Here is a 61,240-nt window from a genome sequence, read left to right as displayed (position 1 = left end):
AGAAGCTAAGCTGACACCCATAGACCCAGCATGTCAACCAGCCAGAATGAACGACCTGTTCCTCTGGGGTTACTGGTATAGGACTGGTCTAATCTAGACTGGTGGGGCTGAAGCTCTGATCTGTGTGCGATGTGTTTGCAGAACAGGAATCATTATCCACTTACCCATCCTCTCAGGTAAATAAATATTAGACTGAGTACTGTATCACACCACGCAGTCTCCCTGTGACCACAGGATGCATAGTGCAGATTAGAGACAACTTTCATTCCAAAAAAGTGACAGCTGCCCTGCACCCCTACTTCTGGTGCAAAGACTTGCCTTAGGCTTTGTAACTGGAAGTAGGTCCCATGGTCTTTCACCCTGAACACCATCCCCTGCACTTCCAGTTGGAGACTCACCTTGTTTACACTGGAGGTAAACTGAGTGCTTCCCTCTGCTCATGGGAATTTAAAGCCATTTAAAAATGAGTAAATGTCTAAAAAATTTAATAGAATATGCCTCTGCTCAAAAAGCATGCATCACCTGAGGATATTTAGAACAAATAAGAGGTTTGTAAAAGGGTATTAGCAGACATCCATGGATAAAATTTTCATAGCAGATGAAGTCATCAGAAGGGGTTGGATGCCCTTGCCTTGTACTGTTTAACAGACTACCATCGCAGAACTACTCAGGAAACTTTCACCCTTGAAGTAAACCTAATTGGGGACAGGCTTTACAGACTGTTACCTTATGTGACTGAAGGCTCATCCCCACGAACACAAAGGAGCAGAGGCACCCTGACAGGCAGGGGAACCCAAGTAACCTCACCAGAGCTGGCTGAGCTCCTGACAGGGTTGCTCCAAGGGCTGGTACAGGGGAGCCACCAGCCACAGGGGGAGACACCCAGCTGAGTCAGTAGAAGACACTCCCCACCAATCCCTCATCAATCCCACTACAGATTCTGAGAGGATTACTGCCTACAGGAACATGGAACTCACTATGGGAAGCTGGAAAAAAACATTTTGGGGTTGTGCAAAACTTACTTGGGATGTTTAGGGGAAGGACCAAAGATGGGAAGGGAAAGATCGAATTGGACTGGGGAGGAACAAGTGTGGAAAAATATGGAAGAAAGGGGATAAAAGGAGCTGGACATTTGTAAACAGGTTACTGGTCAGTATGCTTGTGATGAATTGCAGGAAAGGCTGGGGCCTTTGCCAGCTAGGGGTCCATCCTAGGATGGTTTTGGTGTGCTCAAGGACACAGATAGCCAAGCTGTGCCAATGATCTCTTCATCACTAAGAAGTGCAAAAGCATCCAGAAGTAACTGAAGCAACAACTGGAAAACAACAGCAAATCAGAAAACAAATGGCATAATCATCAGTTCTTGAGCCAATCCTGTAACTAAGGACATGGAAAGCTACTGAGGTAGCTGGAGGTGGCTGAAAAAAGACCCTGGGGAAGGAGGACCTATGACTCTGCTCCAGGATGCAGGACCATCTCTGCAATCTTTGAGGAACTCCAGCAGTGGAAAAGAGCACAGGAAAACCCAAGACCCACCCACAACCCTGTGCTAGGATGACACAGCATGGCAGGACCCACCACACTGACCCATCCAGTCCCTCCCCAGGATTTCACTGTCTCTCCTGTAGAACAAGTTACTTGTGAAAGAAACCACAATTCCAGGCTGCCCGGTTTCCCCCCCTCACTGCACCATCTCTCCCATGGCACAGGGAAGTCATGTAATTTTTAAAATTTCATGTGTCTGTCTATTCAGCATAATTGGCAGGTTGGGAAGGGGGCTGTAGGGCTGAGGTTTGTGGGAAGGTCACAGCCAGTCCCAGACAGCTCCACCTGACCCACTGCAAGTCACAATTGAGCACATCAGCCAGGCTGATGGTACCTCTGAGCCAATCAATCAGATGGGTTTGTAGCACCTCCGAAAAAGATGCATTTAAGAAAGGGCAGAAGGCACCAGCACAAAAGAAAAAGTGCCCAGGCTGGAGGAGGACAGAGAAAACCATGCCTGAGCAGGGGCCAAAGCCATGGAGCTGCCTGAGCAGGGCACACAAGGCATGACTCCAAAGGGACCGCTACTGATGGAGGAACCACACACACTGACACCAATCTCCTGTGCTGCCCTTTGCCTCACTGCAGGGACTTAGTGCAATGTGCAGTAAGGGGATGGGAGAAAAGAAAGAGAGGGGAGAGGTGTGCAGGGGGAAGAAGGGGTGTTTTTAATGAGGGTCTGTTTACACTCCATTAAAGAACTAGCTCTCTGAAGTCCCTCCCAAGAGGGTTTCATTTCCACTACCCCTTCTGAGTCATTCTGTATTACTGCCAGGAATATTACTGTTCCTCCAGATTTTTGTGGTTTAGAAAGAAATACAGACAAGCCTTCCACCAGGGAAGTCCTGCTCCTAGTTAAAACATACTTTGAATTGAAACAGAACTCAGACCTTCTGAGCCCAGGAATGAAAATGAAAACTACTAGCAACAGGCCGAATCCTCACCGTAACACCTGTCTGAGATCTCTCAAAGCCCATTTGAGCATCTTTGCTCTCAGCTCTTCTGTTCTTACACCCCAGAATGTGTCTGGGTTCAAAAGGAAAGCTCAGGGTTTTGCAGGAATCAGTCAAAGACGTTTAGGGATTCTCAGTGTTCAAATCCTGGAGTGCTGGTACTCACATGCATGTTGTTTTCTTTTTATCTGCTGAAGGGTACAGCACTGAAGGAAAGGAAGCTCCTTAAAGCTGCCTCATGTGCCATGGTAGACAAAGCTGACAAGCAGCACTATCCACTGGTGAGCTGGAGAAATCTGAGGTGAGACTGAAAATGCTGCTGCCCAAGTACAGCCCCTAACTAGAAAGAGTCTGAGTTGCCAAAGACTGAAAGAAAATGGTACACCAGGCGGAACTAGCAGAGGCCTGGTAGCAGGGCGGTTACAGGGGTGACCTGTGTAGAAAAGGGTCATGGACTGCCTTCAGTCACAGCTGGTTCCAGCTGGCTTGGCAACCAATAACACCAATCCTCTATGTGCCAAAACCAACCAGAGAAGCAGATAGCACCTTTGTGAAAATATATTTAGTAATGAAGAGCGGCTGCTGGGACGAGATGTGTGAGGATACACATGATGACACACAGAGGATGACACAGGAGCAGATACATCCTGAGGGGACTGCAGCTCATGAAGGAATCTCTGCAGGAGCAGCTACTACACTGAACAAAACTGCAGTCTGCGGAGGAATCCACACTGGGCCAGTTGAAATGTGTAAGAAACATGGAGTGCCAAAAAGGAAACCACTGCATGGTGATGTCAGTCTCCTGTGCTCCCTGGTAACACTTGGCAAAAGCAAGGGGAGTGGAGACTAGAAATGGGGAAAGAGAGGTGTCTGGATTGAAGTTGAGGTGTTTTCCCAAGGCATTTAATTTTTGTCTTGTTTCTTAGTGCTCCCAAATCAATAATTTAAAACTATGCAGTTGGCAATAAATTAAAAATCAATGAAATTTCCCCAACATGAGACTGCTTTCCCACAGCAAACAGACAGAGTAGAAAAGACAAGTGCTCATCTTTCTTAAGATTATGCTCTATTTAGGAGCCAGACTGGCTGCAAAGCTGTAATTTGTGCAGAACGTGGATCATTGAGCTAAGATCTGCTCTGGAATGGCTTCTAGCAAATTCAGTCCTTACAGGAAACAATAGAGAACAAACGTCAAAGGCAGTAAGAGTGAGAAGCTCTTATGTTTTGTTTTTGCAGATAAGGTTTAAGAGCCCTGTTCTGGAGTGAGGTCCATCTAGGCCGTTATCTTTTCTGACACTGTAAGTGAAAGTATGTTAGCACTGGCAAATATGGTGTAGGACACTGGATTCACCTTCAGAGACATCACACTGTACACTGAGATCTTGATGCTGTAAACTAAAGGTAACTCCTGTTCTAGTGATCTTTGTAAAGTTCACCTGAGAGGTATGATTTGAGCACGTGCAGGTGAAGTAATTTTGGATTGAGGGAGGATGCTTCTTTTCTGGAGAAGACTGTGTACAATGTAGGGGTATATACCAGTGGGTGTACACCTGCAAATATCAAATTGGATTAGTTGGTGAGAAGGATAAGAGGCTTGGGAGCCATGTGTTGGAGCTGCTATAGATCTGGGCTGAATACTAGGGAGACAAGAGTAATCTGACAGTCGATTCCTGGAGACACCAAGAGATAGAAGCCAGTTACTGCACAGACTATGAGATCAGGTGTCAACTGAGACCCATCTGTGTGCATATGTCTCTGAGCATGAGTCAAGAGGAGACAATGGGATCCAGGGACAGTTACTGGGGAGATCCATAGTCCATATATGTAGCCATTGCTCTGTGTGGTGTCACGCAAAGTAAACTGGAAGGCCAAGGGTCCAGGGTCAGTTACTGGACAGTGTCTAAGGCCAACTAGTGGAGGGATCCATATTGTATATATGTACACATTCCACACTAATAAAACTTTAAGTTTTATTTATTTAAGTATTATAAGAGGAGGCAAGATTAGGCTGTTCATGCCATCTGTGTTTGTGTGGTCAGCTATGTATATGTATATATGTACATACGGTGTACAGCATCTGTGGGACTATTGGGAATACATGCAATAGTCCACCTCAGTACTGACTGCATCTGGCAACACGGAGCTGAGGCAGCCTCACCTCTGTTGGGCTACCAGATTCGACAGTCCTCAAACCAGTGAGTTTCTCTCAATACAGAAAGAAGCTCCAGCATTTTCAGATGAGTGACTCTGCACAAAGTAAACCATTCTCATGCTAGAAGTGGATGCACCCGAGCCTCTATTCAGATGAGTATTTGTCTATATTGCATGTGCAATAGCCATGTAATCCACCAACAAAAGGTTACTATGAATGCAATGCAGCAGAATAGCGCTGAAACTTCAACTCACAAAATTTAATTAATAGTGTAGAAGTGCAGGGACAGAATTTGTAACTTTTGCTAACTTAAGAAATTAAAGATAGATCTCTGGAGTATGTCCAACATCCTCACAGTTCCTAAAGTGTACCTACTCCATAAAACAAAGGTGTAACATCTGTTATCTGTAGTGTTTCCATGTGTGCCTTCTTGGGTGCATGCATTATTGAGTTGGCAGAATTCACATTTTAACATTTAGAGCATGATGATGAAGGTTAAAAATTTTCCTTGATAAGGAAACAATGAAACTACTTTTCCTTCCTCAAAACATATGCTATGGTCTGGCATGCTGAGTCAGTGTGATATATACTGAAGAAATTGCTCTTTACTCTTTAAAAATCAAACATTACCAAAGAAATAGTAATTATTTACCATTATTTACTCAGAATATCAGAGAGCGCTTTTTAACAGAACAGCATTTGCTTCCCCCCTGCCCCCCTCCCCCTGCCCCCAGTGATTGTTATAGAAACTTTTTAATAGAATGGAATAGACTATTTCAGTTGGAAGGGACCTACAACGATCTAGTCCAATTGCCTGACTACTTCAGGGCTGAGCAGAAGCTAAAACTGTGTTACTAAGGGCATTGTCCAAATGCCTCTTAAACACTGACAGGCCTGGAGCATTGACCACCTCCCTAGGAAGCCTGTTGCAGTGTTTGACCACTCTTGGTAAAGAAATGCTTCCTAATGTCCAGTCTGAACCTCTCCTGGTGCAGCTTTGAACCATTCCCATGTGTCTTGTCACTGGGTATGGGAGAAGAGCTCAGCGCCTCCCTCTCCCCTTCCCCTCCTCAGGAAGCTGTACAGAGCAATGAGGTCGCCCCCTCAGCCCCCTTTTCTCCAAACTAGACAAGCACAAAATCCTTAGCTGCTCTCAAAAGACATTCCTTTCAGCCCTTTCACCAGCTTTGTTGCGCTCCTCTGGACACACATTCAAGCACCCTCACATCCTTCTTAAATTGTAGGGCTCAGAACTGCACACAACAGCAAACTTGCTGATGGTGCATTCAACTCCTGATTATTGATATTTATTCAAATCTAGATTATTGATAAATATACTGAACAGAACTGGCCCTAGAACTGAGCCCTGAGGAACAGCGCTGCTGACCAGTCACCAGCCAGATGTAGTCCCACTCGCTACAGCCCTTTCAGCTCTGCCCTTCAGCCAGTTCTCCACTGTGAATCTGCTCATCCCACAGGTGCACAACTTGTTGAGAAGGATGTTGTGAGGGACAGTATCAAAAGCCTTACCAAAATCCAGAAAAACTACATCCAGCACCTTCCTTTCATCCACTAGGCAGGTGACCTTATCACAGGATATCAGATTAGTTAAACAGGACTTTCCTTTTGTGAACTCACATTGACTGTGCTTATGATTGCATTATTCTTTAAATATCTTTCAGTAGTATGCAGTACAATCTCCTCCATAATTTTTCCAGGAACTGAGGTTAGATGAACAGGTCGTTGGTTCCCTAGGTCTTCTCTCACACTCTTTTTGTAGACAGGAATACATTGGTTAGCTTCCAGTCAGCAGGGACCTCCCCAGGCTCCCAAGACCAACTGAGAGTGGTCTTGGCATAACATCCCCTAGCTCCTTCAGAACTCTGCGATGAATCTCATCAGGCCCCATGGACTTACGAACTTTCAGCTGGTACAGCTGGTCCCTTACAATTTCAGTGTCCACAAATGGAAAGTCACCGTTCCCACACTCGTCATCCTCCAATTTGGGGGACTGGGCAGCTCAAGGACTGTAAGTATTATTACAGACTGAGGCACAAAATGCATTGAATGCCTCTGCTTGTTCTTCATCCCTATTAGCCAGATGACCATCTTCAACAAGTATTGGTCCAGTATTTTCTTTAGACCTCCTCTTGCTATTAACATACTTAAAAAAGTTATCTTCTTGTTACCTGAAAGAACACTGGACAGTTTTAACTCTAGCTGAGCTTTGGCCTTTTGTGTCTCCTCCCTGCATAAACAAACCACAGATTTTATCTTTTTAATTACCACCATCTTTCTCACTTGAAAGGAAAGGTAGTTTCTTTGAAACTGTTAAGGACCTTTGTAACTTCACGGTTTGGTCCGTGCTTATTTCACTGCTGCCCCAAAGTTGTCCTATTGCCAGAGAAAAAGAAATCAAAACAGATGTAGTTAAAATACCCAGCTGTTTTTCCTTTCTCCCTTTGAATCTGAGTGGCCCTTCTCTACACAGACCATAGTCCAATAGGGCTGCTAGCAGAGCCAAAGCAGAGAAAAATGGCACTGCTAGAAATTCAATCTTGTAAAAGTACAAGATACCAAATTTGCGGGGAGGCGAGAAGATGAAGCACACTGGTTTCAGCATTTCTCATTAGAGAGTGCCTGAATCTAATCACTTCCACCTTTGTGACTAAGGCCATCCATTACTGTGATCATCAGTGCTTACAATACAGTATCAGCTCCACAGTATTGTATACTGATATCTAATTTTGGATATACTGCTAAAGACCATTTTGACTATTGGGTGATAACCAGTAAGAACTAATCAGTAGTGTGGAATGTATTAAGAAATGTTCATTGGATAAAGTTTAAAAGTGACCCATCAATTTTCTAAACACAAAATAGCAAAACCGTGGTGCACACAAATATGCATATAATATACATACGCACTTTCAGTATTAGCATTTCAGTCACCACAGGCAGTATTGCCCCAAAAGCAGCCCACCAACCCTTGCACGCATGCGCATGTGTAATGGCAAATTGGTGAAAAAAGCGTTCTGTATTGTATCTAGAGATGCACTGGCACAGCAAACCACTTTGTACCAAACAGGCTTAGGTGCACCTCCTGCACATGAGTCCGGCTTTGGTCCTAAAGCTGCTTTCATCTCCTCCCTTCGATACAAGATTTATTTACTTTTTAAAAAAAAATAATAAAAGATTAAAAAAATGTAAATATCCATAATGAAAAATAAGAAAGACTTTGAAAAGTATGTTAATTCTTACAAACTGGTTAACAGAACACGGCCCTGGGACAAGGATAGACACCGTAAATCCTCAAGCTAAGAGGTAACAAGGTAACAAGCTCAAGGAGAGGCAACTGGTTAATGCGACAACAGAAAATCACTTGAACTACGTGTGAACTACCCTAACTGGCACACTAAAAGATCCACTTTTGAGCAAAGAAACCCCCCTACTGGCAAAGCCCCTGCCCACAGATCATGAGGTGAAAAAAAAAAAAAAAAATGCTGTACCTTTAAATGACGACAAAAGTTGTAAGAATCAATGAAAATTAAGTGTGACCAAACGTAATTGCAAAGAATTGTTCCAAGCGTGTAAGATGTGTTACCGCGTGTCAGAAGTGTGCTAGCTTTGTGGATTTACCACCTAGCACCCACCTCTGCGCAGACAGGCAATAAACGAACACCTAGCCTCTGTGTGCGGCTCGGGTGAAGAACCCAGATTTGGGGTAACACCTGTGCAGCACAGACCCTCTGACTCTGCACGAAGACACCCCCCACAGCTCCATCGCTGGGCAAGGGCACAGGCACGGTGCCTGTACCCCACCGCACGAACTCGGGGGCTGAGAAGACCAAGGCCAGCCACACTGAGGGCTATCCCAACGACACGGGAGCCGCCCGGCCGCCTACTGAACCAAGCCCTCCTCAGACGCTGACGTGCAGAGCGAAAAGCCCCAGCGCCCCCGGCACAGGCAGCGCCGGCAGGCGCTGAGGTGCGCAGCCCGCCCCCAAAGCCCGCCCCCAAAGCCCGCCCCCAAAGCCCGCCCCCAAAGCCCGCCCCCAAAGCCCGCCCCCAAAGCCCGCCCCCAAAGCCCGCCCAGGGGCTGAGCCCGGGCAGCGCGGCCAGCCGGCCCCGTCACTCAAGCGGCGCAGGAAGTGCGCATGCGCCCCCCTCCCGCGGGCAGCCGAGCGCTCCCGCCCCGCCCCGTCCCCAGCCGTTGGGCGGCCGGTGGAGGCGCCATTTTAGCGCGAGGGGGCGCCCTCCGCCGCTGCGGGGAGGGGTGTGTGTTCACCTTCCGCGGCGGCGAACTGAGGGGTGGGTGGGGGGCCAAGGTGAGGGGTTACGAGCTGGAGTTCTGAAAACGTGTAATAAAGTTCAAGCGGAACGTTTTAAAAACAAACGCTTTAACACAAAATTATAGAAAAAGTCGATATTTTACCTGCTAAAATCTCTGCCCTAAAGCACGTGTTTGACTCGTTTGCTAGGTCTATGTGGGTGCATTAGCTGTAATTAAACTTGGTAATTAGTTTCGATGACGTGTTGTGCTAGTGGTGTACCAAAGATGTACCCACGTGTTTGTGACCAATGGTATTTTAAGATGGAAAAAAACCTTTGACATACTTTTTGCTGAAGCCAAAGGGAAAAAAAAAAACCCTTTGGTGCTGAGGAGATTGTCAGTGGTTTTCAGGAGCAGACCCACAGACACGTTTATAGATGGATTGTTTTTATAAAAACCACTTTTTCCAGAAATAAATCCCAATTGCTGTGGTTAAGATGCATTTCCCCCACTGTCTTCTCTGCGGTCTCCTGTAACGACGGCATCGTGTTCGCTGCCATAACAGAAACACCATAAGGAATGCTATTTAGTACAAGCAGTTGTCTGTATGAGAGTATCAAACAGTTTGGAAGACAATTACTCAGCTAGTTTTAACAGGGTTGTTTTCTGAGCGCAGGCCACCTTTCCGGGAAGCGCTAAGTGTGCACAGCTCGCCTCTTGGCATTGCAGGTCCATCACCAGCTCCCTTCGAGCCAGACCTGAAGATAAAAACTAGCTTACCTTGGTTGACACTTACCAAATATTCAGGTTTTCATATTTCATACAAGTAGATGCATTTATGTCAAATATTTGTAGAGACTTTTTTTTTTTGCCTACATCCAGTAGTTACAGATAGTCAAAGCCAGCTGGCAAGCTCAGCTACCTAGTCCTATGAATTAAGTCATTTTAATCTGTGAGCCTTCATGGTGATCCTGAAATGTCACTAGATCAAAGTTTGAGTTCACATGTATACGTACAGTCTTGGCAGTCACTCTGAATTTATTGCGGTCTAACTCAAATAAAAATCTGGCTCATGATTGCCAAATAGCAGAATACCTTGATCTTGGTAAAGTTCTGATTTGCAATGAAATGGGAAAAGGTCTGACAGTTCCAGGTGAGTCAAAATACAAGTAAATACATATTTGACTACAAATCTAGAAAGCTCTTTTTCTTACGTATGCATTGCCCAAGATACTGTACTATTTACAGCTTCAGGAAGCACAACGATCTTTTCATAATGCAGAAGTAATCAGAGCTATTTGAAAAAGTTTTAACTCACCATTAATGCAATGTAGATAACAAGAGAACATACCTTAGCATGCTGACAGAATAGAACAACCATTGATTTGCACATATTTGTTACTGAATTAGAAGGTGTCTTGGAAGTGATCAGTGTAATCTGAGGTGACATGATGTGACTGCTGAAGTTATGGCTGGTACCACTGTCTGATTTGGTAGGCTGGATAATGGTGGCAAGGGGTTTAGTGGTATGAGTGAGCTGAGTGGTAATGGTGGACTAAGGGATATTGGTGGATCAAGTGGTTGTTGGGGGGGTACCCGAAAAATTTGTATGCCAAAGAGACACACAGGAGAAAAACTGTTAACTGAAGAAACAGGATGCACAACAAAAATTATGGTTTTCATAAAACAGTGACTTTGTAATAAAATCATGTGAGTGCTTCCTGTAAATCAGTCTAGCTGTTGTTTTTCTTTCACAGATGTAATAGCAAGTCTTTCCTTGCATGGGATATTACATTTATCATACCCAAAGAGAATGACAAAGCAATACTCATAGTACTCTGTTACAGGGTTTACATAACATTGATTATACTAAGATTGCATATATATTAAGGCTGTCAGATAAAAAGAATTCTGTGATCAGTCTTAGTCCTAATGGAATCATAATAGGAATAGGAATGGCTAAAACTATCTAGTTACATTTCTTAGTGAAAATGTTTAGGAAGGCACTTCAACATGTGAAGATAAATGGCTACTTAACATTTCCCTAACCTGGCAACCAGGCTTTGCAAGTGTCTGGGAGACTAATATTTATTGGGGGTGGGGGTGGGGTGGGGGAAGTAAATGAACATTGCTTATTTTGTGTTACTTTATGAGAAGAGCTATACAATTTCCCTTTGAATGTATATTAAACTGTAGGTTCAAAATGTCTTCCGGTATCTTCCCACATGGTGAAAGTTCAGCTAAAGTAATGCTATGTTAAAGGTGCAGTTTACATCACTTACTCATTAGTGGAATGTCTTGCCAAGATTAAAACAGAGAGTGGAATGCTGTTCCACAGGTCTGGTTGACACCTAACCTCTTTAACTTTTCTTCTACTTTTACAAAAATTTTCCTCTCTCTCCTCACTTAAAGAAAGTGTTTAGGAACTGTTCAGAATGAAAATACGAAGACCTGAACTCCAACATGGGTAGAAGAACAGACATATTAAAAAAAATATATCTTTAAATACTTGATACTGAAATAGAATGTTCTTGAGAAAAAGTAATTATTTTTCTAAGAAGGAATTGATATGAAACATGAGCATTTTATTTAACTAAAATTTGTTCAAGCAGGAAATTTTAATGAAATGGCTTTTGTATGTATAGGAATTTTAGAAAAAATAATTTAAAATTGTTTACCTCTGCATTATTTGTGTCTGTTATTTATATATATATATATATATATAAATTATTTGTTTTCTACAGTATCTTTTTATATGTAGAATAGTTTTATTTAACACCGTTCAAATGTCTGGTATTACTCATATGTTGTTGATACTGACAAAAACCTAAAATGAAGAAAAAATAATTTGATCTTAGTTCCACATTGAAGTTGATACACTCAGTTTCTTCTTTTTTGTGTGTAACACCTAATACACTTCTACAAAATACTTTTCCTCAAAGTGTGGTTTAAAATGTCAGAAGATATGTTTTAGTTTTAATAGTAATGGCTTTCCTAAGAATAAGTAACACTTCTTTCAATATAGATATGAACAGCAAAAAGAATGAAGAAACAATAAATAAGACAATTTAAGACTTCAGAAAGGAACTGGCAGAAACTATGCTTCTGAGACTTTAAATGTTAAAACTACTGAAATCACCCTGCATGATCATCTTAATAATCATTACTGTGTTCAAGTGTGGGCTCTTTACTATAAGAAAGAAAATGGCATATAGGAGGGTATCCAGTGGAGGTCACGAAGATGGTCAGGGGTCTGCAGCGTATGACATCCAAGAAGAAGCTGAGGGAACCTGGAGAAGAGAAGACTAAGAGGGATCTTCTTACATTCTTCACCTTCCTGAGGGGAAGCTGTAGAGAAGACAGAGCCTGACTGTTCTTGGAGGCCTGCAGCAAAAGGACAAAGGTTGACAATCACAGTCTGCAGCAAGGGAATTTCTGACTTGATATAAGGATTATATTTTGGGGGTTTTTTTTTATACCATGAGGGTACTTAAACACTGGAACAGGGACCTAGAGAGTTGTGGAATCTTGTAGATTGGAGATATTCAAGCTCAACAGGACATGGCTGTCAACAACCTGCTCTAGCTGACCTTGTATTAAGCCGGGGGTTGGGCTACGTGGCCTCCAGAGATCCCTTCCAACCAAAATTATTCTGTGATTCTATGAATATTTTTTTATAAACCCTAAGAAACATTTTGAAAGGAACATTCAGAAATATTATGTTTAATACTTCAAAACAAGAATATGGCAAAACCAGACAAGAATGAAAGGACTAGCTTTTCTTTGCTTCTTCTCTCAGATATGACCATTTATCTGTGCATCACAGACTGCATGATATACTATCTCACAGTCAGTCTTTCACTGATGAGGTAAAATATGCTGGTGCAAGCTCTTTCAGAAAACCACTTTCTAATTTCCCTATCTTAATGATACTGCATTGACGCAGCCCAGGTCTGCAACACTGCAAATCTAATTGGATGAACTGCTTGTGTGTCAAGCTATGCTGTCTTCAAATTATACTAGTTGATCTAATGAAATAATTTATTTCGCATGGAAGCCCCATTTTGTTTGTGGTGGGCCATCACAATGCTGTCTTAGACCTTCTTACCTACAATTCTGTCATCAAGGTGTGAAGGAAAAGTGATAGTGCCAATAAGGTGTAAAAACAAACATGGAAGGACTGTCCCAACTCTTCTGCTAGTTTGGGAGTGGAGACACAGATCTCATCTGTCTGTAAAATACTATCCTACCCTTAAGCCTGTTTTTGGGAGGACCTGATTAGTCTCTTCTCAGCTCTAGTCTGTGTACAAGTGTTAAGATTTATAGATAAATTACACAATGCAAAGTCTGGCATTCACACACATGCAGGGTGGATCAATTGTGGATTCTGGCTTTCGCCATGGTGAGTTTAGTATTGATCATTACAACAACATCCCATCACTGACAAGCAAGTAATCTGAAATGAATACTGCAGAAACAATGCAGTCTCAGTTAAGAAAGATCTCAGAATGGCAAGTTTCCCAATTAAATATACACTGATTGTATTTTTCCTGTAATATCAGGGCTGAGTGCAGTGTCACAGGGTATTTTGATTAAAAAATGGGATCAACATAGTAAACAGACTACTTCATTAGTGATTTTCTCTTAAAGACTAAAATTCCTAATCTGGTTATATAAATATAGGGTGGGAGCACAACTAAAATATGCTTCCCCAAGAAGAACCCAATCCTGACAAAATGGATCTGCACCAGAGCTGCTGTTGTCACCCCAACCCCTTACCTTGTATTCCTCTGCCTTTGCATTGGAACTGGAGGTCCTCTCCTTGACAGCAATCTGATTCAGAGAGCTGATTCAATTGAACATTGATTTATTTAGGAAAAAACCCCAACCCCCAAAATCCTAAGGTGTTTTCTGGTGGCTCAAGCAGCCTCATGAGCTCCTTGCAGGATTGCAGGTATACAAGAGAAGGGGTAGGACCACGTGGCCAGAGGTGGAAGGCTTAGCATAGTGGCTTAGGAAAGTGGGTCCCCTGGAAGGTATGACTCCCAGCACCCCACACCAGAGCAGAGCTGGGATTCCATGCTGAAAGCACGAACTGAATGGCTGGCACACTGGATTATCAGATCCTGGGCTGATCGTGCAGGCCAGAGTAACCATTCTGTGTGCTTTACCCAGTCTGACAGAAATGCAGCCAGGAGTTTCTCCCTGGAAAACAAATTGCAAAGGCTTCCCAAACGTTAGGCCATAATTCCTAAATAATGTGGAAAACTTTCAGATAGGGTACCCTGGTCTGTATATAGGAAAGTCAAGGCAATTTTGCTAGGTCTTTTCGAATATTATTTTCATAGTCATCAGAGTGATCAACTAAAATAAAAACAAAAACATTCCATTTAGTCCCAAGAGCAGAAGATGCCTGTTGAAGAGGTCTTATTGTAGGCTGTGGCTGCACAGTAAGAGGTGTTAAATGCTAGCCTGTGAAACTACTAGGAGAATACGATTCTCTTGAGAGAAAGAAATCTGTCAGTGGGTTGAAGAACAGTTTCCTTCATTTCAGGGACAGACAGCCTGGGAGAAAAGGTCATGCTATCAACATGTGCTAAGTAGATGTAAATTTTAATGGTCCTTGGGCTTTATTATGTCTGCCTTTCTGACACATAGCTCTTGGTTTGAAACTGTAATCTCCAGTTTTCCCCTTAACCTTTTTGGTATCACTTATGTTGGTGTCAGTGCTCTAAGACTAAAGATTTGAGGGAGCTGTGTTTGGACTGTGTGCAAAGCCAGCGTCCTTTGAGATTTTACTAGTTATCAGTGAAATTAGCACCCACATTGGTGTACTTAGGCCTCAGGGGCACTACATTTGCCACAACCCCCATTTTTTTCTGCCTCGGTACAGTTCCAAGCAGGGGTTTGCATCTCAGATGAACTGGAAGTGAGGATGGTGTGTGAGATCAGAATTACTGATGCATAAAGACTTGTGTGACCTCATACTGATTGCCCCCAAAATGCCACCCTCTCTCTTACCATTTCCATTGGCTCTGGTGATTTTCAGTGACAATCAAGTACCTAAATTCCATTTTGGATCTTTTCTCATAAATAGAACTCTCCACATATTGAAATTCACACCCCTTCTCATTCAGTTGCTTTTGCTTAGTTAATACTTCTTTTTGACGTTGCGATGTGGAAATGTATTCTTCGTATTTCCTTCTTGGTAGAGACAGCAGAACCACCCCTGCACTGCAAGATACGTCACACAGCCATAAGGCGTGTTTTTGCTCTGAGTATCTTACTGTGATGTTTCTCAGATTAATTTTTTTCTGGCTAATTTTAGAGAACGTTAGAATATATAATTTTAAAATTGTGATTTCCTTCATCTGCAAATCCTTTTATTCTATAGATACAAGACAGGAGGGAATCTTTTGGCTATCAGGGCTAATGCCCAGCTGCCAGGTAGTTATTTTCTTATTTCTGCTACTCCTATGGAAAATCTCTTCCAGGCCCTGATGATCCTAATAGACACAGCTGTATTGCAAATATTAGCAAGGAGCTGTCTCCTCATTTTCAGCCTAAACCTAATATTTTGTATTGACATGTTTGTTCTTGTGCTAACATTGTCTTTTATTTAAAGAAGTTTTTTTCCTTTTTTAGGGTACATTTTTGACAGTGGTCCTATCCTGTCTCAGTGTCCTTTACTAGACTAACAAGACAAACTTTTGTGGTCTTGTGTAGATCCTTTTGCATCCTTCTGCACATTTTTCTTGAATGTGAGTAACCAGCTCATAATACCATATTTCAGAAAAAAGTTTGCCCAGGACTTTGTATAGTCTAACACATCCCTTTCTTGAGTCCAGCTGATGCATCCTTGGACTACATTTTGTCTTTGTGCAGCTATTAGGCCTTTTCATTTCATGGCCATCCTGGGAACAGCAAGTATTTCTTTGCCTTGGTTCCTAATCACTTCCAAATGTTCAGCTTATGCTACAAATCTTTGCTACTAGTTTCCCAATAAACGTCATTGTGTTCTGTAGTGATAAATTTAATCTCAGTTCCAAGGCTGCACAGCTCTTTCAAATAGGTTTCAAACATTTTTGACTGGCTTCTAATTGGGAAAAATAAGAAAATAATGAAGCAGCAGATTAAAACTATCTTACATATTGTTTTATTGTTCCAGTTATTCATCCTAATTTTGCTCATTGGTTTAACCTTTGCTTCCTTCCTTTGTTTTTCTAAGAGAAAAGTGGTTATGTTGGAGAGGTGGTGTAAGATGATGAAAAAGTGGAAATGTGAAAACATGCAATTGTTGAATTAAAAAATAAATAACATTTTATTTCATAATAAACCAAGAGCTTCACTGAAGAAATATTTGAAAAAAATCCTTGTATTAATATTTTCTCTGAAAAAGCTTAATCAAAGAAAAAACATTCTATTATTCTAAGAATGTATTACATTAAACAAAAGAAATTTCTTTAGAGACAGTAATTCTTGTATGTAGCATCGATAAAGAAATAGAAAAAACCCAAACCACTGTGGAGGAAATCATAATCTGACCATGAAGGACCTCTAGTGGCATAAATACTTCCAATTAAAAAAAACCTAAAATGATGCTTGCTCATAATTTTACAAGGAATCACTTCTCCAGTTTCAGATTGAAGTTCAATTTATGTGATATATTTTGCCTTTCCTTTTGTTGACAAGGTAAATGCAGAAAATATTATTTTGCTCTAAAACATACAGCAAGGTGTCTAGGTGTACAATGGCATTGCAATTCAAATTCCTTGAAACTTAAAACAGATGCTGTCAACTTAAATGTTATGTTCTGTGTTTTTACTTGTTATCATTGTTACCTACTTTTATCACCTACTCAGACTTATGATTTTCTTAGCAGGAGGAACAGCCTGATAGGACATACTGAAATAAAACTGTTTAACTAAAAGGAGTTGAAAGCAGATGAGGATATGAGAGCTATGTCTGTGCCCCATTTGTTATGACTGTGCTAATTTTTTTATTTGTTCTCAGCTCAAAAGTAATTTTTTTTTAAAAGTAGCAAAAATATCTGTGCTGTCACTTTTGGGTTATCCTTCAACCATTCTTGAACATAACCAACTATAAGAAATATTTAGATTCTTAGTTCCTTTCAATCACATTTCAAAATAATTTGATATTTTAGATACAAATTTTGAAGAGAAATAATTTCTTTTCAAAAATCCTACAAATGTATTGCTAATAGTTCTTTATCAACACTTTTTCGAAGTCAAAAAAGAGGTATGTGCCTACTGTCTAGAGGCCTATTAAGCATCCAGATACAACCTGCATGCAAATCAACTGCTGCCACTCTGGCATTTCTCTCATCCTGAAAAAGACACAGTAAACCATGTTACCGTGGAACGAGTTACTTTTGTAGACTACCAGGAACAGAGTTTCTGTATCTGAAAGACGCTGCACAGCCTTAGTTGCACACACTCCCAAGTTTCCACTGGTGCTGGCGATAAAGACCAGTTCTGGGCGGAATGGAGAGTGTCTCCGGAGCTGGGCTGCCTGGCCGGCACACACTCCAGGCAGCTGTATGGCTTCGGTGCGGCATGAGGCAAACTCAGGGGCTGACAAAAAACCAGAAACACAGAGCCACGGTCACACCTGAGGTGAACCCTGAATCGTAGTAAAAGCAGGAACCTGGAGCAGGAGTAGCTGAACACAAAGACATGTTTAGATGTCTCGGATAGCTCTGCTGCATTCATGGCCATGTTGTCCACAAGCCATAAAAATTTTCTGAGATAGCAAAGTTTATCATACTCTGAAATGAACTTAGTCCCCAAAGTGTGACAAAGGACACTTTTAAAAATGGTTGTTGCTGTTGGTTTGACTTTTTAAAAAACTTTTTATTTTATTTTTTTTTATTAAAGAAATCAAATTAAAAAGAAATCCCTGCCTGTTTAAACTCATTACTTTGTGTCGTATTTTTGCAGTACACAGATACCCCTCTGGGACTGCAATCCTTCTGCAGCTGAGCAGCTCCGGTGTAAAGCCCCAGCCTGGTGGCAGCTTGCCGGGGTGGGGCTGCTGCAGCCTACCTGTAGCAAGGAATTCCAAGATCTGAGCTTAAATGGAGGCAAAAAGCACCGAAGACGTGATTCTCCTATCTCTGGAGAATCAGCAGCAGATTGCAGATATAGGATCAATAAAATTAAAGGTGAAGATAATAGTACCACAGCTGTGGAGCTCAGATATGATGAAATATGCAGGGTCTGATAGTTCTGCTTCTATTATACTTACTGTTACTTTAGGTTATGGAGAATTGTGACCAGCATGACCTAACTTATAACTATCACAACACTGAAACTAATTTTGACAGACTGATTTCTTGTGGGAGTCACAGCAGGATTTTTGTTGGATTGGGAATTCAAAACTAAAAAAAACATAAACTATTCTGTTACACAAGCGAATAAAAAACCAATGAAATATCAATATAATATAGAAATTGGTATGTATATTATAAACATAAAAGTAAATTTATGAATGCCCTCTTAAGACATATAATTATACAGCTTTTATCTCATAGTGACCTACAGCTTTAGTACTACACAATCACAGTCAAAGAGGGGATTTGGGGACCAATCCTCCACCGCGTAGCCAGCACCTTAGTGGATAGGGCTTGGCCCTTGGGAGGTGGGATACTAAAATTCACCTTCCTGCTGAAAAGGGACTACCAGGCACATGGAGTTATGAAGGTGACCTGAAAATGGCAGAGTAATGCCTCTTATACACTCCAAAATCAAATCCTATGAGGATGAATTTGGGTAATTGCAAGGGAGATAAACACATCTTGAATGAGGGAACTGTGACAGAGAAAAGCATGTCTGAAAAAAGCATTGTGGTGTTGCGGGGAGAAAGATTAAACCGTGGCGCTCTGCAGGGAACAGGTGAGGGTAGAGAGCAGGAGTGTCTTGTGGCAGAAAGGATGACAGCATAGCCAGGACAGTGACATACTTGCACCAACAAAAGCAGATTACCCTTCCTGGAGGCACTTCTGGGATTTAATTCCACCACGTGTGACATATAGAGAGCATCATTAAAAGTGTGAGCTATTAAAAACCCCACCAGGGTATGCAAAATGCCACCAGGTTCTGCAGGTGAGTTTGTCTGCGATGTGGGTTAAGACAAATGGGACGAGGTGAACTCTCAGGCATGGGTGTCATCAGCAAAAAGGTGGGAGCTGAAGCATTAGAGGCAGAGGTGCCCAAGGCTGTGCACAAGGCTGGGAGAAGTTAAAATTTCAGGGTTTAGAGTAACTTTGCTTCATGTAACTAGAAGCTGAGACCCGAGCTGCCTGCACACGAGGCCAGCTGCAGTCAGGCTTCCGCAGGTCCTGGGGGTCGAAGCCTGCGGTGGGGCCGGGGCCAAGGCAGTGACCCGCAGCCAGGGCACCGGGCCGGGGCAGCTGCCCGGAGGCCCCGCAGCCCGCCTGAGCCGGACAGCAGGGACGTGAACTTCGCCTTGGCGCTCCCGGAGCCGCCCTGCGCCGCTGCTGCTCTGCGGTGCCCCCACCTGCGCCCAGCGTGCGCAGCGGGGCCGGGGCTCGCCACGGGAGAGGAGCATCCCGCGGCAGGCAGGAGAGCTCCGTCCCCCCGCCCCAGGACCAGCCCTGCCCCTCCTGGGGGCGGCCTCTCGGCGGGCACAAAACCGGGCTCGGCGGCTGCTGGGGAGCGTGGTGCTTCCGTCCCGCCGCCGCCGTTGCCGCGCCTCTCTGTCGCTCTCGGCCGGGGCAGCGCCGCGCATGGAGGCGGCCGCTGGTGGGGCGCCGCCGCCCGGTGCTGCGGCGGCCGCTGCGCCCGGGGCCGAGACGTCTGCCGGGGCCGCCGCCGCTCCTCCGCGCCGGGTGCTGGCGATGCTGGGGGCCAAGCTCTGCACCTGGTGAGTCCCCGGCCGCGGCCCCCCGCGCCCCGCCAGCCTCCAGGTGGAGCGGGGCAGCGCCGGCCTGGCGGCGGGGGTCCCACTCCCGGCCGGGGTCGCTCCCCGCTGGAGGGAGGGGGGGAGGGAAGGAAGGGGGATGCGATCTGTCCGCGCTGGGCGCGTTGGCCGGTATCGCGGCCAGGGATGCGGTCGCTTATCTGTGCCGGCGGGAGAAGCCGTGTGGCGCCCGGCCCGGGGCCAGCGCCGCCGCGGGGGGCCAGCAGGGAGCGGGCCGCGGGGCTGAGCGAGCCCCGGATGCTTCGGGGAGCTCCCGAGGCCGTGCCCCGGCCGGGATGCGGCGGCAGCCGGGAGGGCCGTGGCCGCTGGGGCGGGCTGCCGGAGCGGGGCTGGGCGGCCGGGCTGCTGCGGCACACAGCCGGGCGGCCCCTGCCAGCGCTGCGCTGCGAGCGCCGGGACAGGCCCTTCAGCTGAGCGTAGAGTTAGGGTGCCATGTGTCTGGTTTTGTTGAACTGTGAGTGTAATCTCGCATATTCGCAAATGCTCTTGAGCTTTGGGTGTGTTTTTTCTTTTTTTAGTAATTCCGGCTTACTGTTTTTCTGTTTTCCTGTTTTTTCTGTGCTTTCAGCTATTCGCTGTTTTTCTGAACTTTTTATCTATTCTGTACTCTTGTTCTTCGCAATGATGTTGATAAAAGTTGTGAGGGGCAGAAAAGATAACAGAACAATATAGTAGAGGTGAGGAGGTGTGGAGTCCAGAAAGACCAATATCCCCTTTCCTTCCATCCTTGAATCAGTTTAGGAGAGAGACCTGTTCAAGTGTATCACTTAAAATGTGAGCACATGGAAAACTCGAGGGAAAAAAAATCTGCCAAGATGTGCAGGCGTTGCATGGTGTCCCAAAGCTGGTACTTGGAAAGTGCTGCCTTTCATGAGAGCAGAACTACCTCCTCTGGCTTCCAGCCTGCAAGAGCTGCCATTCACTCAGAGCATCAGTTTCCATCTAGGAAAAAAACCCCAAAAAAATCCATGCTCAGAAGACTTTTTTTGGGCTCTAGATTTGGTCTTTAATAACTATGGCATCAGATATCCTTGGCTGACAAATATGAGATGCTGGCTGGCCTGCCGCTCAGAAGCTGGAGCCTGGCGACTGGGCTGCATGGAGCTGTGTGCTGGTCAAGCAGAGCCTGGTTCGGCAGATCAAAGGCTGCCTTTTGGTTATAAGATTTTTTCTCTTCTTCAGGCCTCCTGCCTGTCAGGAATGCCCAAAAAGACAAGTTAGGAACGTGTGGAACGGTTCAGTAACCTCACCTGTGCTGGCAGTTTTGCCAAAATGTTGCCAGAGGGCTACACTAAGGGAGTCTATTGATGGTACTTGTAAGGAAATGAAGAACCCTCACTGACTTCTGTGAGGTGGTGTCTGAGATGCTGAGCTGATATTTTTTTCTTTGTTTTTCCCAGGTGGCTGGAAGCTCAGCCACTTCAGTTTTGTTAGAGGCCTTTCTGAGTCGTAGGAAGGTTTAATACTTGTATGTAATAACAGATTATTTTTTTAGTGAAACCAGTAGAAAGTACGCTTTCTGATTCTTGAAACTAAACAAGTCTGTCTTATCTGTTTCTTACCTTTTACAAATTAAATTGACTTCCATTTCAAAGCAGAACAATGAAATATTAACTTCTGAAAATGTAGTTCTTAAAAATACTTTTTCCTGTCCTAAGTTATCTGCTAATCATGTTGGAATATGGCTTCAGTCTGTCCCTGCATTTTCCTTTTAACTACTCCCAAGAAAATGTGAAATAATTCAAATGAAATGGTCTCCCCCCACACCCCAAATCAGGAAGAGTTCAGTAGTTAAAGCTGTGCAAGTAAACTGTCTACATGAAGAGCCTTGCCAGGCTTTGTCTGTGTTTAACTGGTGGTGTAAATACATTTAATTTTTGAAAAGCTGTATTTTCATGAAACAAATCACATTAAAATTATAGGATTTGTTAAACAGCCTATAAAATTGTTAACTGTGGGCTTATAAGATTTTTTTCTATTACTTCCTCAGATACAGACTCTGATTTTATTTTCATATCTCGGGGTATTTTTTTGCATTTCACGCAGAGCCAGAGAAAGCCGGCCTGACTTTATCTTGTCAAGAGCCGTACGTTGTTCAGTGTTAGCTTTAGACCAGTGTGTGTCAAACTGTCGTGTTCTAAAAATCCCTAGAATGACTCCTAGCTTTCTCATAGCCATAGATGCAGGTAGCTAAGGCATGGTGGCTGAAGGGAGAGAAGTACTTAGTAGCCAAGTACCAAGCAGTAAAAAAAATAACAAAAAGCCCCCAAACTATAAAACTAAAAGGCCATTTCAGACCACTTACCTTGCGTCATCTGAGAGTCCAGAGTGGTTTAGTCCTTACCAATGCATTAAAAAAAAAAGCAGAGAGGATCAAGTTCTGGCATGGAAAATTTAATAATTAATATATTTTTAAAATTATAAATTATTAATAAGAAAATCATAGTAATCAATACCCACGCCAATACTGGAATGAATGGAAACTCATATCTTTGAAGCGTTTCTCCTATAACAAATTGTCATGCAAAATGAAACCAGTAGGATTTAAAGTTTGCTCTCAGCTTTTACAGCAGGTCAAATGCTTTTTTAAATTTGCTGTAGGAATTTAGTGGGCACTGAAATAATAAGGCTGCTGAGCCCACGTTTAATGAGGGTCATCTTACTCTGTTTAAGCCACTGTCTTGCTGCATCGAGCCCAGTGCATTGTGCTGGGAACATGCAATGTGAAGAAATTTATTTTGATACCTTGGCAAATGGTGTGAGGGGAAACCATTGCGGCTGCCTGCTGAGACTTGCACCTGGTGTTGGACGGGGGAGTTAGGGCAAGAGGCTGTAATTTTACGTGCAGATGAGAAGGCTGCCAGAAATGTTGTGTGTTGGGATTCATTTTTTTTAGGGCAGCCTTCCACTGTCGGTGAGTAATATCTTTATATGGTTCCTGTGATCTTAACGTTTTGAATCTGTTCAGGGAAGAAAAAAATCCCTCAATTAAAATAAGAGGGAAAATAAAGAAGGGATTGAGGCAGGATGAAGCCTGCTTGCCTTGTCAGATGCCCTTCAATACTGTAAAAATAAATTCTGTAGGACTGCTGAGACATACATTAACTAAATAGCAGTGATTACTGGTGCAGTAACCCCTAAGCAAACAGTCTGGTAGATTCTGGACCTGCATCTCTTCCCATATGCAAAACCACAAGGAGATAATTCCTGAGGTACTTTAAAACTGGAAAAGAGTAGTTATTAGAAAAGCTGAGGATCAGCTTGGTGGAGTTATTCCACTGCAAGAGGGCAACCAGGTCTTTCCTGGTTTTTAATGAATAATGGTTGAAGCTGATCAATCGTTAGCAAATTTGAATGGCAGCAGACTCTCCAAAACACTTTTGCCACCTTACTGGAACATGGTCACTATCAGTTTGCCAAACGCTGTGCATGTAGAGTACGGGCCTCTGCTATGGAGAGGGTGCTGTAGTTCAGGAGAAGCAAAGCTACCCCTTGCGTATCATATCCTGGAGGAAAAGGTTTAAAACCTTGTCCCACAGCAGTCTGTGTTAAACGAGCCAGATGCTTGCGGGGTAGTATTGCCTGTGCTTCTGCCTCTCTCTTGCACTGCCTAGGGGGAGGGTGAAGGGGAATTTGCATCCTGGAGAGCAGAGCTTCTGCTAGCCAAGGCAGCTTTAACCTCTCCTGGTAGTGTATTGCAGAGCACAATTTATTTTGTGGCCTACGCAGGCTTCACAGCTTTAGTCCAGTAAAGTTGCAGCAGTTTTGCCCAGCTTTGGCCCCATTGCTGCACCCGTTTCCCAGCTAGTCCAAGCACAGGGTGAGTTTAGTCCAGTAAATTGCTAAAGGCTTGCTCTGTGCTTCCTGGTCTTAGGGGTATGATGAAATATTTTCTGCTACTTTGGAGCAAGAAACTCTGTTTAAATAATAAAAAGTATGGATGTATTTATTTTAAATGCCTGAAACTACATTTTCCATGTGGTACTCGCCGTGTTATTTCTTCCTGGAAATTCCAGTGAGTCTTCTGTTGCCTGACCTCCTGGCAAAGCAGCCAGAGTTCACAGGGATGGCAATGGGCGAGCTGGAACCCCATGCCTGCTTGAGAGAAGAGGTAGTCTCATCCCTGAAATTTTAGTTAACCTATGTTATGTTCTTCTTGGTGGCACCTGATTAAATTAATTCTTTAGATGAACATAAAAAGACATTTCTGCATCAGCCAGAGTTATTAGCCAGAACGTGTCATCATGATTGCTGATTTGTTTGCCAAATAGCAAAATCAAATCTTTGACCAGAATAAAAAGAAATCCAATCGAAGTGATGTGGCTTTAAAGGTTTATTGTCTTTTTTTGTGTACAAATACATATATATATGTGTCTCAAAAAATACATGTATGTACTTTATAGCACTGTTTATGGTTAATGTTCTGCTATAAAGTAGCTGTGATAGATTTCTAGCTGAAACATGGTCTCTGTTGCTTACTTCAACATTCAAAATGCTAGAAATGAGAATGTTCATTTTTTCACACACCCGTTATTCACACAAGGCTGGATAGGACCTTACAAAATTGTCATGTGATACGTGAGTGCTTAATAACGTGAATGTGCATTGTTGCTGGGATTGGCAAGGCAAGCTGTAGCAAAACGTGAGGCTTGAATCTCTTGGAAGTGCAGCATGGCTGGACTTTGCAGAGATTTGCTGTCTCATCACAGTAGACTTGGGAGAGAAAAATGTGCCTAGCAGCATTTTGAATGTCAGAAGAGCTTTGGTGTCAGGCTGCACTGAAAAGAGATTCATGCAGCTGAATTAGGATCCATGCAAAGGTGTCTCGCTCATCCCATATGACTACGATTGTAGTTGGCTTTAGCACCCCTGAACGCACCCTCCTTGTATCTGGCAGCTGGATTGCACAGCGTAGCTGGGTGAGCTGGTATTTATTACATTAAAGTCACCCACCTTGGGGACAGCAGCCGGTGTTGCTGTCGGGTGGTGTGCCTGGCATGTGGGTGCCCTGCCAGAAATCATCGGGCAGCAATGTGGGCACAAGGTAGGTGCAGAAGCCTCATGGGTTGCTTTCTTCCCTTGCTTGATTACTTTGAGTAGGAACAAATAAATCAGTTGTGCAGACAGTTAGTCTCGCACTAAAGCCTGAAGAGTAAACAAATTCCATGTGAACTTTGCCGAGCTGTACAGACACCACAGCACTGAGCCCCTGTCACTATGTACTGTGAGTATGCAGTAGAGGCTGGGGTGGTACAAATCTGCACAGCTCCACTGTCAGGAAATAACAGCAAGCCAAAAGATACACAGCAATCTGTGCATACTCCTGTTTGCCCAGGAGCATCTGGAATAGTTCACTCTGTATTAGGTGAAGTACAGCTACTCCAAGAGCGTGAGTGGGTTTTTTTTTCCCTCCCTGGCTGTGGATTGGACTCCAAAGGAGTTGTAAATGCTGACATGATCTGTGGCCAAAATGTGTTCTTAACTCCTTCCTCAATTACAGCAGGAAATGATTGAATATAGCAGAAAGAAGCCACAATAAGTATTAATTATAACAATTCTTACTTTAAGAAATGATTTTTTTTACGGTGAGAACAATCAGTCACTGGAACAACCTCAAAGGTGTGGTCGAGTTGTCATCGCTGGAGGTTTTCAAGATGTGACTGGACAAGGTGCTAGATAATCTCACTGAGGCTTCCTTTCCCATGAAAGGTTGGACCCAGGTGATCTTTGAGGTCCTTCCGACCTGGGCTGCTCTGTGATTCCATGCTTAATGTTTTTGTTTTCGTTAGCACTGCTCAACTTAGGGTCTCAGTTCACTTTCAAAGGCTCAGGTCTCGGAAGAGCCTGAAGGCACTTGTGCCTTATCTCCGTATTGCAGATTTCTATTGAGCAGAGTCAGAATGGGATTCTGTGGAGGACGAAGGATTTAATTCAGGCATGTGGCCTCTCTTGATGAGAATAGTTCGTGCCATGGGTTTGAGCCTGCCCAAGTAAGCTGCTTGAGGATCCTGGCAAATTATCACAGTCTCCATCAGTGGTGGTTTGAACTGGCCTGACTTCTTATATGGCTGTTACGAGGTTAGACTGTATCTTCTGGGTAGACAAACTCCTGCTTACCGGTAAATCAAGCAACATTGATAGGGAGTAGAAGAAGAATAAAGTGTCAGTCTAAAAAATTGCATTTTCCCTGTAGAACTATCAATTTTTTTTAAAATCTTGAATGTTTAAGCTTACTGTGTTGTCTTTTATATTCACAGGCATATTTTGAAAACGATAATTCTCGGCCAGATGCTCTCCTTGTTTATCTGTGGGACTGCTGTTACAAGCCAGTACCTAGCAGAACAATACCAAGTGAATACTCCAATGTTTCAAAGTTTTATCAACTATTCTTTGCTTCTTCTAGTTTATACAACAATGCTGGCATTTAGGACTGGTATGTGAAATATGGGATGGGAGATTCTGGTTCATAATTTCTTTTCCTCTTCTACATTTTCCTTTCATATTTTGAAACTAAAGAAGTCAATAGTTGTCCTGTTTTTTTTTTTAAAGTTCCTGCTGAAATTTCTGCTTTGTGATAACACATGAAAATTAATTTCACAGGTTACATGAGCATTTAATTTTATTTGAATTCATATCTGTTTAAAATTACAGGCTCTTTGGTTTCAAGTCCTATGTTGTATAAGGGAAAATAGGCTTTGTTGTAGCAAGCTTCTTTACCAAAGGCTATTTAATATTCCTCCTATTTACTCTTTAAACAACTCTAGTTTGTGGTTTTTTTCCTCGTGGAAGAATTTCTGTGCTTTTCATTATTTGCATTGTCTACTCTCAGGCTGCATTTTGCTGTTATTGTATCTTTCTTAAGGAGGGGCAACTGAAATTGAACAGCTCAGTATTATCTTGCCTTTTAAAAGCATAAATCCCTGTGCAACATTTGATTGGAAAGAAATGCATATTGATTGCTGCTTTCTTCTAAACAGGCAGTGACAGTCTTTGGCAAATTTTGAAACAGAGGTGGTGGAAGTATATTTTTTTGGGACTGGCTGATGTTGAAGCCAATTACATGATTGTAAAAGCCTACCAATACACGACCCTCACAAGTGTGCAGGTAAGGACCCATCTCTCTTTTTGAACTGTTGTTTTTATTACAGTTTTGGACTAGTTTCTGAAATTAGATTCGTAGGACAGACATGAAAGCTATTTAAGCCTGAAAAAAATTTCCAGTATCTATTTTTTCTCTGCAGTACAAGGAAGAGCATCCTGCATCATGAATAACATTTCCAGGAAGCAGAGAAAATTGGCCGGTATTGCTTAGTGCCAGTTCCTGAGTTGAAGTGTAATTATTTTGATAGAAAGCACTTCTAAGAGTTTGTTGACAGCCACTCAGGTTTTTCTCCAGACACAAAATAAAAATTTATGACCAGATAACACTCTGCGCAGGATGTTGCTGACAAGAGCAAGGTAGATCTCTTGCCTAGTCCTAGAAGCTGTGGGAGATGTTTTGAGATCTAACCCCACATGTGAAGACATACTAGTGTTGCTGACCACGCAGGGAGATGTTTTGAGATCTAACCCCACATGTGAAGACATACTAGTGTTGCTGACCACGCAGTGAGGGACCAGCCCTATGGCTTTTGGATGTGGCAGTTCAGTTCAGGCCCCTTTCTGGAACAGATGGAAGGGAACTCAGTGTGTCAGGCTCCTGAATTGACAGTAGACATCCTCTGCAGTGCTGGTGCTTGTTGCTGTGTTGCTGCGCTAGGAAAAATCTTGTGTTCTGAAATAGTTCTACAGGCAGGAGGGCTAAAGCTGGGGTTTCGTTGTCACCCTATGCAGACAAGCTGCTGGAAGAGTTAGTGCCTTCCTCCTGCCTCCCAACTGCATGCCTCTGAGCTTACATAGCCAAATCCCTTGAGAAAACTGTCCCAGGACAGTTTGAGCAAAGTCAGAGTAAACCCTGCCGCTTGCTGGGCTATTGGCAAGCTGTGTCAGGCCCAAGTGAGCTCACTGTGTGGCTCCACAGCTGCTGCTAGAACAAGGGAGAGGCCGGTGCAGAAGCGAGAAGGAGGAGGCGGAGGAAGTGTGTCTGGGGCTGTTGCCAGCCTGTGCCAGCTCTTACCAGTGGTGTATCTGTGGCTGGGGTCATGGACTCACTGAAAAAAAAAAAACCAACAAAAAAAAAGTACCATACAGAATTGGCTGTTAGTTGGAAAGGAGTGTTTAGATGTCAGTGTTTTACAGAGTCAGACTAACAAGGGTTAATATTTAAAAGAATTACTGTAAAGCAATAAACTCCTGTGGTTGGGGCTCCCTTTAGCAGGCTGCAGTAACTTTTCGTTGTTACTAAAGACCAGTAATGTGTGCCTGTTGGAATACCACATTTCCACTTCATACTTGTATTATGAATCATTAAGCCTCTAATTTCCATACAAATAATGCCTAAGAAGTTAAAGCTTTAAGTGACATGTTTCAGTCTCAAGATCAAGTTAAGCTCATAATTGACACTGTTTGATAATGTACTTTACAGCTGAAAAAGCCAGGACTTTGATCCAAGTTCTCAGAAGTGGTAAAGCTATTCCCATGATTGCTTTCATAGAGACTTTTAAGAAGGAATAGATAGAGCAGGTTGTCCTGTCCAGTTGCCAAGCTCAGGCATTTGCTTGACCCTTTTTCCCATGTGGTAACTTTCAGACTGATGCTGCTTTGTGTCAGTTCAGTAACTGCGGATTTGTTGGAACTGCCTGTTGCACTGTTTCTTGCACATTCTCTGAAGGCACTAGTTTCTCACTGTTGTCAGTAATGAGATACAGGACAAAAAAGAGCCTGTGATTTGCTCTAGTACAAGGCATTTGCTGTCTGTCAGTAGCAAGCATTTCTGCAGCTACATCAGAAACCGTTGTTCAGAGCACCCAGCCTGATGGCCTGTCTGCAGTACTGGCTGTGAGTGGGTGCCCAGGGAGCATGGAAGCAGTGCAGGGGTGTGTGGCACCTTCCTGAATACAGGGTAATCACTGTTAAAATGCTGGCTTACTGGAGCTTCAGCTCCATCCTATGAAACTGATCTTCAAAGCTCTCTGAGCTCAGCAAGGAACTTCCATGTATTTTCTCACACATGTACACAAAAGCAGAGCTAATTTTCCTTTAGTTATAAAATACCAGCACTGAATGGATGGGGTTGGGAGATTTTTTAAGGAGATATTGGGGATGTTGGGATGGCAGCTCTCATTTCTTTGTAAGTAAAAAAAAATACGTTGGTCCACAACTGAACTCTTCCTGTTTGGCTGCAGCTGAGGCAATGCCAGTGAGACTCCTTGCTGCTGGTGTCCTTCTGACTTGTGGCAGGACTTGACTGTGCTGCTGTTTGACCACATTTCATAGCAAAATCCAAGCAGCCTAGCTGTGGTTTCATGTTGTTAACATGTTATTGGGCACAATTAGTATTTGCTCTGTAGGTAATTTGAGTGGAGTATTTTATAGGCATCTATTGACAGAATATCAGCTGATGGAAGAGTGTTAACCTCAACAGGAGAAAACACAGGATGAGCCCCTGGGGCTCAGCTGGAGGCTGCCCTAAGGGAGCCTTGTGGGGAAATGAACAGGATGAGCTGTGAAGCTTTCTTGCTCACAAAGCTGTCTGGAGCTGGCAATTATAAGCAAACCAATGACCTCCAACAGTCTATGATAATTTATTAACCTTGTATTAAAACATCATTTAATAATTTACTTGCCCTACCTTTAAAACCTCCTGTAAATTGTGGCCAAAGCCTGGCTTGAGTGAAAACATTTTTAAATCAAATCACCAGGTTGTTTTTTCCCCTGTGAAAATTCAGGCTAGAATAAATAAGATGAGTTTGCTGAGGCTCTAACTGGCAATAGCTATCAGTACTGCAATACTGCTGTTTATGTCATAAAACCTGAATAAATACATACTACTCCTGTAAATGGTTTAATTGACACAATTTATTGTGATGTTACATCTGCTTTGCACCTCTTTGAACTTGATCCTGTACAGAAGAGTTCTGTAACATAGTAGATGGAGGGAAGGCAAGATACCAGTAGTTGGAAATCAGATTTCTTCTGTCTGTAATTGAGGGTAATTGTCCCCTGGAACAGATTACCAGGGTGTGTTCTTCATTGGCTGGTGATGAACCTACTCTAACCATCCCTCTAACCAGGATGCTGTAGCTCTACAGTATGTTATTGGCGTGGATGCAGCAATTCCCCATCTGGTGTTACTGAAAGAGCTTCTGGCTCATTATGTACTACTCCCTTACATGCTAATTAAGAAAATTTTTTAAAAGGGTTTTCTTCCACTCTTTGGGTTGCAAAGCTGCTTAGAGGTTGGAAGGCTGTATGGTAAAACCTTAATTAACAGGGAAGTGAAAGCTTGCTTACTAGTAGAAGTGATGTCTACTACCAAGGGGGTAAAAAGTTCGCTTTCTAATGTTTGTAATATTTCCTGTTACTTGATACTAGTCAAAACAGTTAGATTTTGAGGAAGCGTTAGGTTTCTCTTGAGCCTAGACTAAAGGTAAGGTAGAGGAAATGGCCTGTGACTAGATAGAAACTCAGAGCATGGTATTTTTCAGTAAAGCAAAGTTGTATTGAAATCTGTGGTATCACATACTAGGACTTGTGTGGTTGTAATGTCTCATAATACAGCCTAGACAAGTGCTTCTGCACTTTACAAACAGACTTTACAAACTGGACAAGCTGGACGCAATCCAAGGAGCAAAGACAAGTAAAGGCACTGTTAGGGTTTAATCTGTAGTAACACTCCCCTTAATGCCATGCTTGTAAGACTGAAGTCTTATGTAGTTATGAACAAGTAAAACCGGACGTAGCATGAAAGTCTTACGACTTTGGTTAAAACCCTTGGGGACGACGGCTGAACTAATGGAAGTCGGCACAGAAGAAGCCTGCAGTGGTGCACTTAGGCAGAGGCTGGCAATGAGCATTGAGGACTAAGGGCTCTTGATTGTAATGATTATGCCCCAGTCCTGTTGACCTGGACCAAGTACTTTGTAGGGCCTTCAAGAGGCCAAGTTTTAAGGAATGACATTTGAGAGTACTTTGTGAGTAGTCTTTGGAAGGCTGACTATGTGTTCCCTTATAAAGTTTCATGGCATTCTACTGAGGCAGGTCAAGAAAATGCACCTTTTTTTTTTTCCTCCAGACAATTTCAGAAAAAATAATTTTGTTGAACTAAATATTAAACCAGTTATGATTAGCTCTATGTTCTTGGTATTATTTCATTCTTCTAGAACACTATGCCCATCTTATGCTGCAGCATGTTTTTCTGTATTAAGTACACAGCTAAGTCTGGATACTTGCTGTGGTAAAGGAGAATGGGTAGCAGATGGGTGGATCTTAACAGCAAGGCAAAGATACGTAGGATTTTAGGAACATAAAGGGAGGAGATGATAAAGAAGGGAAAGAAAAGTCAGTGTCAGTGCTTATCATGGAGTGCAGACATCCCTGAACCATAGCTGTTCAGTCTGCCTGGGGGAGTGTCTGCAAACACATCTGAAGTGCTTTGGAACTCCACCTGTGCTTCTCTGCTGCTGCGGCATGGATGAGTTAGAGTGGGTTACCTGCTTCTGACTAATTGAGAGTCAGTTCTACAGAGTAATGAAAATGTGTTGGTGGCTTGTACATGCTTTTGTGGGAAGCTGGAACATTGGAAGGTGACTTTAGGAAAGCTGTTCTTCCCTTCCTATCTTCCTGCTACCAATTTTGCACATGGCTTCCAGCACATGTACTACTTTTTTTTTATTAGGATCCAGTTGGGGGAGGGGGAGAAATCAAAACCAAAACTGCAGAGTCAGATTCTTGTCCTAGTCACTTCAGTGTAAAATCACATTACTTGTACCCTTCAATAGTTCCACATTTTTGCTTTGTGTGCATGGAGCCCTAAATTCTTATTACAGATTTGAGGAGGAGTGAAAAGACAGAACCTGCTGGGGGAAAAAGGAAATGTAAATGAACCACCTCCTTGTATTGGCGTCACGTGGAGCAATGTGGTTTCAGAGCAACATCCTAGCATTTATTTGTGAAGCTGTGAGATTGATTAGATCCATCATTACAAGAGTCTCTAGATCAGTGCTTTCCTACCAGGAGAGAGCGGACCCCCACCCCAGCTCCTCCTTCACCTGCAAAATGCTTTTAATGGTAAAATGTGAGTGTGACCACTCTTTCAAACGAATCCACTGGGGTTGCTTTGTGACTTTCGTTAACATCTGATAGAAACGGAAAGTAAGAGCCTGTACATTTGCTTTCAGGGCAGTGCAGCTGAGATTTGGAGTGGGTTTCTAATTCAAACCATTTCTCTGTACACACAGCTGCTGGACTGTTTTGGGATTCCTGTGCTGATGGCTTTGTCATGGTTCATTCTCCGTGCAAGATACAGGCTGATTCATTTTCTTGCTGTTGCCGTCTGTTTGCTGGGTGTAGGAACGATGGTGGGTGCAGACATTTTGGCAGGGCGGCAGGACAGCGAAGGTAAGGAATCCTTTATTGTGGGGGGGGAGAGCAGAGAGATGGCTCCCATGGTGGGCTAATTTGTAAAGGAGAAAGAAGAGCAAATGCAGGGGGGGTGGATATAGTTTTATTTTAAAAGAGGAGAAGGCACACTGCTATTTGTATTTCTTGTCCTTTGAGAAGATGGTGGCTGCGGAGACACTGGTTTTATAGGGAGCTGTGGAATTTCTTTGCCTGTAGGTCTGGATTATTTTTTTTCTACCTTAAAAGAGAAACAGTTGTGTTAAGCTTAAATTTTGCTGCTGTTCATCAGACCTGATGAAGGGCCTCATTCTTGAAAGCTTGTTCACTTTTACTAATAATCTGAGATGGTCTAATAAAAGATGCTGCTTCTCCTTGCAAACCCTGCATTGCTTACATGGTATAAGCCTGCTGGCAGCCAGACTTCTCTGATTTGCAGTTTATGAGCACAAATAGCAAATAAAAGGTTACTCAGCAGCAGCCGACTTCCCTGAGTTATCTTTGGCAGACCCAACAGAAATGGTTCTTGTATCCCCAAGGCCCACAGGTCACAGCCTGGAAAGCAGGGGCTTACTATGGGAGAGCAGGAGGAGATGTGTGTAGGATGCCGGGATTCCTGGGATCTCCAGGAGGGAGGCTGGGCTCTGGGGACCAGGATCCAGCCAGGTGTAGATAACGGCAGGTCTTGTCTTCTCTATGGCAGGTGCCTGAATCAACCCATATCACAGCGATTTTATTCTGAATAAGAATTTTGAATTTTCACAGTCAGAGAGTATGAGGCAAGGTAAACTTCTGGGCATTGCCTTCAGCAGGCAGCATAGAGCTAAGCCTGGTTGGTGTGATTTTTGGGGCCTTACTATAGGCAAGACACCAAGACAATCTGAGGTTTAGCTTTAATGCTATGTGGTACAAGTATCTCAGTCGTGAAGCAGAAGTCTTATTTCCCTGAGGCTGTAAGACAGTTGTGCTTTATTTGCTGACCTGAATATCCTTACTATTGCTTACCTTCATATTTCAGACGTATTTTCTTAGTGATTGCCAGCTGGCTCAGGGAAGGAAATCTTAAATCAATTCAAGGATTTAAACAACAGCGATCCTTTTGCTATTTAGCTGATGCATAATGGCATTTACTTGACAAGTGATTGTATCATAGGCAGTCCCATTTGCACAGTATAAATAAATTGCAGCAGAACACATGATACCACCCATCTGCAGCCCACTTAAGACCCCTGTGATTAACCTGAAGCTGAGTTCAAGTCCCGCTGAAATCGATAGACTGATTTTAGCAAGACTTGAATCAGGCCTTACTGCAAAAATGGGGTCAATATTCAGAAGGGCAGAGAGCATCTGTAACCAGGGATTTTCTCAACTCCCTACAGTGCCTAAGGATTGGACCAGACTACACAGCAGTGGCTTGGTCAGGATAAGGTTTAAATACCAGGTTTAGTTCATTCCAGACTGCAGGGTGAGCAAGTAGCAGAGACTGTGCTCGAACACCAAGGCATTGGTCTGCACACACAGGAGATGTTTCCTTTCCCCTTACCCTGGGAGGCACTAGGAAGAGATGTTAGAGATAAATTTGCTTGTCTTTTTAAGGAAAGTTAAAAAGTGTTTGCAGCATTACCCTTATTGTGGATTAATATTTCTGTACAGGTAGTGACGTGGTGATTGGAGATGTCTTAGTGCTTCTTGGTGCTTCTTTGTATGCCATTTCTAATGTGAGTGAGGAATACATTGTGAAAAATCTGAGCAGAGTGGAGTTTCTAGGAATGGTGGGCTTGTTTGGGACTATTATCAGCGGTCTACAGCTGTAAGGATCTAATATTTATTTTAAAACTAATTAAGAATATTCTACAGATGATTGTCTTCTGTGAAATTATGTTATTAAATTAATTCTTCATAATTAATTCTTCTGCATTTGGCCTATATGGGAGTCCTTCCACTTGAATTTCATTTTTGTTTGCTTGTCAGCATCCATTTTATATCCTTTTTGTATGCACTACTCTTACGACAGCAATCCTAAAGCTGAAATCCTGCAATTGAACACGTATGATACTTGGCTGTATTTTTGATTTTGTTGATCTTCATGAGGATGCTCAGTATGCTGAGGACTGTTCGCAGGAATGTATTTCTTAATGGATTTTATCTGTGGAAAAATTTAGTAGATAATCATAGCAGGAGGTCTTCCATATTAAACTTCAGTTTAAAATGAAGCCATGTATCAACCACATTAGGGTAACAGACCACATGCACTTAAGTGTGTCTGAATTTTATGTTCCTTGTTTCTCATCGTTATAGTTAATTATTTCCTCTCAAATAGTATATGAAATAAAACTGAATCTCTGAAGGATGAAAAAGCCTGGGAAGAAGGCGTAAGAATTAAATAAAAGTGCTTTTGACTTTCAGGCCTTTTAATTTTCAAGTCTGTGTTCATGCTTGTTAGATGTTGGGAGTTTGGGTCATTCAATAAATCTTCAAACAAAAAAATAAGGGATTATAAATCAAAATATTTCTTATATATTTTGGTAATTAAATTCTCTACTTGAATATGATTCTTTTTTCTTTTTTACTGTATTATATCTTTTCTCTAACTCTAGAGCCGTTGTGGAACATAGGGAGATAATGAGAATTCAATGGAACTGGAAAATTGGTATGTGTATGACAAAATGATGTGCATTTTTACAGAATACTGGAAAATTATAATCATTCAGACTTTGAATGCTGGGATTTTAATTTTCTTTCTCTGGATATTAAGCCATATTCGTATTGTCACAAATTTATTTTCTGCAAACTTTGCAGCTCAGCAAAGAGACAGGGTTCGCAGGATTGAACATTAAAACTTTTGAGCTCAGGCTTTGCATTTTGTGTATAATATGAAATAATTTTTCAAAATAAATTGAAATAAGTAAAAATTAACCTGTTTAATTACAGACATGTTTGGTGTCGGAACTTCACAAGAACATTTTTCTGTTGTCCTTCCTAAATGAAATACTGGAAAAATGGATTTTGTGACACATTTTGACCTCAACAGAACTGTACGTTGTTAAGAAATGTGGCTCTAACTTTCTTCAGTCAGCTGTTACGCTAACTAGGAAAGAACGAGAACTTTCTTGTATAGATACAGTAATTTTTGCAGTACAGGGGAGTCTTGGGAAAGAAGTATTTCTTCCATGTTTTTCTTGAATTTATGTTTCCATATCTTTTAGGAGACTTTCTCCTAAAAAATAAAATACGTAGTTTTAAGGCATCTGAAGAATATCAGTGTTCTTCAAAATCAATGTTCTGTGCCTTAAGAGTAAATTGTCATCTTGTTTTACAGCATTGCTGTTCACAGTGTTTGCCCTGTGTATGTTTGGGCTGTATAGCTTCATGCCAGTAGTGATTAAAGTTACCAGCGCAACCTCGGTCAACCTGGGTATTCTGACTGCGGATCTCTACAGTTTGTTTTTTGGACTTTTCCTCTTTTTCTATAAGGTAAGTACTTTCATTCTTTCACTACAATTTCAGTTACGTTTTTACTCTAAAATTAGAAATAAAGCATAATGTTCTTAAAAGCCCCTGAGCAATTATTTGCACTTGTACATTTCTTCACCTTGTATTGTTTGTTGTTGGCAGATGCCAATCAAGAGGAATCATACTTAGTTAATTACATGGCATTGCCACATTAAGCAGATAGTGTCTTTCAAACAATTTCACACTTGATGGAATACGTTAAGAGTTAATTTTAGGAGACAGCAAATAATTTCCTGAGGTGTTCAAATGGTAAGAGTCCTTGCTGTAAGCCCTGTGTGGAACAGTGTTGGATTTGGTTCATCTCTCCAAGAGTCCAAAGTGCAGGTTTGAATTTCCCTGTCCTGAAAGGCATTTGGTGGCTGAGAAGGGGACAGTTTGGCTTGATTTCCGGAAATTCGTATTTTCTTTTAGAAGTTTTATCTGTTCATTAAGAATATCTTGGGATAAGAATCAAGCTTTCTCGGCGCTACGACTAAGAGAGTAAAGGAACTGAAAAAAATGCAGATAGATATATTATTTTGTATGCTGTCCGAAAGGCAGTTACTTTTATTGTGCTCTAAAATATTTTTGGTAGTGCCTGTTCAAGCTAAATGATAGTGCTAAAAAGATTTCATGCCACCTTACACTTTTGATCCAGAATCATTTGTGGGAACCTAACTCGTTACAGCAGTTGGAGTAATTGAGTCGGTTGCTTGGTGACTGGAAGGGCTTAGTGGGAAGCTTGTGAATTTCACTTAAGAAATTAATTTGTATTATTCCATGTGGTTGCTTTCTCTTCAGCATTATGGACAGCCAGTAGCTTTTAGGTCAGATTTGTTTCTAAAAGTGAAGGCCAATTTATTTTACAGCACAGAGGTCTGGTAATGGTAGGGTCTGCCAGCAGCTAGATTTTCCTTTTCAAGAGCCTCTTAGCTCAGCTTTCCTCACTGTTTTGAGTTCCAAAATTCGCTCCAAGCTACAAAGCATCCATTAAAAATGAATGTAGGAAGTGAATCATACTAAAAATTTAAAAAATACTTTCTAAGTCACTTCCAAACATGCATTTTGGCATCCAGGTAGCTTAACTCAAGAAATGATTATGAATTTATATTCATCATAGTGAAGAGGTAAGCAAGAACTTTGGAAGGAATATAATAAACTTCTATCCTTCAGGATTTTTAATTTATTTTGGGGTGAGGTTTTCCTCAGAGCAGATCATCTCATAATTGCTAGCTGCAGGGTATTCTTTAGCAAAAAGGAAAAATGAATTGGAGAAGACTTTGGGGTTGTATTAGGGGTGAATTTCAAGTACTTATTAAAATAGGAACTTGCATCTGTGGTTAGAAACAATGAAGTGGTAAAAAGGGGAGTAATGATGCTGCTGCATCTTCAGTAATCTGAGGATCTGAGCTAGCTTAGGAACCAAGAATTGAGGGAGCCTGATTTTTGACGCCGCTTTTAACGTAACACTTAGCAGCAGAAAATCTTATTGCCAAGTTAGCTGTATAGTTTCTTTACCTATGGGGCAAAGAAACCAGGCAGGACATTTCCTGGATTGAAAAGCACCCTGGACTCAGGAATCTACAAACAAAAATGAAAGGAATAGCTCTGTATTCCCCATTACCAGATGATATTTCACAGCAAGCCACTGAGGGCTTGGCTTGGCTAGGCTGTAGAATGGAACAAGCCATGGAGAGCTCAGCGTTGCTGCGGTCTGAGCCTGCTCTGACACGGAAGCAGCACAAAGGTGCAGCAGCTACAGCACAGACCAGGCCCAGGAATTTATGAGGTTTTGACTTGTGCCCAGTGTTTTGCTTATGCACTCAACTTTTCAGCCCCAACCACGTCTAAGGTGAAATGTGAATTTTGCGTGCCTGTTTTGATGAGCTCTTTTTGCTTTTACTCCATAATGAATCTTGCTGTGCTTGTTCCTAATGAGCTCATTGTATAGATCCCTGTAATCCCTCAAGAGATGTTAAAAAAGGTCTTCAAATGCTTTGTTATATAAGCTCCAGTGGAAATCGGTATACTGCAGATACAGACACTAGATGGAGTTACAGTCCTCCAGTAACGTTTAAAGCAGTCTTCAGGCTTGATAGTATGGGGATATAAGCTGCACAGGTACAACTGAAATTGGTGTTTGAAGCATTGAAGTTGCTGCAGTATTTGAAATAAAAAAAAAAAAAAAAAAAAGGAAAGAAACCCAGGGGAAGGATGCTGAGCCTTCCCCAAAACCAAAAATAAAAAGAGCATAGGCCTGTTGGAGCAGCATGGTTAAGGTTCACCTGCGTCCATAGCTGCAGACACATAGGAAGGCCTTGGATGACTGCTACGCTGCAACAGCTTTGGCATCCTGGCTTGGTGACTGTGCATCTGCTCTTGGAGGAATTGGTTCTTAGAGGATCAGAGACACCTGCTGTCTTGTACGTACTGCAAGAGGGAGTCTGGTAGTTACTGCGACTGTCCAGTCTTGCCTGAGCCACATGTCCTTGCATACAAGCACATGTTCACTCCTGGCCTTAGGTTGCATTCTGGAGAAGTCATGCAGGTGCCTTGATCCAGACCCAAGCTCTGCCCATTTGATGGGAATGGGTCAGTCAGGGACCACAGACGCTGCTGCTGCCTCCATCAGGACATCTTCAGATCCTGGTGCTTCCTCCTGTGCAGAGTGAACACGAGTCCAGGCTCCTCCAGGCAAACAGCCAGCAAGGTGAGGAGAGGGGGCACTTATACAAGGCCACTGTGTTTCAGTCTGCTTTTCCTTTTGCGTGATGGTGTGCAAGGGTTTCTAAGCCAAGTGACTGCCAGCTAGGAATTGCAATGCCTTAATTGTAGATGCCTCAGTCTCTTTTGGATCAGAGTCCACCCTCCAGGTCCTACCATTCATTTCATCCAGCTCTGCTGCTTGATAAACTAGAACATGCTTTTCAAGCACATCTAAGGAAGCTAAAGAAGGAGGCTGGAGAATATTGACATTGTGATGTAGGATGCACTAAGTCCTTCATCCTACTGTTTAATCAGTGTGGTTTGGCAAAGGCAATACAGAGGATTTTAACAAATCTGATGAAAAAGTGTTCCTGGCTGTGGATAACTTGAACACTTTGTATTATTGAATTTGGTGTTATGAGGTAAGCATTTATTTTTCTGTCAAGGTGGATGAATCTTGGCAATTGTTGGACTTTTAACAGGGAAGTGAATGATAGTCAATCAAATGTCTGATGTGCCTAAGCAGTTCATACTCTTGCCTCACACCACTCTTAACAGAGCACAAATGCCAGTCCTGTAAAAGGAGCCCCAGTCTCCTCTCTTCAAGGACTTTTGGGTGTAGAGAGCAAACCAGTTTTGGTCCAGTAATGTTTATCTAGCCCTGCAGATGGCTGAGAGCTGTGCGAAGAACCATCTGCTCTGGTGACCTGCAGTAGAATGGAGAGAGTCATCTCTTGTTAGGACCTGTCATATTTGGCTGTGCTGAAGCAAAATTCTTAGGGGTGCAGTGTTTCAACATTCATGTGTGTAAATAACTGTCCTTCAGTATCACCATGTTTATGGCCATTTGCTCTCTGTTAAGATTCTTCTATGTAGACCTAAGGAAACTCCCTGTCCAACAGCGTTGAGGATGAGCTGCGAAGAAAACCAGTCAACAGCTTGAGTCTATCAGTGAGTGGAGCTGTTGAATTTTGATTTTCAGACTTGAATACAGATCACACTGATAATCCTCATTAAAATAATTTTTAAAAGGAAGGATAGCTTTCACATTCTTAAAACAGGGCAGCATTGACATGTTTTTACATCAGACAAGACTTAATAAGTTTATTCTTTCCTCTGCCAGTTTTCAGGTCTTTATATCCTGTCCTTTGTTATCATCATGGTGGGCTTCATCTTGTATTGCTCTACTCCAACTCGGACAGCAGAACCCACTGCCTTGCCACAGCCCAGCAGCACCGGCTTGGACAACGCTGCACTAAAGCTTGAGGAGAACGATAATGAAACTCTGGCTGTGACTGTACAGTTCACAAGAGGAGAAACTGTGGTGGTCAACGCTGATTAAAGAAATGGCAGCATTTCAAAATAGAGCTTTTTTTTTTTTTAAACTGCCAAATTTCCCTCAAATATTAATTAATCTGGAGAATTGTTCTACTGCCAAGGCATATGTCATGCTGCGCTGGTTTTAATGCACTGGATAGACTTTTAAGGCCAGATCCTCAATCAGTGAAACTGTATTGATTTACCCTTGCAGAAAATCTGGCCTGTAGAAGACAGAGTAATATTTATGTGAAGTCTCTGGAAAGTGAGAGACTGTTATTTTTAAATGCTTAATTAACTTAACAGCAAATGTGTGGGGGAAAAGATAAGTCAAAGCAAGCTCCCAGGTCACCAAGTGGAGCAAATATGTTTTATATTGCATTAGGGACCTGAATCTGTAAGATGCTGAAGGCTTCGTGGTTCCCACACCTCTGTGCAGAATACCTTCAAACAGCATCTTGCAAAAGCCACTCAGTTTCTCACAGGATCTAGTTCTGCAAGCCATATTGCATACAGACACCTTCCACGTGCTGGTGGACTTAATTCCTCCACTGGAAGGTTTGCTTCTTACATTCCACCCGTATGTTTGTCTCTTCATATTCTGCACTCTGTTGCAGCTGGGGCTGCTACAAGTATTTTATTTTGAGTTTTGCTAGTAAGGGAAGTTTAAATACGTTTTTAAAATATAACTTTTTATAATGCCTTCTTTTTCTCTGCAGTGGCCTGTTGTTTGGTGCATTCCCACTAGGTGGAGGAGACAAAGTCAGGCCCTTGCTCTGTTCGGTAGGAAGTGAATATTTTTTTCCTGGATGAGACAGCAAAAGGGTTTGAACTGTAGTTCACATCTCAGTGAATTTCTCCCAGAAACAGGACACACTTCTGCAGAAAGACTTGAATAAAATTGACATTTCTTAAAATAATTGAAGCATCTTAGCCATTCCTCATTGCAACAGTAGTGACATAATCTCCAAAACACTTAAGTGCTTTCAGTAGATTCATTGGCAGTTGTCCTCCCCCTCTTCATATTTACAGTAAATGATTAAAAAATACGAGGCTGCAGTTTTAACAGTAGTAAAACCATACTGGGATCTTATTTGGTTTTTTGTACAAGCCTTCTTAGCTCAGGTGTATGAAGTAATAAAAAATAAAGTTTTCAGCAGCTGAAGGCTCTTGGTTTGGTTTTTTTTTAAGCTACAATTTCTTTATTGCCCAAAATGATATTAATTTTACTGATCAAATGGTTGAACTTTGCTGTAAATAGTAAATATGACGTGAATCATGTTGCTTTGATGTCAACGGAGACATCCTGCAGAGTCTGGCATCTCTAGGGGCTGGCGGATAGGACCCACGTTCTAGAGGAAACCTGTGGTGTGGAGCAGATTGTGGAGGCCAGATGAGATGCCCTGGGACCTCTGAAATAGCACCGCAGCCTATGGTTGAGACACTTAATGCTTCCTTGATGACCACACAGGGCCACTGGATTACTTTAAATGCTTAACCTTTACACAGCTAAAACTGGATGAGATGAATCCCAGATGAAGCTTGTGGCCCAACCTGCAGTATGTTCTTTCTGTGGTCACTGTGTGGCATTTCAGCATCTCTGTGGTGGTTGCTAAAACAGCTGTGTGTTGGGAAAGTGCTTTGGTGTGCCTGCACACCACATATGCAGTGCTTCATGAAAATCGGTCTCAGTTTATGCGCCTCAGGAAAAATCGCAGGGCACTTTGCACAGATGGCTACTGTGAATTGCTGTGCAACAAAGAGAAAGCATGAGGCAGCAGCTGGAGTTAGAAGCACGATGGAAAGTGTGGTCAATCAAAGGCTGGCATCAGCAGGTGAAAGCATTACCTTGGCAAATGGAAAAGGTAAAGTTAGCTCCTAAGTTCATAGCATCCCTTCTAACAGTTCCCATCAAGAGAAAAGCAGGTGAAGGTTTTTCCTTTGTGCCAAAGCGAGGAATAGAAGAGGACACTTGGCCCACCAGCTTGCTAATGTGGCACCTCCACCAGAGGGTGGTGCTTGGCTGGTGTCCTGTAGTGCTGGTGTGAACAGGAGGGGACATGGCAGCTTTCCCCCCCAGGGATGACCGTGGAGGTTTTCCATTAGTACCAAGTAACACAAGCTCTTACGGCGAGTGCATTGGGGTGGGCCTAGTGGGTTGAGGCATCTGCAGTGGTGACCTGTGCCTGGACAAGGGAACAGGTGACAGCCCAAAAGGTGTTTGCAAGGGGCAGAACCAATGCCAAAGGCAGGGACCCGAGTCAGTGAGCAAATGAAAGAAACAGCTAAAAAGAGAAGCCATCCTCTGGCTTCTACCCGTAAGTTGAGGCTGCTTGGGGGGGAAACCGATGAGGCAAGTAGGAAGTTTCGGGGAAATCCTGTTTATTGATGAAGGTGGCACTGAGTCCTGTTCTAAAAATGGGGAATCCTTTGCTTTCTGCCAGGGTCCCTCCAGCTGCCAGATTCCCCCGGCAGGTCCCACTGTGGGGCCATGCCTCCCTTGCCTATACTGCTCAGCATCTGGCGTGGAGCCTGCCCCTGCGCCGCTCACAGGAAGGACATTAGGGGTGGTTTTGCAGCTCCCTTCGGAGAAATTGCCTAACCCAAAACGCTTTTTAGTGAAATTTCTGTGTGAGAGGTAGAAATCACATGTGCCTGTTTGGGATGTTTATGACCCAACTTGCTGGTCTTTTTCTCATTGCGGAGTTGTGGTGGGGTTGCCTCACTCATTTCAAATGAGTAGTGAATTAAATGGTAAAGCACGTATTGGAAAATGTCAGGAGAACTTAGAAGCTTTACTGTGTCAAAAAGTAAAAAGTGCACCTGGTTGAAATGTTAATCTACAACATTGCTTTGATTGGGCGATAATCTTGCTGAATTAGATAACCATTAGCTGCTGCCTATTTGTCTGGGGCAGAAAATGCTATGGCTGTCCAGACTTGAGGAGTGGCACTTATCCCGCCTTACGGATCTGAATTAAAGTAAGGATTAGATCTTGATTATGTGTTAAGAAATAGTTTAACCTTGGCAATGTTTTCTGAGAATTTGTAGATACATTATTTAGGGGTTACATTTTTGAGGGATTGTGAAAGGAAATGGATCACTCCTTGGATCTTCTTGTAGGTGATTATTGCATGAACCGTTCACCGGAGGTTTTGTGCTGCTTAAACCCATCAGCATCAACAGGTTGTGTTTGAAGAATATGAACTCTTCATTGCAGCATAATCAAGGGGGAAACACCTGCATTTGATTATCAAAATCTAGATGCCATTAAATTTGTAGTGCAAACACAAAAATGTTTTAATTGGGTAGCTATCCTGTACTGCTGCAAGACAAAGAGCATGCTTGTGGCAATGTAGTATGTTAAATTTCTAAATCTGGTGTTATTTCCAGGCTTGTATTCATTTTAATTTTGATTTGGATACTCAGTCCCCTCCTGTGTAGAGTGCTCCCTTTGAGGGGGGATAGTATTTTATTTTATTCTCTATAATTAGTAGTGGTAACATAATGTAGGTTTTATCTGAAAGTATATAGAAGCATGTATTGACTCAGACTTTGGCTGGTCTTCAAAACACAGGACCATCTTGTGGCGTGGTGTGAATGCACAGGCAGTAGCTAATCTCAATATATATATACCATTAAAATCAGTATTGTGTAAAATGTGAAATTAGAAACACAGCCTATTAACTATGAATTTATTCTTCCAAGGCTTTTAAAATGTGATAGTTGGTTGTAATCTGATTTGAACAAATTGGGTTGGACAGGACTTCTGCTGAGCCGCAAGGAGAAGGAGCAGCGTGGCGCGGCACGCCAGCTCAGATTCCCCATCACTTGTACTGGAACACCTTAGTGATGTCAGACATATTCTGAACTGAAAACTTTAAAACTCCATTTCACAGATCCAGGCTGTGATTTAACTTCATACAGAAGATTTTTGTGCCACATTGTTGGTGGCTAATGTTAAAATGTGCATTAGTGCCACCAAGAAGGTCTGGAAGGTCTTTCAAGCTTTCAGGAGGACAAGGTTGACATTTGTTGTCAATCTTTGTGTCAGTGACCCCACTGCCCTTGCTGTCGCCGTGATGCAAGGCTCTTGTTTCCCTCCTTGTGACCCTGCTGCATGTGGGGTCTCCTCCGGCAACCTGGGAGGGTGGCCAGCCGCATGGCGATGGTGCACATCTGATGTCCTACCCTTCATCACCCTAAATTCCTACTCCTATCCCTGTGGAGCAACTACCCGGGTGAAGAGGTAGCAAAGCTGACTGGCAGAAGGGCTCTGGGTCACAACCAGCACCGTGGTGGTGGACAGAAGAGGTACTTGAAGCCTGGCCTTGCAAAGTGTGAGGCATGGGGTGCCGGTCCCCTCAACCTGCTCTCTGTGGGATGGGGGCCAGATACACCGCCCTGGCTCGCTGTCTGTCCTGGGAATTGGAAGGAAGTAGGTGCAGATTCTTTAAGAAACATGCACAAGTGACACATGTGTTGCTCCTGGAGAGACAAATGTTCAGTTAATGAATAGCATATGTCAGATTATCTGGTACCTCCAAGACAAGGTGCATGGATGAGTCTTTAACATACATCTTTTTAACATCAGAGAAAAAAAGAAACAGCTGCCACTTGGATTAAACTCAAATATCAAATTAAAATGTGTGACATCTAGCCTCCCTCCAAGGTTTGGTTATGAGACATCAAAAATTATCTGGCATCAGAATGTCATGGTGTGTTGGGAAAAGAAAAAACTTAGTGTGGCAGTAATTGACTGGTGACATTATCTGTACTAGAGTTTGAGGGAGAGGATGAGCTTTTGGACATCTGGTATTTGAAGATTTTTGACCTTTCCTAAGTTGCACATACTCAGTTCTATATGATGTGATGTCTGGGACAAGGACATCACTTCTTGTCAGCACCATTCATTCACACTTTATATATTGTGGGAAATTTCACTGCGTTACACATATCTGTCTTGTAAATATCTATTTCCATCAGTTAGGAAGTCTGACAGAGAGAAGTGGAACAAGCTACATGATCAATCATGAGCAATTTTGAGCAAACAGAATTTCCTAAAAATGCAAAATGAAGGATCCTGGGACTGTCTTGGTCTTTCACCAAAATATGGCCTATTGGCAATTTGAGTGTTAGACCTGATGAAAATCTGATGATCTGTGATGTTACAGCATTTAATGTTTAGCTCAAAGCTACACCTAAACTGACACTCGTCAGACAAATAGCATCCGAGGTGGTGGAGTCTCGCCCCCCTGAGCTCTCTCTTTGCAGTCCTTGGAGGGAGCAATTCAGCTTTCCCTTGGAGATGCCAATATTTGTTTAATGAGATTTCTTGGTTTGGGTGCCTAGTTTTAGGTGGAACCAAGCCAAGTCTAGAGAGCCCAACCAAGTGCAATTCCCTATTCTTACGAGCATTGGTGTCTGTAGTAAGTGGTTATTCAAGCTGGAAGTTTTACAATTTATGTGAGAGATAAAAGAGGAACAGAGAGATTTGGTTAGCAGCTATGGGAAGCCCATGGCTGGTTCAACAAGATTGGTGTGCAGTGGTATCCAAAGTGGTGTGGATCCTTCACTTCTCTCCAGATGCAATTTAATTTTTCTCTTGTATAAGAGCATTCAAGACTGAAAGTTACAGATTTTATAAAAAAGAGCCAGAAGGAAAAAACTGATTCCTTTTACATCACAGGTCAACACATTCCATCCAGTTGCTCAGAATCAAGTGTGTAAGTTGCAGCATCTCTTTAAAATCTTGATACTAAATTCCCAAAGCAATATCGAATTAGTCTCATCTGGAAGTAGGAGGTTTTTTTTCATGAGTTGGCTCTTGGGTATATAAAGAGCAAAGAGAGAAATTTACAGTTCTCAGAGCCGTCTGAGAGTACACAGCCTCCAAGAGCAGGTTCCCATGCCCTTCAGGACTGATATATTTTGTTAAGCTACCAGCTGGGAACAGTTGTGATATTTTAATCTTAAGTGTATGGCCTGGGGTCAGTACACCAAACTCAAGCCCATGACATCACCTTATTCAAAATAAACTATTTCACCAGTTTATCTCCAGACAGTCTCCCTAGCTGTCAATACCAAGAGCAAGGCTTGAGCAGTGAGGCAGATCACTGGGACTACAGGTGAAAGGTGTGTTTTGTTCTCATAAATCACAGTGTCAGTGTCCAGAGTACTCCAAAAGAGCAGAGTGCGTATACCAAAGCTACATTACAGACAACTTCCAGATAAAGCGTTAAAGACGATGGCTAAAAATATTATAGAGACATATTATTATTGTATCAAATGAAAATGTCATGTTTATTTAAGAATTTTAATTTGTCTTTACAGAAATACCTACGTTTATCGTGTACTGATGGCTGGAAACAGTGCAATATGTCCAGAAGCGCAGGTCACTGAAGGTTTATGTGAACAGCAACTAGTGACAGCAGTTGCAAGTCTTTAGGAATATTCTTGATGCTACAGCAGTCCAGGGTGATGTTGCTGCTCTGCAGCACCATCTATTGACACTGTATCTAATTATTTTAATTAGGAACAGCACTCTGATAGGCAAAAATGCGCCTTCTGCAGCACAACAACATAACTCACTAAACGCATGCCCAAGGGGGTGACGGGAGACGGTAAAGGCGACAGGAAAAGGACTGCACACGAGTCTGGCTGCTTGCCAGTAGTCCAGAAAAGACTGATTTTGCTTTAACTCATTATTATTATTTAATAAACCAGATAGCTCATCCATACACAGATCTTTGTTACAAAGTGGGGAATGTTTTAGGGTTAACCTTCAAACTATTGAGCCAATAAAACACCCCCTCCTTGAAAAATTAACTTAAAACCACTGACCGAGAAAGCTTGCTCAGGGTGGGAGGGTGCGACCAACATCAAACAAGCCACTGCGCCATGTTCTGATGATAGTATGTGCGTGTGCATAATGTTTGTGCCCTTGAAAAATCAGCGACCACTTAAAAACCTGTGCAAGTAGAGGATACTACTGGTGTTGTTGCTTTGCTGTATTGTTTGCAGCAGAGCTCCTTCAAATCAGTTGTGAGGAGACTGCGATGCTCCTTGAAGCTCAAAAGTCTTTGTAATTTGTCTCCCTCTGCATTACTGTAAGTGCCTGTTGGACTTCCCTGAAGAATTTGCTTTCATTTAATGAAGTTTATACATTGCATGTGTTAAAAAAAGAATTCCTGCTGGGTAATCCTATCTCTTGTAACATCAGTAAATTAATTTGTTTCTTGAGAGCAAGAATGATTTATAACTCACAACAAAGCTAAAGTAGCATGACTAAATTAAGAGGGGCATTCAGGCAGCTGGAATGCAATTACAACATAAATGCACGCGCCATGTTAATGCAATATTAAGGTTATGAATTTAGCAAAACAGGAATCAGCATGCACAAAGATACAGTTCCTTCCTTCCTACTGTGTTTGTCTGGTTGTGCTAACATAAGAAACATCTGCACTAGCTAGATATAATCTGACGACTACCTATGGATTTTGTGCATGCAGACGGAAGATGCCATCTTATCTCTGTGTTGCACCAGCTCCTGGACGGTGATGCACGCTGTGCTGTCAGAGAGATTTTGCTCTTACTCTGATTGTTTTCCTTAGTCTAAGGGAGGCGTTTGGCAGGAATCATGTGGTTGCTGTTTGCACAGAAACATGGGGAGGCAGGGCAGGGTGCCTGGCACATCTCGCCCACCCCTAACGCTTGCAGGAGCTGCCATGGGGCTTCCCCTGTGGCAGTGGGTATGATCTGTGGGAGCCTGGCCTTTGGCTGGGATGCATTGCAGCTGGGGTGGTTTTCTCAGGATCTCAATTTCCAGTGGAGCATCATCTGCCAAAGGTAGGTGTCCCTTGGTCTCTGCAAAGAGCATCCACCATGGCAATAGAGCTGTCATGGGCCCTCCAGCAGCATCAGGAGGACAGAGTGATGGTACAGGGCCCCAGATCATCTTAACTGCAGTGAAACCTTGGTCCAGCCTCACTTTCTGGGTCCTGCTTTGAAATACATGGGTGATGAATTTTCCTGAAAGGGATTTGCAGCAGGGGGTGAGGAACGTGTGGCAGGATTTGGAGCCACCTAAGCCCTATATCCTGGTGAGGACCTCGTATAGATGCAAGGAGCAGGTTTGTTATGTAAATCTCAGAGGCATCGGCTCAGATTGCAAAACACTTTACAAGACATTCTTGCAGATCCAGGACACTTAGCACAACCCTATGGCTCCTTCTGTATCTGTAAATAAAAGAGGCTGTTCCCTGGCTCCTAAGCCAAGGCTGCAGGGTCAGCCACAGCTAAATTCTTGCTTCTGCAAACGGGAAGGCATTCCCAGATTCACTGCAACTAAATATGTAGAGGGTTCTGAGAAACACCAGAGCACCACCAAATGTAACCTATTCCTTGTATTTGCTTTTTTTTTTTTTTCTCTCTCTTCTGTTTTACTTGCTATGAATGTATTTCTCCTCTTTCCTTGCCCAGATAATGTAAAAATCAGCTTCTTTGGCAGTTTGGTCTCGCATAAAGGAACAAAAGGAACCCTCCACCCAGATGTGCTTCCTCACACACAGACTTGCAGTAACCGTTCTTCTGAGAAACTGTGAAACATGAGGTAATTTGGCTGGTGCCCATGCTCTGGTCTTCTGGAACAGCGTGGAGGGGAGACTGCCCAAGGCAGGGTGCTGGTGGGGGTGGCACTACATCCGTGGGTGTTCAACAAAGCCTGAGAAAAGCAGCTCTCTAAACAGGAATGGCAGCAGTTGGAGTGTTGGGTGAGCCTTTTGGCCATTTCAGCATAGCGCATGGCATCCATAGCCTGCGGCTAACGCTGTGTCCCCTTTGCATAACACTCGGGTCCCATTTTCCTTGGGCTCTGTAGAAATGACTGGTGGTTCTAATATGGTGGTTATTGTTTTGGGAGTTCCTTGAGTTGCAGAGTCTGAAAAGACTGGAAAGATGAGTCACAGTCCACCAGCAGAATGGTTTAACCTCCTAAAACTGAGGATGCATCTCGCAGGCCCTGGCAGGCAGCGTGGGGCTCTGTCTGATGGTGAAGTCCCCCAGGAAGTTGCTGGAAGGCTGTGGACAGCAGTGGGAGCTCAGCCTGGAGCAGCCTTGTCCACACTGCCTGCCTGGTGTGGCCCTTGCCAGGAACCTCGCACCAGCTTAATTTCAACTGAGGTGGACGGGTTCACCGCCAAGAGACTCTCCAGGAGAGAAAGGACCTTTTAGCAACATGGGTGATCAGGACAGCAGGATCCAGGAGTCAGTGAGGAAACTAAAATGCTCAAGACCTGTCACAGCACTCTCCAAACTATCAAGCTGCAACAAGGTCTTTTACCATCTCGTACCAACACACGCTTCACACCAGTCCCTCTGCTGCCGTCTCCTCATCCCACCTCATCCCACCTCATCCAGGGTGTGTATTCTGTCTCTCTTGCTTCTTCCTGGGCTGCTCTCCCTTCATTGGCTCTCAGCCCCTTAACAGAACCAGCCACAGCTGCACCCTATCTACATCGGCCAACCCGCCACCCCTGAGGCCAGCCCACAGCTGTATATTATCAATGATAATTAACCCAGCTTCATTCTGCTACAAAGACCCATCGAGTGGCCCTGCACACAGGTGGTGTGACATAGTGTGTGTCCCTACATCTATATTGCCTTCCTTTGTGCTGGGCCCTCATGGATCTGCCTTCCAGGATGAGCTGCAGGTCTGTGCTGCCCCAAATTTGTTTGGGGAAGTGCAGCCAGCACAAGGCATGATTTGCCAGCCTTTATCTTATTTTCTGTGGTTCATCCAGTGAAAGCTGTGACAGAGGTTTAGCTGTACCATGGAGACGGCTCAGACGGGATCTGGGGGGAGGACACAGCAATCCTGGGTCCTCAGGTCTGGACGTGCAACACGATCCTGTTGTGACACTGGTTCAGAAGGCTGAGCAGGGGTAAATGGACCAGGCCCAACTCTCTCATGCTCCCAGTTCCTTTTATAATGTCCTTTGCTCCCCTCTGCTGTGTGCTTTCTGCAAATGACTTGTTTGGGTGCCAGGAACAACCAGTGACAAGCGTTAGTGCAAACTTCATTAATGCCAGTGTGATTACAGTCTCTTAAATGTCAAGCCCATGCACATGCCTGGGCCCTACTTTCTTCCAGCGAGATCTATTTTTGTTAGAGGACAGCCTGTGAAATTGCAGAGCACACACTCTTCATCCCTTAACGCGGCTCTGCAAAATCAGTAACTTTGTCCACCGTGATGGGCTGCAGTGTTTGGGATGAGGGAGAAACGAGTCACCCAGAGGAGTGAGGCAGATCAGAGGCTCCAGTGAGCTGCTATGACTGTTGTTAATAGAACATAAAATATTGCATCAAACATCCATCTGGGTTTTCCATAGGTGTTTTCAAAACTCCTTGCAATTTCGAGGTGTCTGTTGTCTCTCATCTGTAGTTCCTCCACAGATGTTTTGATCACTTTTGAATAACTGCTGGGGAAAAAAATATTGCATCGAGGGAAGAGAATGATTTATCCAAGCATGAAAGACATTTCAAAAGACAAATGTCTCAACCCAGGCTGTTAACCTTAGAACTCCAACACAAGGATTATGGTCTACTGAGAGCTAGAAAGTTTATTGTAAAGAAAAGGACCTTTCATCTCAGTATTGAACGAGGAGAACTGAAGAACTGCTACCCTTTCTTTCTGTGAAAGAGTACAACAGTCTTTTAGTAGCATTATCAGGCTTCTGGCAGAACTCAGAGTCATCTTTGTAACAAACTGGATTAAGATTGTTTTAAAGAAGACCTGCATTTTGCTTTTTAATTTGGTGGTAGTGTTAGGATGTTTTCCACAGGGACTGTCTCAGCTTGCCCCAGGTCATTTAACCGCCATTCAGTTAGCAGGAGTGATGGATCAGAGAAATTTCATTAAAGTGATCCAATATTCACTTTTTATTATAAGTTGCGGGTGCTGTGTGTTGTTACTCATTACTGGATCAGCCTTTAGCCTCAAGGAGGAGCTCCTCTGAGGGTCGTGCCCCGTGTCCTGATTGGATTCGTATCCCTAAGGTACTGACCACAGACAGAAACCAAGACTGATGGTGGCCTTAAAGGTCAGTGCAGGAGAGGTGCTGACCTATGACAAAATACTTCATGCTCTTCCCTTAAAAAAGGGAAGAGAGAGCAGACGATAGCTGCCAATCTAATTTATAAGGGTTTGTCCTATGGATGCTTTTGCTGGATAAATTTTGGTCACTTTCCTGGTTTGTTTGACTAATGTTGGCTAAAATTAACTTGTATGTGTTGGTCTCCACTTTCTGTGATCAACCAGCAAGGTTACTCCTGCCCGACTATGGACATGTCCCTCTGCAGGGGCTGCTGGCAGCATGGTCTAGCAGGTGGGACGCAGTCCTGAGTAGACCTGAGGACCCCAGGAATGAAGGTCTTGGGCATGGTGCCCACCCCTGGCCTCACTGCCTTCCCCCTCTGCTGCTGAAGGCCACTTGTTTGCAGGGACGCTGTGGTGTGATGGGGCAATTTGGAATCACCTGAGCAAGTGCTACTGCAGCCAGCCCCGAGGATGTGCCCTGCGTAGGCAGGCCTCAGGCTCGCTGACATCCCTGCACGGGCATGGTGCTCTTGAACATCTGACCACCCTGTTGCTGAGAGGGAATCTTGCCTGCTTTTGGGATGCAAAGCTGATTAAACCCCCTCTTTGTTATGAAGGATGCACACTCCTGTGCATGCTGTGAAGGTTGCAGCAAAGCCTTGCAACTGTGTTTGCACAAGCTCACGTGGTTCCAGCTCTGCCTGGCCCACAGCAGCTTTCGATCCGGCACAGCATCAAGATGCAGCGGAGTTGTGTCCTTCTGGGACTTCTTCCCATCCAGTTAAGCTTCTGTGTGCTGTGATCTCTGTCTCAGTAGTAAATTGATCCTCTGGCAGGGTATTCAGTCAGAAATTAATTAGTGGGAGCAAAATGTTGTGAATGCATAGAGTGTTGTTTTTATTCTAATAACCTAGTTAATAATTTTGCTTCTTCAAGCAAAGAGGGAAAGTAGTGTGAATTCCAGAGCTTTGATCAGGTGGTGACATTTTGATGCTAAGATAAGAATCTAGACCAATAGTGTTACACAAAAGCAATTTGAAAGTACTTTGGTGTTTTTGAAAGTGCTCTTTTTGAAAGATGGACCAGGCACTCAGAAGAAGGTCTGTGCCCCAACATGACACCACCGAAGGTTGGTGCTGTGTGAGGTAGGGAGGAAGTTGTGCATGTTTTTCTTTATAGGGGTAAATGGACTGAACTACAAAGCGCTTAAGACTTTGATTATTCTGCTTAGGCTCTGTTGTGAGTGGATACTCTTGGGAATCTCAGTGATGCAGGCAGGACTATGATTCAGGGCAGGCTGCAGGAGAACACCCCCTCTGACACTGCTGCTTGCTCTGGTATTCCTGCCCAGCCGAGGCAGAACATGCCTCAGAAAACTGCACCTCTGCTCCAAGGTCTGGCAACGTTTCAGTTGCCAGTATCTGCTTAAGTAAGTAGTATCTGCTTATTCTTTTCATTTATGTTCCCCGAAAATGTGTGTAGACTTTATCTACTTAGTACAGATCTTCACCATCTGCCCGTGACATTCAATATTCTCTCTTTATTTTGAAATGGCTTAATTGACTCGAGGTCGCATTGCAATGACAGGCCTGTGGGCAAACCTTGCTCGGGGTGTCTGGTGAAGCTGCGGGAGTGAGCAGAAGCACTTACTCCTCGTTTTGAAACAGAGAGAGCACATTTCTAGGGGGGAACAATGAGCTTGACCATTTACACTGGTACTTACCTGAACCCGTGTAACATAAACACCAGAGCAGGTGAGCTCCAGCATGCCAATGCCCTGCAGTTGTGTGCAGCACTGGAACCTGTACTCAGCACAAACACAATACAATAGTTACCTGCGTTCAATACAACAGGTAGCAATGCTCACCTGCAGATTTACTGCAGTAACAGGAGGTGATTTAACACTGGCCTTTTGAAAGTGGTTATTATACTATGGTGGCACAAAGGCAAGGATGTGGGGGATGCTTTTCCACATCTGGGCTTCTACTTATAAGCTGTGCTTCATTTTCTCTGTTTCCTTTAATATAAACCTTTTCTTGATGTGAAATCCTGAGTGTTCAATGCAAGCCACAGGGACACTTGCCCTTAGGGGGCTGCCATCATCAACAAACAGCACAGAAATATTAGCTATGGATCAGCTTGGAGCTGTTGGGAGCAGAAGGCATGTGGCTCACAACAGAAGTTACTCGTGGCCAAGTGGGATCATTCTTAGAACAGTGAGCCTAGCCAGGTATTTAACTCACAGAGCTGGCACCAGAACCGTAGCTTTTGTGCCTTCTGCTTGGCAGAGGCTCAAGACTGGAATACTCCAAGTTCCTCTCTGTACCCACCTCATCAGCTGATTGGAAACCTCAAATCTTTCCAAACACAAAAATAATTTGAAAAGCTTTGTCACATTTCTCCCAGTTTAAAAATGCAGTTCTAATTATCTGCAACGTCATGATTATCTCCAGAACCTGGGATAGTACTCATTTGTTTTAGCTAGCAGCTGCTTTGATGCCCATAAGCTCTTCCTAAATCAAGGGGAACTATAAGGAAAGTGATGTACTACAGTCTGTTATCTGATTTCTCAGCACCGAGGTGCCTTGAATAACCACTTCTGGTATTAGTTTGGAAACAATGTCAATTAGTGCTTCAGACTATCTCTAGACTAGCATATTTCTGGAAGTGGCCTTATGTAGTTAAACTTCTGTTTTTAAGTGGCTGACATTAGTTGGTCAAACACTGAATAGATTTGTTTGCAGTAACTTTACTGTGGTCTGTTTTGATCTTTAGATCTTTCTCTTCAGGAGTGCTGCCTTGCAGACAGCATGCTCCAGTTAAAAGTCCTTGTCTGGAGAAAGACTTTCAACTGCAAAGTTGTTAGACTATTTTCAAAGCTTTTTTTTCATCAGAGATAAGATCTATGCTTGCCTACAGTCAATGTCTTTGAAACACCATAAGAAAACAGAAGCCATCAACAAACTGCATTAATAGTTCAGAAAGATGTTTAATTATTTATGGTGAAGCTTCAGCATATTCTTGATATAAAACTTCAATGTAAAGGAGTTGCCTTGAGATACACCTCCCTGATCAGTACTGTACCACTGGGAACAGTTTATGGGGCTTTTATTTATCGGAGAATGTCAGCAACATTTAGTTAACTTAGAAGAAATGTATTAAAGACACTTTACATACTGAGGTTATGGTATTGTTTCGTTGCTGCTTGAGTATGCAAGAGTCAGCACAGGCTGATTGGGTTTCTGCCCGCAATACCACCACAATGGGAGGGCATGAAGTACAGGTTACTTAGAAAGCATGGAAATAAGCTATTTTATTACAGCTTCTCAGGTAACACAATGAAACTGCCATGGTCTGAGCAACTGTACTGACAGCCAGGACCCCAGGAGCTCAGCCAGGGAGACTCTGTCTGCCACAAGACTGTTAGGTGGCTGGGGAAAGTCATTTGATCTTCCAAACTCAAGTTTCCCAGGTATTAAAGGGGGGCAGGAGGACACCAGCTTCCCTTGCGAATGCTTCTGGAGTTAGAGATGAGAAGTAGCTTATGAGTGGTCTGGTCCTCAGCAATCTTAAAGGACTGTAAGTCAGAGATGTGCTAGGAATGTAGTTAATTTCTAAAAATTAATTTATCTGGCCAGACAAGAATGACATTTTGCTCCTGGTGTCCATTAAAGGACCCTTTTACGTGCAATATTGATTTTATGTTGCAGCACCAATGAATCCGGCATTATAACTTGCCCTGCCAGGTAGCTATGTGTCACTCTCCTTTGCATACCTGGTTTTCTAGGGGAAGCTGGAGGGTGCATTAGAGAGTCAGGGACACAGAACGGAGGTTGAGCTCCTCTACTTGGCTTGCCCCAGATTTAAATGAGAATGAGAACCAACATGGTTGGCATGAGGGCAGATGAGGAGTACGGGCTGAAATGGTAATGCAGAATTGCAGGAGATAAAAACAGGTTTCTCAGAAACACTCCTCTCACCACCAGCATCTCTCCTAGTACCCGCTCTGGATGCTTAACCTGCCTTTCCATGTTAATTTTCTCCCTTCTGCAAAAGGATCTTAGCACTTTCTGCATTGATAACATTGCATCCAAATCCCTAATTCCACAGAATATCAATGAACTTTCCCAAAATCTTGGATTTACCAAGGCAGAGGATGTTAAATGCTCACTGCTGTATCAGAAGGTCATCACACAACCTGGAAGTTGAAGATTACCTTCCTGAGGTCCAGGCAGGTGCCCGCTCCCACAGCCCTGGCGTGTGCTCTACCTGCTGCAGAGGCATACGTAGCATACATACATACGTACATACAAGTCACCTCTTGGTGGAACTTGGGTCACTGCATGAAATGCTTGGTGGCCTAAGTCCTGTCCTTAGGGAAAACATCATAAACAGCAGGATAATTAGGCTAGAAAGGCAGATTCACAGGCAGATTTGTTGCACATTTATTGATACAGCCAGTAGATAGGAAAAAAAAAATTAGAAAATGGTGTAGTCTTATACAGTAGCAGAACTAGAGGGAGTGAATTTCACAGCTTCTGCTGGGAGTTCATCTTTTCTTTGACTACTGCTAGCCTATACCTGCTGGGCATCACTTTTATCTTTGACTCAGAGGACACTTCTGAAGAAACTTCCTTCCCTGGCAATTTTTAAACTTGAAAATATCTCATAATCTAAGGCATTTCAAAGGGAAAAAGAGACTCTGGATCTACTTGCAAGGATATTACCACACTGCTGTCTGAAACAGCACTGCTTTTTCCCCTTGTATGTGAAACAAAAGAGCACTGAAGAAGAGAGAAGAAACCCAATGCTTACCCAGGTGCCAAGTCAACGCACTTGGAAACCAAAGCAGCATTTGGAGACAGTTCATTTAGCACTATGCCTATGATTTTTTTTGTCACCGTGTGAGCTTTTAGACCTGTGTGTCCTGGAGAACTGAGATGAGGTGAGGGTCTTGATTTTTACAAAAAGTCGGTTTCTTGCCCTTGTGCTTGCAGAGGAAATGTGGTCCAAAGGAATAATAATAGCTTAAGTCAAGAGAGCTCCTTAGTTGCTGCTATTTAAAGAAAATTGTTTGATTGGATTTGGGGGAATGTGACTCCTGATATTTAAATATTTGAAGCTGGCAATAGTAACCCAAATCTTTTTTTCTCCACTTAAAACTTCCACAGGCTTTTTGCAAAGTAATCATGGTGCTGACAACACATGACCTGAGCCTTTCCTGTTTGTGCAAGAATTCACAGTAATGGCACACATTTGACTTTTGTACTTTGAAACCAGAACAACAAGAAAAATAAAGCCAAGCTCCAAATCCAATTGTACGTTGATTTAACTGGCTTGGAACCCTTCTTCAAGTGAATTCCTGCAAAAGCAGAGTGCTGGACTTGATCTGACGATTTCATTCATGTTCGAAATTGAGATCTAGCTCTTCTACCCACAAATCTACTTTGTAGGTAGGAAATGGGAAGTTTCTCACAGGGTTTTCAGCCCAAGAAAGTAGAATGAGGGACAAAAATTTGTCATTTTGCAGATACCTTATTTTGGTGCTATCAGAAATGTGTACCACTGAAATTCTTACTGCATAAAAAGTCATTAAAGTATCATATTGACGCATGGCAAGATTCAAGCTTGTTGAGCAGTTTTTGTTTCTACTATGGAAAGCCCATATGGAGAATGGGGTTGTTACAGAAGTCTTTCCTTTAGGCAGAGCATGTGAGCTCTTGGTTGCTTTTGTATTACATTATAAATTGACTATCACTGTTCTAGGCAAATAAGCTATTCCAGAGCAGCACTCTGTGCCATCACTGTATTCCCAGATGAAAATCACCTTGCCTGTATGAACCAGTACAGGGAAGTTCAACTGCCTTTTTATTCACTGTGCACCTGCACAGCAATTCTTCTGCATGTGTGAATTTGCTCCAGAGTCCCATATCACTGTGGGGACATCCACCTCAGTTCCTGGGCCATTTACTTGTCATCTTGTTGTGAGAGAGAGCCTGGTTAAATTAAAAAGGGAGCAAGAGCATCAGCACAACCGCACTTCAGCACTCCTGCAAGAAAATGCCATCAGGCTTGGGCAGAGGCGTGGTGTGTGTGTGTCTGTGGTTCAGATGAGCTGCTGCAGAACACAGTGCAGATTTTGAGGTTGTAAATGAGTTTTAATCTACGCTGACAATTGTGCATCCCTGGCTTTCCTCTAAGCTGCAGAAGCAAGAGCAATTAGTCTGGTTAAGAACATGACTATAAAGCAGACAATATGGGCTCTAATAAAGCAAGCATGCTTTTCCATTAAAATAATTTGCATAATGTAATTCTTTGAAGCGTTTTCCTCATTTTTCAATGTTGTTTTCATTCACTGAGCTCTGTATTAATTGCTAATAAAAAACAGAGCAAGAATTTTCATTTTAAGGGCTTCCTCTGTCTTTTTGAAGTAAGAAGCTCAAAGCAAAGCACAGTTTGGCAGCTTACATTCAGGTACACCTCAGTGCAGGCCTACTTCCTATCAAAGATGTTTGATAGCTCAGAAGACACTGTCATTGCAGAGTGGACACAGGGGATATGCAGCCTGTGAGAGTCCTCTGGTTACCATGTTATTAGGCGCCTATCTAAAGCTTAATGGCCAGGCTACCCATTCCCTCGCCCTGAGCTGGCTCTGTTTTGTTCTAGGGCCAAAGTAGCTTCCAGCCAGGGGTCAAAACTGATGGGACAGAAGTAGTATAGATAATGTTTAATTTTTTTGGTCCCACACACATTCTGCTCTGAAGGGCCAATGCCTTACCTAAGGCCTGGACATGTGCTTGTTCTGTGTGTTTGACTTCATGCATTCAAAACACCACCAAACAGAAGCAGAATGAATGAATCCTTAGTGTGCTGGGGGCTGAGCAGTGATATCAAGATGCAGAAGTTTTTGTTTTGGCCATGGCAGCTGCCTTTGCTTTTGGGGAACAAGGGAAGATTGAATGCCCCCCTTGTTTAGGCATAGTGAAAAACTGTATGTGGGTAAGATGATGAGGGTGGGACACTGGAACAGGTTGCTGAGAGAAGTTGTGGATGCTCCATCACTGGAAGTGTTCAAAGTAAGTTTGGACAAGGCTTTGAGCAACTTGATGTAGAGAAAGATGTCCCTGTCCATGATTTGGGTCTTCGACTAGGTCTTTGAAGGTCCCTTCCAACTCAAACCATTCTATGATTCTATGATAAAGTCATGAGTTTGCATCCTGGGGTGTGAGATGTTTCCTAATGTTCTGATGGAAAATCCCCAGTAGGAAGGAAAGGTGTGGTAGCTGCTGTGTGTTTGTGATAAAAAGAGGAAAACCACCAAGGTTCAGCTCTGTAGACAACCAGAGAGGTGTTTTCTGTGAAACCATGAGAAAAAACCCAAACCCCAAGGCATGAAACTTTGGGTAGAAGGAATCATGGCCAAAGGCAATGTGTGTTGCTGGTGGTCTCTTACAATGCTTAGTGGGGAAAAAAATGCTTTACATACTTGGAAAATAATATACCCCTTAATTTTTCTCCCTTCTAGAAACAGTTTGCAGTTTTCTTCTGTTTCTTGAGTTAAAAGAAGCAACTATCTAGCCAATTTAGACCAGGCTATAGTCCACAGCCCTGGTTTCCTTGTGCATCACTGTGGCAGGATGGTGAGTGCGCTGGTGCTGGGGTGGGATGAAGCAGGTTGTCCTGAAGGTGAGGGCTGGGTAAATGGAGCAAAACAAAAACAACATGGAGAATATTATTATCAGTACGTGTCAAGTGAGTTACAATTTCTCAGGTGATTGAATGCAGAAGTTTTCTCTGCTGGTTAATTTGAATGAAGTATATTATATTTGATTGTATCAGTGGAAATATTTTTTTCTGTCAGTAGCATTGTTAGTTTTCTTGTCTTTCCACATGCATTTATTTGCATTACATGCAAATAAAACCTATACGTTTAGCTATCTCTTTTTATATTGTTGTGCATAGATGTAAGTTCTTTAAGGTAGGGATATTATTGTTATTTAACTGCTTAGTGCTTTCTGGTGGTGTTCTGCTCTTCAGACACTACCATTGTAGTAATAAAATATAATGATGATAATAATGCCTTTGGGAGGACACTTGCTGAAATTGCTTTTTGGGTGTTGTGAAGAACTTTTATTTACCAATTGTTAAATGACTATAAATTAGCAGTAGTCATTAAAAAGCTGAACTTACCTGCATGTACTTCTCAAGGAGATAAAGGGACTCCTGTTCATAAAATCTACAGTGCTCAGCCAGGAGGGCGACAATTGCGTGTGATTCAAGTGATCTATGACATCTAAAAGCAGCAAATTATGAAGCCATAGCAGTTAGTAACAGCAACCAGGTGACAAAGAACGATGGATTAGAACATGTTTCTGCAAAACATGTCCATTATGAGTGACATGTTTTGATAAATATCACCGGTTTTGTGCAAATAAATATCATATTAAAAAACATCATCTTCCACTGAGGAGTTCTTCATATTTTAAATACAGTTTGTCTTTCTTGCTATTGTCTGAAAGACTGAGAGCGTATAGATCTTAAATCATTTAAATTTCAGCCTCTCAGTCAGAGTCAGTTTTTGGCCATGGCCTACCAGGACATGTCCATGACCATCCATAGTCTCCACAAACATCAGCAGAAGCAAGAGGAAAGAGGCGGTGGAGCTCCATGCTCCAGTTCCTGCCTTCAGGAGATGTCTGCATAGGGGTGGATAAATTCTACCCTAGGTTTGGGGAATGGAGATGTTTGCTCTGATTTTTGATTAGATGCTTAGTGTAAACCATTGCACAGTGGGGTAGTGGTTTGGCTGGCCAGGAGGGAAAGGGCTTGGTGTGCATCTCAGGGGCTGCAGAGCAGGAGATGCCTCAGAGCCACGACCCATGATGAAAAGTGGCCAATGATGATCAAAACAAAATTTGAGTAGCTGGGGTCCCAGGCTTGCCCCAGTGAAAGTCCTACTCGGTCCCGTGCTTGAAAGGGGAAAATTAATATCTCACAGCAAACTGGAAAGCCAACTGGTGGGAAGCAGTGATCCTGGAGCCAGGGAGGGAGACAGCCCTGGGTGCAGGGCTGTGGGGGAAGAGGCTCTGCCTGGGCTGGGCAGGGAGGGTAGCTCTCCTTGCCCTCACAGGGCTGCCCTGTGGGAAGACAGTCTCTTTTCCCTTTGCTCAGCTTGGCCCTCACCAGCCACCATGGCACGAGCACGTGCGGGCTTTGGTCTAATGCACCACAAAGCATTTTTCTCATACTGGGAGCACAGTTGTCCATGCAGTGAAGACCCCCATGGGGACTCCTCTACGATTTCCTTTGTGCAACTCCCTAGCACTCCTTGGGTCTTCAACTGCACTGAAGTGTGAGTTTTCTCCCCAAGACCTGCCAGCGATTCTCGGTGGGGAGGAACCAGAAGGCTGCGCTGCCATTCAGCGAGACCTGGACAGGCTGGAGAGCTGGGCAGGGAGGGACCTCATGGAGTTCAACAAAAGCAAGTGTAGGGTCCTGCACCTCAGGAGGAACAACCCCGTGCAACAGGGCAGGTGAGGGGATGACCTGCTGGAGGGCAGCTCTGCAGAGAAGGACCTGGGAGTTCTGGTGGGCAGCAAGTTGCCCATGAGCCAGCAGTGTGCCCTGGTGGCCAAGGTGGCCAATGGGACCCTGGGGTGCATCAGGAGGAGTGTGGCCAGCAGGTGGAGGGAGGTGATCCTCCCCTCTGCTCTGCCCTGGTGAGGCCCCATCTGGAGTGCTGTGCCCAGTGCTGGGCTCCCCAGTTCAAGGGAGACAGGGAACTACTGGAGAGGGCCCAGCGGAAGGCTGCAAAGCTGATGAGGGGACTGGAGCATCTCCCTTATGGGGAAAGGCTGAGAGAACTGGGCCTGGTTAGCCTGGGGAAGAAAAAACTGAGAGGGGATCTTACCCATGTCTTCAAATATCTTAAGAGCAAGTGTCAAGAGGACGGGGCCAGGCTCTTCTCAGTGCTACCAGGACACAGGACAAGGGGCAACGGGCACAAACTGCAGCACAGGCAGTTCCACCTGAATATGAGGAAGAGCTGCTTTACCTTGGGGGTGATGGAGTCCTGGCACAGGCTGCCCGGGGAGGCTGTGCGGTCTCCTTTGCTGGAGACATCCAAAACCTGCCTGGACATGACTCTGTGCAACCAGCTCTAGGTGACCCTGCTTTAGCAGGGGGCTGGACTAGATGATCTGCAGAGGTCCCTTCCAACCCTGACCATTCTGTGATTCTGTGAATG

At 43.3% G+C, this 61,240-nt stretch overlaps 1 protein-coding gene and 1 long non-coding RNA gene across 3 annotated transcripts; both read left to right on the top strand.

Annotated features, from left to right (window-relative positions):
* The first annotated feature begins 19,566 nt into the window (after positions 1-19,566).
* Positions 19,567-41,062, top strand: SLC35F2 (solute carrier family 35 member F2). Of its 2 annotated transcripts, XR_008820345.1 has the most exons (9): positions 19,567-19,828; positions 26,143-26,318; positions 26,863-26,990; positions 32,224-32,383; positions 34,037-34,193; positions 34,981-35,033; positions 35,703-35,857; positions 38,399-38,585; positions 39,705-39,837. XR_008820345.1 is itself a non-coding variant. In XM_056329390.1 (8 exons), the coding sequence occupies exons 1-8, from the start codon at positions 19,692-19,694 to the stop codon at positions 39,921-39,923; spliced, it is 1,185 nt and encodes a 394-aa protein (XP_056185365.1). In that variant the 5' UTR covers positions 19,574-19,691; the 3' UTR covers positions 39,924-41,062. The 2 variants fall into 2 exon arrangements, 1 of the variants encoding a protein (XP_056185365.1); XM_056329390.1 differs by lacking the exon at positions 38,399-38,585 and having other exon boundaries at positions 19,574-19,828; positions 39,705-41,062.
* Positions 41,063-47,586: 6,524 nt separating this feature from the next.
* On the top strand, positions 47,587-59,250 carry LOC130145289 (uncharacterized). The gene is made up of 3 exons (XR_008820469.1): positions 47,587-47,746; positions 48,380-48,509; positions 56,166-59,250. It is a non-coding gene; the product is annotated as an uncharacterized LOC130145289 (long non-coding RNA).
* Positions 59,251-61,240: the final 1,990 nt, after the last annotated feature.

Source organism: Falco biarmicus, chromosome 2 (genome assembly GCF_023638135.1).
Source record: "Falco biarmicus isolate bFalBia1 chromosome 2, bFalBia1.pri, whole genome shotgun sequence".
NCBI lineage: Eukaryota > Metazoa > Chordata > Aves > Falconiformes > Falconidae > Falco > Falco biarmicus.
The sequence above is the reverse complement of the archived record's forward strand: the minus strand, read 5'-3'. Positions and strand labels throughout refer to the sequence as shown.

What these genes read in the sequence shown, in the direction of transcription:
- SLC35F2 (XM_056329390.1), top strand. Translation starts at nt 19,692, where the DNA reads ATGGAGGCGGCCGCTGGTGGGGCGCCGCCGCCCGGTGCTGCGGCGGCC. An exon ending in GGGGCCAAGCTCTGCACCTG is followed by an intron (nt 19,829 to 26,142) that starts GTGAGTCCCCGG and finishes TTATATTCACAG; the next exon opens with GCATATTTTGAAAACGATAA. An exon ending in AATGCTGGCATTTAGGACTG is followed by an intron (nt 26,319 to 26,862) that starts GTATGTGAAATA and finishes TCTTCTAAACAG; the next exon opens with GCAGTGACAGTCTTTGGCAA.